Source organism: Taudactylus pleione, unplaced genomic scaffold (genome assembly GCF_031769625.1).
Source record: "Taudactylus pleione unplaced genomic scaffold, aTauple2 ptg000191l, whole genome shotgun sequence".
In the NCBI taxonomy this organism is placed as follows: Eukaryota; Metazoa; Chordata; class Amphibia; order Anura; family Myobatrachidae; genus Taudactylus; species Taudactylus pleione.
The window spans coordinates 2314483-2379602 of record NW_028284593.1 but is presented as its reverse complement, the minus strand read 5'-3'; the positions used below and the strand labels follow the sequence as shown (position 1 = coordinate 2379602).

At 45.4% G+C, this 65120-nt stretch overlaps 1 protein-coding gene across 1 annotated transcript; it reads right to left on the bottom strand.

Annotated features, from left to right (window-relative positions):
• Window positions 1-13927: 13927 nt before the first annotated feature.
• Window positions 13928-55431, bottom strand: COMT (catechol-O-methyltransferase). The gene is made up of 5 exons (XM_088476669.1): window positions 55327-55431; window positions 52831-53037; window positions 29566-29759; window positions 27934-28065; window positions 13928-14932 (listed from the first exon to the last, which is right to left on the bottom strand). Exons 2-5 carry the CDS (start codon window positions 52967-52969, stop codon window positions 14753-14755), a joined length of 645 nt encoding a protein of 214 aa, XP_088332795.1. The 5' UTR covers window positions 52970-53037; window positions 55327-55431; the 3' UTR covers window positions 13928-14752.
• Window positions 55432-65120: the final 9689 nt, after the last annotated feature.

The window sequence follows — 65120 nt, the reverse complement described above, 5'->3', positions numbered from 1 at the left end:
TCTGCTATCATTTCACTTTAAAACTGTTTTGCTATTTATGGTGCTGAAACTATGATAACATGGAATTACCTTTCAATACTAGACAATGTGCTACTTAATGAACCTTGCAGAAACCAGACATAGATCTTTTTATAATAATGTATTAACTCAATGTATTGTTGTCATTGGTATGAAATTACATATATCATATGAACTGGGAATATATGACCTTAACGTAAAATAATTGGTAAACCTAAGTCAGAGCACTAGCTGAAAGCTGAACATACTGCTGCCTACACCAGTGACCCCATCATATAGAGTTCCAACCAATGACTGCCTACACCAGAGTTACACCATCATATAGAGTGCCATCCAATGACTGCCTACACCAGAGTCACACCATCATATAGAGTGCCATCCAATGACTGCCTGCACCAGAGTCACACCATCATACAGAGTGCCATCCAATGACTGCCTACACCAGAGTCACACCATCATATAGAGTGCCATCCAATGACTGCCTACACCAGAGTTACACCATCATATAGAGTGCCATCCAATGACTGCCTACACCAGAGTTACACCATCATATAGAGTGCCACCCAATGACTGCCTGCACCAGTCACACCATCATATAGAGTGCCATCCAATGACTGCCTACACCAGAGTCACACCATCATATAGAGTGCCATCCAATGACTGCCTACACCAGAGTCACACCATCATATAGAGTGCCAGCCAATGACTGCCTGCACGTCCTTTCTGTTAGCGTTTATTGCATAGGAACAGAAGCTATGATGAGAATTGTATTACCACATTTTACTCATGTGATTATACAGATACACTCACATATGACTATGGCTTTCCTAAAGGTCTGCATAATACAGAATTTCCCTGTAATATTCTAGTGTTAGAATGACAATTCTCATATCCATTTCCATGACAGAATAGCAAACTTTTAGAAACTAAAAAAAAACACTAGTATTTACATATAAAAAACATATTTTCATATTTGTAATAATGTTGAACGCTACGGACTTCATTACTCTGACTGTGGTGTGTGTGTGACTGTGGTGTGTGTGTGTGACTGTGGTGTGTGTGTGTGTGGAGAAGGGGGAGGGGGGTCCAAACGAGGGGAAGTCACTGTAGTTGCTGTGCTTTCATTTCCTAGCTGCAGAAATACATAATTGTCAACTACAAATGATCCCTTTCAGATGACCGTTAAGTTTATCAGGGAATAGAAAACAAAACTATATTAGGGAAGTGAAAAGGAGGGGGGAGGGGGACATTTCCCATCTAGCCCCCAAAACGTAATACCAACAGCAGAAAAAGCAGTGACATGGAACAAATCGGATGCCCCTCAGCATTCACAGGACATGGGAGTGGGCAGTGTTACAGGATGTTGGGTGCATTATAAACCATGGTTGGCAGCTCTTTGTAACTTAAGCAAAATTGTTCATAATCCTAGTAATGTATTCCATCTTCTAAATCTGCCCAATTTATCAGTGACATAAGTGAGGCTGCAGGCGTCAGTGACCTGTGTGCAGTAGCTTTGCAGACATAATTACTTTATTAAGATATTTGTTGGTCCCTGGGATTGGGAAGACAGGAGGAAAAACTCTGGTGAAATGTAACGCCAATGACCGATTGGATTACACTTCGTCAATTTAGGACACACACAATGCGGATTCAAAAACTCACCCGAGGAGGATGGTGCATGGGACATATTCTAATGGGCACTAGGCCCCAGGTATATGTGGCACAGATCTGTACTGTTTATGCAAATAGAGCTTTTAGGTAAGCCTTAACGCACAGTGATCTAATATTCATATTCCAGATTTATCCCCCTCTCCCTCTTGGCCTCTGAATGGGTTTTATTCCAGCAGAGAATAAGAAATTATAGCTTTATACATGGTTGACATAAGCCTTTAGGCTGCAGAATGACATACCGTGTCTCTAGGGTAGCCCTGACCCGCTGCTGTGTATATTTACAGCAACAAAAAATGTAAAATGTGCAAGTTCTGTGGGGTAGTGTTTGCCTGCGAGGGGCAGGGGTCAGGACAGCCAGTAAGCAAAGTTAATACATAGCTCACTATAGAGAAAATCATAGCTGGCTTTTAGTGCGCAAAGACCCATTTATTGTACCGTAAAGTTGAAAGTAACCTGCAGGCTTTAAAATGATCACCTATATTTTCAATACAGACAGATTTAATGACCCAGCCTTTCCAAAACATATATACTGCTATGGACTGTAAATATATACTATTGTTGCATTAAGATTATTCATAGAATAGGTATACCGCCTTTTTTACACTGAGAAGAACAGAATACTGGACCCGATTGTGCGTCTCTACCTAACTATGGTGCTATGTACTCAGAACTAGATTTCTGAAACCATTTGCTAATCACATCCTAAGTGTTAGATGAACATGACTCACGATACAATGACCTGCATTGGGATAATGGTGTATCTTTCATTTTGTGACCTTTGTTATTCCTAGATTTCTAATTTAGGGGGAGATATATTGAATGTTGGATAGATAGAGTATATATATAATATATTGAATGTTGGATAGATAGAGTACCAACCAATTAGCGTATGACCTTTTTTCTAGCACAGCCAGTAAAATGAGTTATAAGCTGATTGGTTGGTACTTTATTTTGCTCCAAGATTTGCTATATCTCACTTTTGCCCACTTATTTCACTGTGAGGACTGTTACCCCAGCATTGTGTGATGCCACATAGGCAACGGTCAGGGGCGTACATCTATGTTTTCTTCAGCTTGTATCCAACTGTAAACAGCTGCTGTGTAGCCGATTTGACTACTTATTTGCTCCACATACACCTATAGTCCTTCAAAGTTATTTTATATATCAGACATTAACGTCATTAGTATAACCAAATATTATTAATACGTTTTCAATCTCTTATGTATTGTGTTCTGAAAAGTGAAAGCAGCACTAGAGATGGGGATTGTGAGGTTAGGACTAAGATGGTGAGGCTTCCTGACTTTCTGCATGTTTGTAGTTGTAGTAGAAACATGACTTAGTAAGGATGGTGCAGAGTTACGGAGCGTTTCTTGCAGTAATTAGTACAGAGCATACAAGTGCTGCAGATGATTCAGTGTTGTAGATATCACGTCTGCACCTGTAACGGGACGTTCTCACAAAGGGCTGGACGGAAGAGAAAATCAGCCTGTTTGGAGGAGTATCGTTTACACCTAGTATAAGACAGGTACAAGTCTACACTGATTTTGCATTTCATGTGCACAAGCAAATACATTAACTCTTCATATGGGCGAATATACACACTTTTTTTTCTGCAAACTACGCCCGCTTTACTTCCAACTCTGCATCAGGCACAGTGTGCACAGCGGTTTCCTACAATGGTCTCCATGGTGCCAAACATTACATTTCCCAGCAAGAATAAAAAAAACAAAAAACATAGTAAAATGCATTGGACAGCTTACACACAGCCATTTTGGAACCTATATTCATGAAAACAGCCTGGTAGGCCAATACAAAGTATTGACATTGCTAGATCCTGGTGATTGTATAGGCTGCCTTTGGTCAGGCTACAAAATGGCTGCCACCTCTGTGTAGGTAACCAGACATTTGAAACATGACAGATTTGCTATGTTTGAAATGAGTAATGGAAAGAAAATCTAATTTCTTACATCTGTGAAACAGAAATCTTCTTATTGGTCAACAAATGTTTTGGTTTATGCATTTCAGCCTGTCGGGTTTGTTATATTTTGTCAACAATTTGAATATCACAGTTGTCATGGGAATGACGACGTGGTCATAATGTCGACATGTAACATGTCAAAATGTTGACACTGATGAAATGGCGACATGCTAACAAAGTCGACAATCAGCGATGCAGCTGTTCAGCCAAACCCTGTGGCTAACGTAAGTTGTCGACAGTGTGAGCGTCTACATCAGGGGTGGACAATAAGTGGCCCTGTAGCTGCTTTTGAACTACAGATCCCAGCATGCCTAGCCACAGGTTTAGCATGCACTGATAGCAAAACTGTGGCAGGGCATGCTGGAATATATAGTCTCACAGCAGCTGGAGGGCCGCTTATTGCCCACCCCTGGACTGCATGCTGACCACTTCCCCAGCCTGTCAGTTCTAGTTCTGCCAAATAATGTGTTACTAATTCCCACACAGTAGAACTGTTTCAATCATTACTTTCTAAATAATGAATGGCAGTGTGGCTATAAAATAGTCGTGACATCTGCAAGTAAAATCTGACTAGAATATATAAACAGCAGGCTGTAATTCAGTGCTTGGAGAGTTACCTGAACCTTCTAAGGGGCCTACTCTATTGAATTACTATTACAAGTCAGGTACATGACTGTCAATTGTAAGGTTGTTGTTTTTTTTTTTTTTTAATAAAACACATTTGTATTTTTATCTATTGTTGGTAAATTCAGATGTTTTATACATTTTCCATTTTTATATATATTTTTTTTGTACAGGATGTTTAGCATTGTGTCATGTTAGTGTTTCTCATTAACCATGTCCCTTCAGTTTATAGAAGTGTTTCTGATCAGGAAATGAGCTGCCACTTGGTTCATGGTTCTCCCCCACTAACCCAGGCCATGTTAATCACTAGGCGGCACTGGGTCTCTTATTAAGAACTCCAATAATAGCCAGCAAGCAGCATTGTAACTAATTGTGATCAAAAAAAGGTGCTCTCATGCAGCCTTGTGGCAGCTCTGTTTGGTCACCATTCCTAGACTTTCATGCCATGGTAATTAAATGGAATAGTTGGGTGAAAGATTTCCTTGGGGGACCAGGCCTATTCATCTCAAGCTTTAAATATATATAATGGTATTCCGGTCACATAAGGCAGTGTAAAGCCTTTGCAGACAAACTGATTAGCATTCAGTTGCAATGAAATGTTGCAACAGACTGGGACTTGTTCCAATGTTAGACTTTGGCAGCTAAGGAGTATACAATGAGAGATTGTTCCCAATCACTAAAAGCAGTAACATGTTTGTAACTATCATGTGCCTTAAACTAAATTTCATGATAGATCTAAGCAAAATGAAAAGTGTGAATTAAAGTTCCCAGGCCCTTCCACTTTAAGTTCAGCTTCTATTTCTTATTACGTTAAGCCTATGGGATGTTTAATTTGTAATTAGACTGTGACATAATGATTATAAAGATTCAACTCGTTTTTAAAGTGATTATTAGTTGAAAAAAATTGAGCCCCCCCCTACCAAGTGGTATATTCAGAATTAAAGAAAGTGTTTAAATAACATTGTGTATTCTATGCTGATGTTTTACTATTCTGGATAGATTGATTGCCTGTTATGTGCCAGGTGTGAAAAGATGACAAGCTTGACCTGTTTTCAATAAACCATGCCTGGACCAAACCATGTTACCTTGTGATATCTTGATGAGCCGACCACCAGCAAGAGGCTGGGATGGTCAATCTTTCTGCATCACAATTACGACCATATTTTTATTTGCATATGTTACTACTGACTAGTGCTGAGAAATTCAGTATCTTATATCCTTTTAATAACCATTACTGCCAATTTCCAAATTTTATTTTGTTTTACGAACAGTATCATGTTTAACCAATGCGGAGCTGGATAAATTCCTGTTGGTCCTGAGTCTTTTTACTTTGTTTTCATCATTGACTAAGGGGCATATCCAATAGGGCGCGAGGTTAAAACCTCGTGCCCAATTTAGAAATACCGCGGGTATGCGCGCTTCTGATACCCGTGGTAATCAATTCCAAAAATACTGGTCTCAGGGTTTTCAGCTGTGAAAACCTTGCACCGCGTATTTAAGAAAATAAACAAAAAACACTTACATGGTCGGGGCTCTCCAGACGTTTGCCGCGGCACCCAGTGGCCTCCCCTCTCTCTTCTTACTGGAGAAGGGGCTGCTGGGAGTCCCAGGGGCTGGTGGGAGGGGCAAGGGCTGCTGGGAGATGTAGTTCTTCCAGCGCCCAATACAGGGGGCCACACTAACACTGCGGGGGCACACTGATAGAGAGACACACACCCATACACACTTACATCACACACAGATATACTCACTGCTGCTGCAGAAGAGCAGGCTCCCGACGCAGGATGAAGAAGACAGCGCAGCAGGAGGTAAGTAATTAAGGACTATTTAAGCTAATTGGATACTTCCAATTGCTTAATTATTCCTCAGGGGGGGTGCCGTGGGGGTGTCAGAGCAAGTCCCGGTGATTTCTCCTGAAATCATCGATTTTAGGAAAAATCACGTTTGCTCAGGAGGTGCGAGAATAATAACCTCCCGGCGCGTGTTTTTAAAAAAATACGCACCTAATAGCAAAAAAAACCGCACCTGTAGGGAAAACCTCGCAGGTGCAGGTTTTTTGCTATTCTCGCAGCCTATTGAATATGCCTCTTAGTGACACACACATTAAGCTGCTTTGCTGTGGTCTGTAAAGTTGGCCATGCACTGAACGATAATCGTTCCAATTCAGCCGTTTTGCGACCATATGTACATGAACAGTAATTGTCTTACGCTGGAAACTGCCATTAGTTTTTATTTTCAAACATGTCCAATCACTCAGAGCGCCAGTCTGTCGATTTTCCTCCATGATTTAAGCATTGTGCTGACCCATTGTTTAGTATATGGAGGCAATGCAACTCGCCCCGCGTACACGTTGGTCAGGACGCTTGCTACATTTTCAGTGCATGGCCAGCCTAAGTCATGTAGTTATCCTTCCTGTGCAATATGACAGATGTTCAAACCAGAGAATTGACATGAATTTTCACCTCTAGATCAAAAAATATTTCAGAGCGCTGACATAGGGTTAGGAGTTAGTAGCAGCATTTATATAGCTACAATGCTGTGCAGTCTGGACTGTGTACACCACAAATAATATAGATTGGAAAATCAAAAGATAAGAAAAAAAAAAAAAGCTTGCTTCCCATTATTTTTTTTTCACTGCTATCAGCTAAAATGTGATCTACATAAAATAATGGTATGCCCCAATAAAGCCTGCATTAGCTAAATCCTGTGAAACATGTTGAGCGTACAGTGGGCCTGATTCAGACCCGCTCACAAGCGAGTCGATGGTGGGCCTGATTCAGACCCGCTCACAAGCGAGTCGATGGTGGGGCATTGCGTACGCAAGCCCCAGAGCGAGTGAGAAATTCACTCGCTCCGTGGCTCGCTACAAATGGGGCAGCTGTTGATGTTGATCGACAGCTCGCCCCGTTTTATAGGCGGGGAGGGGGGTGGCTGGCCAAACAGGCGTTTTCAGAGGCCGTTTGTGGGCGGCCCTACTGACATCACTCGTGATGTCAGTAGTGAGCTTCCTGCTCTATTAGAGCAGGAAGCTCACTGGGGCTTGCTGGAACGAGAACCTACCGATGATCGCGACCATCACCTGGCCGCTCGCAAAAGCTGTGGGTGGTCACCCACAGCTTAGCAAGCGGCCTGGAGGCCGGCCAAAAAATAATGAAAAAAGGGCCCCCCAGATTCAGAGCGAGCGCTCACAAGGAGTGTCCGTCCCTGAATCAGGGCCAGTATGTGTAATAAGTTTTATCTCATGAGCAGGGCCCTCTTACACTTATACCATCATCTTCCCCCACTGCCCACAATGGCAGCAAACCTTTGGGTTAAACAGCCAACACAACTTCTGCGGTATTATTTTCAGCATAACAGTAACAACATTTATATAGCTTGTATCCCATGTTTTGTACTTTAAGGGGCATATTCAATTGGGAACGAGGTTTTGCGAGGAAAAAACCTTGCGCCAAATTTTGGAATACTGTGGGCATGTCTGCTCCTACTACCCACGGTATCCAGTTAAAAAAAAAGTGGTCACAGGGTTTTCAGCCCCCGCGTCACGTAAAAAAAAAAAATAATTAAAAATTGCTCTTACCTGCCCGGGGGTCTCCGCGGCTCCCGGTGGCCTCCCCTCTACTCACTGGAGATGGGGCTGCTGGGAGGCTTCAGGGGCTGGTGGGAGGGGCAAGGGCTGCTGGGAGATGCAGTTCTCCCATCGCCCATTCCGTGGGGGGGGGGGGCACACAGACACACACACACATTCATACACACTTACAGACACTCGCACACACTGACATACTCACCCTGCTGCAGAAGACAGCGCTGCGGAAGGTAAGTAATTAAGCAAATTGGAAACTTCCAATTGCTTAATTAGTCCTCAGGGGGGGTGTCGCCAGAGTCCCACTGATTTTTCCTAAAATTAACGATTATAGAAAAAATATCACACCTGCTCTGGAGGACCGAGAATTCTCCCTGGGTTCAAAATAGAAATAAAAAAACTAACCTAATTGAATTGCAAAAATCCCGCAGCTGCAGGATTTTGCTTTTTTCACCCCAATTGAATATGCCCCTAAGTCTTTTGTATTTTTTCTTAGTTTGCACTGTTTCTGCTTACATACATAAGGCACTACGAAACCATGTGGCACCATATCAATAATAAGAGTTATGGTAGACTCACCTAGATAACTCCTTTTCATTGAGGTCCACAGGGATACCATGGGGATTTTATGGTTGGAGACCAGGCACCAAACAGTTAAAGCTTCAGCTCCCAGGATGCCTTGGGTCCTCCTCCATATATACCCCACCCTAGGACTTCAGTTTAGTTAACAAACCTCAAGGCAGGAGAAAGCAGAGCAATCATACATCAGAAACACAAAAAATGAGGGAATCTGTGCCCGAAATAAAAAATTTACCCATGCAGCCAGGTGCGTCAGGGTGGGTGCCCTGTGGACCCTATGAACCTCGAAGAAAAGGAGTTATCAAGGTAAGTCTACCATAACACTTTTTCTTCAGGGTCCATAGGGATCCACGGGGATACCATAGGGATGTCCTAAAGCAGTTCCCCTAGGGTGGGGGACGAACCTAAGCAGAAACGAGAACTCATCGCCCAAAGGAAGTATCCTGAGAGGCAAAAGTATCAAAGGAATAGAACCTGAGAAAAGTGTGGACAGAAGACCACGTGGCTGCCTTGCACAATTGTTCAGCAGAGGCACCCTACAGACCAAGTAGAATGTGCTGTCACCGTGCTTGGGACAGGTAGATCAGCCTGTGTGTACACCTGAGAGATAGTCATGTGTAGCCATCTCGCCAGAGTCTGATTATTTGCTGGTCATCCCCGTTTGTGAAAACCATATAATACAAAAAGAGCATCTGATTTTCTAACAGAGTTTGTACGCTCCACATAGATACAGAGAGCACAAACTACATCCATGGAGGCTTCACCTGCAGAAAGGTCTGGAGCCTGAAAAACTGGAACAACAATTTCTTCATTCACATGAAAACAGGACACTACCTTATACCCTTGTACGAAGAACAGCTTTATCCTGGTGAAAAATCAAAAATGGGGAGCGACAAGAAAGCGCTGCCAAATCAGATCTTCCTCTGGAACTAGACTGAACGTGCAGAAACCTGCACCTTCAAAAGTAGCCAGGCGGAGACCACAGTCTAAACCCGCCTGGAGAAAAGCCAGTATCCTGGAAATCCTGAACACCTTAGGATCATACTTTCTGTGGGCACACCGCAGACTAAAAGAATGCCAGATCCTGTAATTGATGGGGGCAGAGGCTGGTTTTCGTGCCCTAAGCATTGTCTGAATTACCGAACTGGAAAATCCTTTTGCTCTTAAGATGGAAGATTCAAGAGCCAAGCCGTCAAAGCCAGACTAGGTAAGTCCGGATGCCGGCAGGGACCCTGCGCTAGCAGATCCTGCCATAGAGGAAGAGGATACGGACTGTCTATTGACAGATTCTGTATGTTGGTGAACCAATGACGTCTGGGCCAAGCCGGAGCCACCAGTATTACTGTTCCACCTTCCTGATTGAATTTCCTGAGAACTCTTGGGGGGAGGGAAATCGGAGGAAAGAGATAAGGCAGGTTGGAATCCCATCTTACTGCCAGTGTGTCCACGAAGGTTGCTGATGGGTCTCTGGATATGGAGCCGCACATGGGGACCTGGTGGTTGTGACGTGATGCCATGAGATGTATTTCTGGCAGACCCCATTTGTTTACCAGAAGTTGAAACACTCCCGGATGGAGAGACCACTCTCCGACGTGTATGTCCTGGCGACTTAGGAAGTCTGCTTCCCAACTGATTACTCCCGGTATGAATATTGCCGAGCTGGCTGGAAGATGATGTTCTGCCCAACTCAGAACCCTTGTCACCTCTTTCATGGCTGTGTAACTTTTCGCATTGTTGGACTGGATCTGAACCGGCTTGCCCTGGAGCAGATCCTGAGCCCTGATAAGTGCTTTGTATACTGCTAGCCGTTCTAGAATGTTTATTGGCAGATGACTTTCCTGATTTCTCAATCTTCCCTGAAAGGTGTGATGACCTGTCACTGCTCCCCATCCGCGAAGACTGGCATCTGCGGTGAGCAGCACCCAATTTAGAATCCAGAATGGGCGCCCTTTGTTCAGATGAACCCTTCTCAGCCACCACAGGAGGGAGTGACAAACCTCTGACAGGAGGGAGTGACAAACCTCTGGAGTAAGAAGGATCCTCTGGGACTTTATTCAATGATACTGTCCGTTCCACTTGGAGAGAATCAATCTTTGCAGAGGCCTGGTATTGGAACCGAACGTACCCCACCATGTCGAAGGTGGATACCATTGATCCCAGCACCTGCATTGCTAGCAGAATGGATACCCTTTGCTTTTGAAGCAGCTTGCGTATTCACAACGATAGGGCCACAATCTTGTCCTCTGGCAGAAACACAGTCTGTGCCTGAGAATCCAAAAGAGCTCCCAGATGTACCAACTGCTGTGTTGGAGAAAGTGATGATTTCTTCTAATTGATGATCCAGCCGTGCTTTTGTAAGCAGCCTATGGTCAGTTGAAGATGGTTTTGTAAAACCACACAAGTCCATGTCATTATCAGATGGTCGTCCAGATATGGCAGAATTCTGCCTCCCTGGCGCCTTAGAAACCCCGGGAGCCGTAGATAGGCCAAAGGGTAGAGTCTGAAATTGGTAATGTTGCTGAAGGAAAGCAACCGTAAAAACTGCTGGTGGGATGATATAATAGGAACATGCAGATATGCATCCTGAATGTCAAGGGAAACCATGTAATCCCCCGGCTCCATTTCCAAAATAATTGATCGGAGAGTTTCCATACGAAACTTGGGTACATGGATAAACCTGTTGAGGGTCTTTTGATTTAGTATAGGGCGATAAACCCCATTCGGTTTCTGAACCATGAATAGATTGGAATAATAACCCCTTCCCTGTTGCATACAGGAACCAAGACTATTACCCCTGCCTGCAGCAGAGAGTGAATGGCTTCCTGAAAGGCCAAGGCCTTGACTGCATCAGATGAGGGATCTGTGCTAAAAAAAAATTCTGGGGAGGATGCCTCCTGAAAGTGAGGGCATACCCCTGAGACCACTTATCGGACTCAGGCATCTGTTTGATGCCAACAATCCACAAACTGAAGAAGTCGGCCTCCCACCGTGGGATCCCCCAGAAGGAGGCCCGCCCCATCAGGCAGAGGGTTTGTTATCCGGTTTAGAAGCTGGACGTTTAGCCGGCCCAGACATCTTAGTTTGTCGCCTTGATATTTTGCAAAAACTAGATGCCTTAGATGAAGGCTGTTTCCTTGCTCATCCCTGAGAACCGAAGGACCGAAAAGAAACCTGTCCAGACTTTATAGTTGCTGTAGATAGAAGACCTGCTGACTTTGAAGCCGCCAGAGTAGCTATGTAATCCAACTCTGCTCCAAAAAGTACTTTTCCATAGAAAGGTAAAACCTCCAGGGCCCTCTCTGATCATGTATCAGCTTTCTAGGATGTTAACCAAATGGCCCCGAGTGCCACTATTGAAGCTGCTGGTGCTTTCCAGCATCTACAGCAGCTTCTGCCAGATAGGGAGCCGCTTCCCGTATACTGTATGAGAGAGATACATTATCTGTTCTCTGGTAGCATTTGGTAAAGAATTTTCCAATGCTTCCATCCATTCTTCAACCGCTTTTGCTACTCAGGCTGCAGTCATAACTGGACGAGTAAAAGCTCCAGATGATGAAAAAAAATAATTTTAAGACACACCTCAATCTTTTTATCCATCGAATCCTTCAGGGAAGATGCCGACGGAAGAGGCAATGAAGCATTTCTGATTAAGTGCATTACATGAGCATCCACAGTAGGAGGTACCTCCCGCTTAGTACATACAGAAGCCAGGAAAGGAGACAACGATGTTATTCTCTTATTCACATAAAAACGTTTGTCAGGGTAACCCCATGCCTCACCCATAAGCTCAGTAAGCTGTTCAGATTCAGGGAACTCCGTTTTGACCACCTTCTGGTGGTGTTTAAACACTGGAGCCTTACAATAAGCTGGTTCATCATCCTGAATGTCTAGGATTGATTTAACCACCTTCACCAAAAAAGGAACATCCACTATGGATGGATGGTCCTCCTCCCCCGAGCTAGACCCTAGAGAGGAACCTTGCACATCATCTGAATCCTCTGATGATGCGTCTGAATCCATATGTTGAGCAGACTGATAAAAAGTTATTAAGGCGCCTAAGCGCAAGTTAGCTATCGGTGTGCTATCAACATTAGATGGTGCCATACTCTGACTAGAATGGCCATCAACATCCTTCCAGGAAAAATGCATAGGAGGTGCAAACAGCATGCTGTGGACAACCCATCCAAGGAGACATAATGGGAGCAGCCATACGATCCACAAACTGCTTCATTACCTGGGACAAAGACGATACCCAAGAAGGCTCTTGTCCAGGAACAGGTAAACTGGACTGGTTAGGTGGCTCTTTACGACAGACAACACACAAACCTTCCTTAATGTCCTGAGGGGACAAATAAGCCGTACATAATTTACATGAAACCAGCACAGAGTGCTCCCCCTCCTGGATACATTTATCTTTTGACATGTTCAAAATAAAGGCAATAATCGCAATGTTATGTGACAGCTTTCACAAAATCTTAATGAATGTGACATACTCAGAAAAAGACCTCCACCCCAAGAGGATGGAGAGAAAACAGTGATAGTTATAATTGACAGACAGAAATAAAAGACAATGTCAATAGCACTAGCAAACACTCGCATACCATGCATATATAATCTAATTACAATGGACTCTAAATCAACTACACAGACACAAAGGAATGGTAGGATATACAGCACTATATAACTTAACCAAGGTAGAGGTATACAGGGAGACTGTCCCAAAGCCTCCTGAGACCAACAGCTACAGGGCGCACTGAGCATGGACCGAATATATGAGCGTCTCATATACACGTGGAGGATAGGCGGAGCAACCCAGACTGCGAAACACTTCGTAGGGACTGGGTCGGGGGAGTGCTTACCTACCCTAAGCTGCGTTACCAAGCCGGGTATGCTGGCCTCGTGGTGGCAGAAGTGTCCGCTGTCGATCCCCGGCGTCAGACGATAAGGTCCCGGTGGTGTAGAGAGAACACTGACAATCCCGGGCCCTGACAGCTGCGGCTTCTGGTGCATCTCTGACACCAGAAGCAAGGACTCCCGCGTGCAATTCCCGTAAGTGAGGAATCTCCTTACCTGACATCTCCGTACATCTGGTTGCAGTCCAGGCCGCAGCATTGTGGCTAGCAAGCTTAGCCACGACCTGCTGAAATCACCAGCCCAGTTACTAGTGTCGCGGCCCGGCGGAGGTAGATGGAGTTTAGTACTGCCAACCCAAAAACCAAAAATAAAACAAAAGCTTAGGACTGCCAGAGCAGTCCCGTTACAATGGTGTGTCTTGATCCTGCCGCACCAAACGAACAACTGAAGTCCTATGGCAAGGGGCGGGGTATATATGGAGGAGGACCCAAGGCATCCCAGGAGCTGAAGCTTTAACTGTTTGGTGCCTGGTCTCAAACCATAATATCCCCATGGTATCCCTGTGGATCCCTATAGACCATGAAGAAGAAAAAGTACAATAATAATAGTAGCAAATGTCCAAATAGGGGCAATAAATCTAGGTTTTGATTTATTGGAGAGCAACCTAGTACAACAAGCAACACTTAGATTTTGCTGGCCTTCATTAGCGCAGGCTAAACAGATGGATCTCACGTAAGTAAACTACCCACATTGTAACCAAGCTATATAATAATCCCGCAGGATTGTCCTATTTGTAGTCTGCAAAACTGACCAGATATTCTCATCTTTCACTGAATCACATTCATTTATTTACAAGAACAAAAATGTTATTGTGCTCCTATAGGCCTTAAGATTTCACAATCAGGAACTTCAATTGAATGGTTTTTAAAGATTAAGGGGTCTATGTACTATGCCTTGGAGAGAGCTAAAGTGGATGAAGATAAAGTACCAACCAGTTAGCACCTAACTGTCATTTTTCAAACCCAGCCTGTAAAGTCACAGTTATGAGCTGATTGGTTGGTACTTTATTTCAGTCCACTTTATCTGTCTCCAATAATTAGTACATAGACCTTAAGATGCAGCATGTCATTTACAACAATGTCAATGAAATTCTAGATGTATACAAGCTGTAAATAAGACTCGACAGTGGCAGCAAATGATTATTTATACTATAAGTATTTAGTCCAGTGCAGTTTGATAACTGCTGTAGGATGCCTTGTTTTAATTTCATAAAATGCAGATATGGTGTCGTGCTTTTGGTACATTTGTATAGATCACACTGTAAAACCTTCATGTAGCGATTGTAACTGCCAGTTCTAGCAGCTAAATGGCTGTAAATATTCTGTTTTTACTACGCTGCATTTCTTGTATTTAGCTGACCCTTTTCTCACTAGGAGTTATTCACAACTCTATCCTTTGAACACTGCCTTCTCCAATGCATCTGCCTTATCTGTATACTCAACATGAGATGGGAAGTTGGTGCAGTCATAATGACCACTGTTCCGAACATATTCGAGGAAGTCTGGAGCTCCCGGATACACAACGTTGTCTGCTAATAACACGGATCCCTTCTTGAGTAAACCACATTCCTGGACAGAAGAAATAAGAAGCCACAATTAAATACCATTAGCGTATTGAATCACTACTTTATATGCTGGTAAACTCTATTACAATTATTAAACTATAATACTTGCATTTATCAATCTCACGTTAAGGAGTCCATTTAATTAGCAGCAAGGCAGATCGGCCCGTGTGTAAGTCCGAGCATATGTTGTACTTTAGCCTTGAGCTCGCAGATTTTTGTTTGGCAATTTTTGTACGCAGCCCTGGGATGTGCAAATTCAGGGCAAGTTGATGTGTCGGTGTTGGCGTTTCCATGCCATTAGCTCACAGGTAATTGAATTGACCCATAAGTGTTTCATTATATTTCACACATAATAATCTGTACTTTCTAACGTTAGTTAAAGAAAAAAATGCCATGCCATAAATTGGACAGTTATATAAATGAATATAGAATTAAAGTCGATTGTACCTGCGCACTAAGTAAGATGGTTACAGATGTTATCAGCGAGCTGCTGTATAAGATAGCTGACTACACTGCACAACAATGAAAATGTTTCCGATGTGAAAATAGTTACTTCTAATTGATTTCAGCATGCAAACAATAAATATGACATTTAAAACTCTCAGTTAGCTCGGAGTTCCGAGAAATAGCCCATTTATGACGATGTAGGGGTATTCCTAGTGAAGTGGGCAGAACGGAGAGAATCTTACCAGCAATCTGCGTTCCGCTCAGAGGGGGCGGGGCCTAATGACCCAACTAAATGAATCAGTTATTTGTCCCCTCCCCTATTCAAATATATGCCATTCACAGGATTACCCACACAAGATAACTGTGGTGCACTGAGTGACAAGTATAGTGAGCGATTCTACCAAGACATTTCAGCAATGGAACAAAGATATCAGGGTAGGTGAATCACTACTGTTGGACAGTGACAAGAGATGCCCCAGAAGAGGAGTACAAGCGACAAGCAAAGAGAAAGCACCCCCATGAATAGGCCACTATATTAGATAGCACTTTCGTATGCTGTATGTTTGTTTCGTATGCTGTATGTTTTGTTTCGTATGCTGTATGTTTGTTTCGTATGCTGTATGTTTGTTTTGTATGCTGTATGTTTGTTTAGATTTGGGTTATTATTTGTGATTGATTGAATTAAAACAACTGTTATTTATATTCTATCAAGAAAATATCATATTATTTTAAAATAGCTTTTCACTATGACTATATTACTAATGTACATACAGTATAGTGCAAGTAGCGTAGCTCAAAAAATAGAGCTAGTAAAAACATTCTGAAATCATTTGTTTTTTTACCTCAAATTAGTAATGTATGACTATTTTTAGAAAGGAAACAAATTAAAAGTATTAATTTGTTGTACAGTGAGCTATCAACCATAAATTACAATAATATATATATATAAAATATACTGCGCTCAGCTACAATGACGTATGCATATAATGTAATCGCAGAAAGAGTTTTCACTAATGCACGTGATCAATAAACAATAGTCATACATGTACTAAATCAAATGAGTAAAATTAACATTATTAAGCCAATGGAAAAACACCACCTAACAACCACAAGGGTTCACCAACTAAAATGAAAAAATATCAGTCACAATAGCTTAAGTGCAGTTCAGATGGTAGATGTTAATTGTTAATATATCCTGAAGCTCTAATCGAGGATAAGTATATTGGAGCCAGTCCCAATGGACTGCAAGTAAATGCCAGTGAGTAATTGCCAAGGAGGATATGACAGTAAAAAGCTGTGGCGTATCGCTGGTCTTGTACAGTAACTAAGTGAGCGGTAATTAGAGTTGCCCAGGGCAAGGAGTACGGTAGTTATTAGTTATTTGTATTATTATAAGTGGACTCAGCGTTCTTTCTTCGGGAACACATGCTAGCGGTGCATCTGAGTTAACAGCCGTCCACCGACAATGTGCACTAGAGGGGAATGCTGCCGTCTGGCAAGGGGATGTTACGGTTAGGGCTCAAGTGAACCATTCGCCGTGCACCCCCTCCTGATAGAGACTTACCTCCCTGGACCTGTTGGTACTCCGTTCCTTCTGTGTGTGTCTCCTCTCCTGTCAGGGACTTCCGGGGTAAATCACGTGACCGCGGCTCGTCTAATGCTTCATCGAGGGAATGGAAATAGAAAGTCTTTAGAGTCTCCTGGTATGTTTAGGTACTATGTAGTGTTCCCCAACGCATTTCAGCCATTAAAGCCTTCTTCTGGGAGTCAATGTATCAATATGTGGTGCTTAACCCTAACCTCCCCCCGGGGGTGCCTAAACCTAGCCCCCTCTGACTGCTACCTAAACCTAACCCTCCCCCCTAGGGGTGCCTAGACCTAATCCCCCCCCAAAAAAACCTAACCCCGCTAGAACCCCTAATAAAAAACTCCTCCCATGGCTAATACCAAGGGCGCCCTGGACTTACCTTCATTAGGGCTGGCGTTCCGGCATCGGGATTAAGATCTGCGTCGGTATTTCGATGCCTATCTTAAATCCCTTGCCGGGATTTGCTGTCGGGATTGAGACCCATTAATTTCCTTGGGACCATTAAAAATCAATGAGGCATCACATAGGCAGTCTGTCAGGATTCAAACTCAGAGCTGCCTCTGGAGACCGCTGCTCTGCTGACTGAACTATCTGGCTGTTTGACAGCTCCCTGCCCTCACTCTGTGTTCTAGCTCAGTTTACCTGTTCTCCTTCTGGTCTAGCTCCACACGCTTGATTTCCTACTGTATATAAGCCTTGCCTGTTCCGGTCTTCCATACCAGCTAATTGTGCTCCTGTCCGTAATCTAGTAATTTGCTGCATCCTATTATCTACTATTCGTGTACCAACCTCGGATTGTCCTTGACTACACCTCTGCCTAAATCCTTTGCCTTATTTGCTTCTTTGAAAAATACACACACCAAGGTGATCCGTGCTAATAAATATCCATTGTAGAATTCATATGGCAGAAAATAGCAGAGCACACTTCTGTAAATACTATTTTATGAGAAAATAAACTCAGATAATTGTAACTATACAATTTTTATACAATGTAATAAAGCACAACAGGTGTATACAATGTAACTAATTAGAATACATTTTTAGACACAATTAGCTGGTAATGGCAATGTAGAAAATATATTTAAAAAGTTAATATCTAATCAAAACACATATTGTCCTGATAAAAGAGGACCTTTTACATATAGAGGGGTATTCAATATGGGAGCGAAAAGTCCATGCTGGACTTTTCGCTCCACATCGGAGATTTTCCTGGGATAAAGTATCGGGCGCACACCCGCTTTATCCCCGTATTCAATATGAAACCTACGAAAACGGGAAGGTGCGAAGTGGGATCTGTGTAAAAAAAATTTTTTTTCCTGGAATAAATTGTAGGGCCCCCTAAAGTTGTAAAAACATGGGGGATCACTATGGGTACCCCCGTATTAGCCTGCAAATGAAAGTCGGGGATTTAAATAGCCGCAGCAGGTGTTTTTTCACGACACTGAAGAAGTGTTGCAGAAGAGCACTTAGGGGTTTTTTTTTGTTTTTTTAAATAGTCCCATCAAATTTGGGGTACATGAAAATGGGTACTAGCATATTTTTATGTCCCTAAAGTAAGTTTTAAAAAATTCTGCAACTATGCACCTGCCCCTAATAGCCTATTCTAGAAAACACCTGCCGCATACTTGCAGAATAGCCCTGAACCTTTTTCCCTATTTTTAAACACTTTTTTCCTTTTTTTTTTTGTTTTCACCCCAATTTTTAAATTATTTTTTTTGGGGTGTCCCTATTTTTTTAAAAACTTTTTTTGACACAGTTAATTTTTATATGACATTTGCAGGGATGCAGGCTATTTTTTTTTTTAAGCCTGCACCCCTAAACCCCAATTATGCACTTTTTTCGCCACCTATTCAGTGGTGAAAAGTTATCCCCGTTTTTTTTTAAAGACTTTTCGAACCTGCGAAAAGTCTTTGAAATTGAATACGGTGTAAAACCAAAACCTCCGAAAATAGTTTTTGCTCCATATCGAATACCCCTAATAAAGTAATAGGAATCGTCTCCTTTAAAAAATGATAAGGTGGTCATTGAAATAACAGTCTTTTATCCTCCTGTAAGGTATATCTTTCTTAGCATAAATTGTCCAAACGTAGGCGCCCCCCTTAACAGTATAAACTTAATTGCCCAAGTTGTAATGATGCCCCTGTCAGGGTTCAGTATTTTGAATGATAAAAGTGGGTCCCACGTGTATAGCCCCCTACAGTGTCTTTCTGTATTTCTACCACCATATAAGAGTGGGAAATTGTGTACACTATTGCTCTATAGGGTGAATGGATTTAGGGCCTGATTCCGAGATGCACGCAATGCCGATTTTGTATGCAGATCGAGTGATTGTTAGCCATTGTGCAACGATTGTTTTGTGATTACACTTGCACAGAGGATCCATTTGTACAGTGAGAGACAGGTAGTCAGCATTTGGGGGAGGTAACCGGGGGGGCTGGAGAAGCAGAAGTGTCTGCCCATTTAAACACCGTTCCATAGCGTGCCTAAATTAGCGATCGCCTTCGCAGCATGAGAGCTCCAGTCAGACGCCGCATATGCAGCATGGCTACCAGATCTATGTGGCTGTTACTGATGTTTGCGCTGTTGTACATAGTCTGACGGATAGGAGAAGGCAGCAGTGGGCGTCCCTATGCTTGGCTGTGCTTTGGAAGGCATTAGCAGATCTGTGAGAGTATACAATTGCGATTGCATTAGTGTACATCTCTGAATCAGGCCCACAGTTTAGAGTCACTGAGAGGTAATGATTTACCTTTGATGATAATCTTTAGGTGCATAGTCCCACAAAAACTCTGGGTTTGGGCTTCGGTTAGTGGTGTATGAATACCCCACCCGCCATCAGTCCTCCGCGACAACCTTAATGAAACTCAGGTCTCAGATGCATCTGTTGTTTGAAGTTCTTAAGAGCCGATCAATAATATATTCAAAATAGTGACCAAAGCTGCCAATCCAATATGCTGAATATCCTGTGTGCCCACATCTAACGGATTTTCAGCCCCCTACTATGAGGCAATTCCTGAAGCAGTCTACTGTAGCTTTACAATTACAACTGGAGAATCGCACACCACCTTCCCCATGTTCCTTATACTTGGACATGCCTTCTCAACTGAAGGATCCTCTTCAAGTCAACATGTCCTAAGAAAAAGAAGCATTATCCAAGTTCTGCAACTCTTGCGATCTATGCCAACAAACAGGACTTTGAGCTATTGGAATGCAGGATATACAATGCGGTCCATACAGAAATTGCCTCTATCCAAACCAATGTTTCGCAATTGGGCACCAGAGTTAAGTTCCAGAATGGTATACGGGAGGCTTTGATTCGTCAGACCACTGAATTTAAAGTTCTTCACAGCAGGCTAGATGACCTGAATCATGGAGGCAGGAGGAACAACCTGAGGGTCCAGGGCATCTCGGTGGACATTCCAACTCAGGATCTTATTGACCAGAATTTTTAACGAGATCTTGGAACAGGCCCCTGGCTCAACTATAATGTTTGACAGGGCACACTGGGCACTTTGGCCTAGAGGAGCACCAACAGATAAACCCAGAGATGTAATTTGCCATTTACATTATTTCTGTCAAAAGGAATCCATGCACCAGAACTCTGTAATAGTATTGTTAATGATGGCCAGAAGATTAACATTTTCAGGACCTTTCCTGGGCCACCCTTAAAAATGTAAGAATCCTGTGACCCCTGACTGCGGACATTGGATATTAAATATAGATCGCGATTCCCTTTCAGCTTCCAAGTATTCCACAGAGGTCAGTTGCTCACCACATGAGATCCCATCGATCTCCTCTCCTTCTGTTCGGCCCTGGGCATACCACTTATCCAACTTCCTGACTGGCAGGATCCTCTTCTCTGCTCTATTCCACCTCCTTTCAACCCTGGAGTCAAGGGATGGCAGCTGGTGGACACAGAGGTTCTATACACCTATGGAACCCTTCCGGGGATCCAATTACCTGGATGACCCTTCAGCATGTTGTCTGACTGCTGACATCATTCGAGCTGCAGTGTATCCGTCACCTAAGTTCTTTTCCTATACTTCTTCAGTTTATTGGTTCCAGTGGATCCTGTAGTGCATATTCAGTACCCTTGTTTTAAATGGTTGTTTTGTTGTATTTAACTTTTTGGGCAGTTTTTCTGTTGCATCGTCCAGTGTTCTGCTTGGACTCCTTATGGTTTCCCAGGATCAGTGAGCAAATTGTATTCCTTTAACAGATATGGCTCTTTAAACATACACATTGTTTATATGTTTATTATTTTATCTACAAGAAAATATGTTACATTTGAGGGTCCTTGTAGCCATCTACTATTCTGTGATAGAATCTCACCGTTTATAAGTGCCAAACACATTTCATACTGTTTGGCACTTTAATTTACATGCTTGCATTACCCATTTCATAGTTTATATTGTTTTCTAGTTGTCGCTGTCACCAATCCCCGATGCCCCTCACACCACACATGATTTCCCTAGGATTTGGATGTGCTCCACACATCCAGATCTACAAGAGGCAGTTATTGTTTGCTCTTTCATGTGTTCATTTCCTGTATTGTATGCTTTTAATTGCTTTGTGCTGTGTCTCTCCCTCTACCAGTGTATTCCTCATCTTTTCCCCTCACTCAACTCCTCATCTGGGGTGATCTGACCATTACTATGGCAGCCGACATTAATCCGAAGACCATTAAAGTCATGTCCATAAATGTGCAAGACTTAAATATACTGGAAAATTGCTGAGGTTTCTAGTATCACCACTTGGGAAGCTCACAAGTGTGTACTTTGTGGAAAGTTGATCCAACTAGGCTCGTATCTTTAAAAGCAAAAAGTTGCATTTATAAATGCTCAAATCTATGGAACTTCCTCATAATCTCTGATGCGAAAGGCTTTTCAAAGCAATCCCTCGAAGCACATATTCACAAGGAGGGCAAGGACCCGGCTCAGTGTCCCAGCCTTAAACCTCTCTCTCTCCTTCATACATCAAGTTGTTTGCGAAAATTATTGCCATTCGGCTTCAGGTTTTGTTACCCACACCTGTTCACTCTGACCGGATGAGTTTTGTGATGGGGCGTGAGGCTTGGGAAAGTACAACCAAAGTTATTGAGCTTATGCATTTGGCTGTCTCTGACAACATCCCAATTGTGTTACTATCAACTGTTGCTGAAAAGGCCTTTAATAGAATAGATTGGATCTGATTAGATCTGATTTAATCCTGAAATTTCTGGCCTACATATAGGTCATTGTGAATATAAACTGGCATTGTTTGCTGATGAACTTCTGGCCATCCCCTGCAATCCGACTGTATCTATTCATATTTTAGATTTGAGTTCCATAGATTTGGATCACTCTCTAATTTCAAGATAAACTTTAAAAAATATGTAGCTATTAATTTAAATGCACCTTCCCAGGGGGTGGATGGTCTGAAGATTTCCGTTGCACTCTCCTGGCACCCTTCTAGCCTTAGATACATAGGTATGAGGGCTGACTGAAAAGTAATGAGACTGCCTGTTTTTCTGTCCCATAGGTAGACGTGGCAACACTATGCTGATTATTGTGAAGCTCATACATCGATGAGTCTGAACCTGCGGTTGGACTGCTGTAGTCTTCTATGTTTGGTGTTAGCAATTGGAAATCTTCGTACGTTTCATCATGGCGGATAAGGAAGACATGTCTGTGAGATTACGTCACAGATGTGTGATTGAATTCTGTGTTAAACTTCGAAAAAGCGGAAATGAAACTCATGAAATGTTACGGCAAGCATACGGTGGAGAAACAATTAGCCGTGCTGCAGTATTTTGGTAGTGGAAGCACATCATAGAGGGAAATACGCGAGTGATTGGCGAAACGCGTTCTGGGACACAATTCATCGTGGTTACAGATGTCAACATTGCCAAAGCTGCAGAGATGTTGCAAAATGACAGAAGGTTAACCTTACGCAAACTTTCGGCTTGACGTGGCATCTCATTCGAATGGGTTCAGCATATTGTGACAAAGGAACTGAAAATGCATCGCGTGTGTGCCAGGTGGGTACCCAGAAATCTCACGGAAGAGCAGATGCAACGAGTAGAATCGTACAAGGATACCAGATTTCCTGACATTGATTGTGACGTGTGACAAATCGTGGATTAGTCATTATGATCCGGAATCCAATCAGCAGTCCAGTGTATGAAAACACGCAAATTCGCCTCCGCCCAAAAAATTCTGTGTGATTCTGCTGCTCTTTGATGAGCACTATATGATCCTACAGCACTGGGTTCTCTGTGGACAGACAATTAATGGTGACTACTATGGAAACATCCTGAAAACCCATTTGCATGGAGCCATGAGGAAGAAAAGACCAAGTTTTCTGAAGAAATAATACAGTAGTTTTTGCTCCAAGACAATGCCTGACCACATGTTGCTGCTGTTGCATTGGCAGCACTGACTGAATTTAATGGGACAGCACAGGGCTGCCTGTTATCCCCTTTATTTCCCCTTGGTATAAAACCTTTGGCCTGTGCTGTCAGAGCCTCCTCATTGATATCTGGTTTTCAAATTATGGGAGGAAAAAATTGGTCTGTATGCTGATAATATGATTCGGTTTCTCATGCATATGGGGACTTCTCTACATGCTCTCCTTGAGTTGGTGGAAGGCTATGGTTTATATTCGGGTATTCATATAAACTGGGACAAGTCTGTTGTCTTTCCTCTTCTTCCTGATACTCTTGCTTATATCTTCCCCCTTAGGTGGTGTACTCAATTTAAGTACCTTGGTATACAGATTTCACACTCTGAGGCTGACTTTATATTGTTAAACCTTACTCCCCAAATTGCATATTTAAAAACTAAATCTCAAATTTGGCAAGAGTTCCCTGCCCTATTTCTCCCCTCGCTGTCAAAGTTGCCTATTATTTCTCATCCAACTATAGGCCCAATGCGGATTTTTTGGAATCATCTTTTGGGGGCGATCCTGTTTATCCTCTGTACTCTATCCCTTGATGCCACTGTTTTGCAATCCTGACTTCACCCCAGGTACTACTACCTCTACGTTCACATCATGGACACGGGCAGGGTTTTCACTTGATTGCCAACTGTTTAGCTCTTCGGGTGTGTCTGCCTTTGGTGATATTCAGTCTACATGGTGTTTGCCAGATTCTGAGGGATGGTGCGATCTTCAAATCAAACATTATCTGCAAGGCAAAGATATGCTTGGGGCATGTTCTAGACCCCCAAACACCTTTGAACCATTTTGTTTGACCCCCTCCCGGCCGACCCAATTCCTGTATGTAAGGTACAACTCTTGATCGAGGACACTTTCAAGGCACTACCTAACTTTACTGTGGACTGGGTGTGTGACCTCGGGATCCAGCTAGATTAATTTAAAGTATTATTACGATGGTGTAGGTGCCCTAGTGTTCTTGCACATATGTTTCCTGGGGTCTCTAACACCTGTTGGTTATGTACTAATGCTTTAGGTTCCCCCTTACATATCTGGTGGAACTGCCTGGCTCTCCGCCCCTTCTGGGATTTGGTACTGGAATTGACTAAGGAGATCATCCATGTTGTAGATTCCTCCTTCTGTTTCTCAAATGCCCCATTTTCTGCTATAAAAAGTAACTCCTTAAACATCTCAATAGTGCTGCTAAAGCAGTGATTTCTGTTCACTGGAGAACCACCTCCACCCATAATTAGGAAATGGTTCTGTAGACTCGATCATTATATGGACAGTAAGCCAATAAACATGAGGAATTCAGTGAAGACCGGGGCCCCTGGTTGCTGTTTAGGGAATCCAGAACTTATACAGACGTTTCCCACTAAATTTGGATTTTTGCTCCCAGACTACTTGTATTTACCCTCTCTCTTGCTGGGAGAGGGGGGTGTTAGATCCCTGCGCTGCTTTACCAGCATGTTGTAATGCTGTTCAGGTCCCTTGTCTCAGGTGAGGTCTCTTCCCACCCTTTCATCCCTCTGTTTCTTGTTATGGAAATACTGCCAAAGCCTATTGTTGCCTTTCCTTTTGCTATTAATATCTGACACATGCTTTTGTGTCAATGCTAAATGTTTTGTATATTCCATGTGCCTCTTGCAATAAAAACATATTCCACAAAAAGATGATATATATTATACTGTATATAAGAAAGATATGAGGACACTGACTGATGCTGTAGATAAGGGGGTGACTATAGGAACCACCTACAGTTACCCCTGGTTCTACCCTTAAAAACTAATGATATTGTAATGGGGATTCCCTTGGCCTTTGTAGTCTGTGCAACTGCAGTAGGTAATTGAAATCTTTGATGTCAGCAAACATGAAAAGGGATGTAAACAAATGTCCAGGGGGTTCCTTACTAGGATGTTGACAGCAATCGGATTGAAGAAATAAATCCCACTGTGACTCAAAACGCGTCACCCACTTCTTTGGGCTTATCAGCTTTGCAACATCCCTGTCAACATCTCGGGAAGGAAAGGGCAGTTCTGGAGCCCCCTGAACTTTGTTTACATCACTTTGATTTACTGCTATCTGTACAAATCCCGTTTGTATAATTTTATTCTGTTCATGCATTTATCTTGTTCTGTTAAACATACACTTTTATAAAGTGAATGTACTATTGTGGAAATTTATATATAATTTCATGAATCCCTGTGGGTTATCCATTCGTAGTTTGAGGAGAAACCAGGACAGGTGCTGCTAATGTGCTTTTCTAGCAATACCTGAGACTCTCATGTGACAGGCTCATTACCAAAAGGGGTTTAATACCGGTTTCCTTTACTAAATCAGAGTTATTTTTCACACTCTCATTGGCTAGAAATACGTGTGGCTAACACTTTGGTTTTTTATGGTTTTACACTATTGTATGTTTTTCTTCCCTTTTCATATTTGCTGATGTAAAACATTTAAATTGCCTGGTTCTACAGACTACAAAAGTGAAGGAAAGTGTATTTTTGTTCCCAAAGTATTTTTATTGTAGCATGTCCATAAGACAAACATACATCAAACAATTAGTAAATGAGGGAAAACAACATACAATTGCATAAAACAAGTACATCAGGTAAGTGTATTTTTGTAATCGTATCACCTCAGTCTTGGGCTAAGCACCAAGCTCTTTTTTAACTCACATTTCACCATTATGATATAATTTATATATTATATGTATGTGTGTTGATCAAAGTGGTTTGCTATAATGGCACTTCTTCTCCCCTCTTCCTCTGAAGCTGGTCACTTGCTCTACAGGCAGCTGCTTTACTCTCAGTGCATGTGACCAAAAGATTAAGAGACACTGCTCCCTGAGCAGGTAAAAGTTCAGGTCCAGCTCAAATCACAGGGGCACTGTAACATTTGTCCATAGTGTAGAAGAGCAGCAGGCATTTTCTTGTAGTGCACCTACCAGCAATAATCTGTGTGCTGAGTAGTGGTGGACATTTTCTTGTAGTGTAGGCCTTTTTCCTGTTAGATAAGTCACTGAATCTAATTTTATATTACATATGCAGGAAAATCTGAGCGGTCAGTTATCAAGAGGAAGAACAATGCTAATTAATGTGTAAAATCAGCTGACCCAGTTTATCAGTGGTAGCCATTTTCTTGTAGTATTTTCTGCTGGTGGAGAAATAGATTTGTAGGTATTGGGAAGTAAATAGGTATTCTGTAAAACCCTATCCTTTATATGTAGTTATATATCTTAACAATTAGGTATTTTGTTCTCTCAGTGCTTTAGTTTTTTTAGAAGATGGGTGAGAGCGCTGACATTTCACACTGAGCTTATAAGCCCTTTGAGTATGTGATTTTGTTATATAAACTAGCTCACTAGAATAACTCCAAGTCCCTGCAGCTTTAGCTATTTTATTCTTTAGTATCAATTATCAACTCCTTGGTGAACCATCAGGTTGTCATGGCAATATATTTTCTTCGTTTTTTTTTCACGGCCTTGCGCTGCTTTCATTGGGAATTGCTAATGGGAATACGAGGCCATTTCTTCTGCCTATTATTGCTTGTTTATGTTGATTTTCTGAGTATAATTTTAGAGGGACTAAGGAAAACGCCATTCATACAATCAAAGCTCAAGCATGTGGCCTATATTACTGAAATTATTGCTTGTAATACATTTCTGTTATATTAGTTTATATTGTAAGAATAAAAGGTCATCTATAAATTACAAATGTTATGGATAAAAACAAACTATTAGTTATACTGTAAATTCCTGCTGGCGAAGTGACTAATGGGTAATGCACACACAGGGCGGGGAGAGAGTGGGGGTACCTGGGATGAAGATAGGACACATGGAGATAGTGGGCAGGCAAAGAAACAGATAAGGGAAAGGAGAAGGGACACATGGAAATATAAGGTAAAGGTAGAGAAACACATGGGAGACATTACAGCATGTAACATTGAAGGGACACGAGCTATAAGGGAACAGGCGACTACACAAATGAGACCTGAAAGATATTTGGTACATGTGAGGCACTAGAAACAGGTGACGTATCACAGGAAGCATGACAGGGAGGTGGAGACACAAGGGAGAGGATATTGGACATGGGAGAGGTTGTGGACGCAGGACGGATAGTTTTGCATTATTTACATTGTAGTGTTAGTGTTACATTTATATCACACTATCAAAATCCCTCAAGCGTTTGTAGGCCTAACACCCTGGCCATTCAAATATCCGTATTTGGGCAGTCTCTGAAATCATTCCCAACACATGTTATTGAAGGTGGAGTTCTTCATTAATATTTCTGCAGATGGGTGTATTGTCTGTGGGTAAAACCTATGCCTAAAGGATTTCCTACGCACTCAGAAAATATAAGGACAGGTAGGTACTTTATAATCGGTCTCAGAATGCAGCGTGTAGGCTGGTTCATCTACATTTGTCTTGTCACTTTCCTTACATCATTCATAACATTTATACTACAGTACTCTGCAGTGAGTTAGACTGTGCTCCTGGTGTGAGAGGCAACACATACTTTATGCACAGACTAGGACCAATCAGAAACTTCACTTACCTCAAGTAACACTGTGTCAGCTGTGTATCTGTTCTTAAAATGATCAATAAATGCAAAGTCTATGTGCTGCAGCCTATGTTCAGTTTTCAGTGTGGGAATGATCTGTTCTGTGGAACCCTGTAGTATCTTCACCTGGAGAATAAGAGGACATTATTCTTCTAATGACATACAGTATGTACATTATCACTTTATGTAGTTATATACCTACATTTTACTACATAGTTCTGACTTATTTCTGTAGGTCAGCTCCTAGTAACAAAATACAGTGCTAGTAATTAATACTATAGGTATTAGAAGCAAATGAGAAGCTTTGTGGCTAGGCAGGTTTTTTTATACCAATCACTGAGTTGACTTCAAATACCATGTTCTGTATATAATAATGATGTTATTACTTATAGTACACTATGGCCTAATTATCTGAATAAGTATGTAACATAAATCACGCCCCATTCGCACAAATGCCTCTATGCCTCATCCACAACGCCAACTTTTGGAGGCAATATAATGCAGCAACTTGCAACAATAAAATATAAAAAGTCCACAACACTCTTACATAAACTACGTGTTTTTTTTTTAGGTTTTTATTGTGGATTAATAAACAGTCATAAGCAGTTTCAAGCCTGTTGACAGACAAAGGGCCTAGCAATAGTGATCACTGAATGTGCAGTGGGGAAGGCAAGTCTACGTTCAGAATCAGACAAAAGTGTAGATCGGTTGCAAACATCCCGAAAGTCACAAGTTACAGCATCTATGATTTTTACAGTAAGCTTCCCTCATCTAGCTATACATACAAGTTCAGATGTCCAATGGCAGTGGTTCTCAGACAGTCCTCAAGTTACCCTAACAGTCCAGGTTTTAGAGCTATCCATACTTGAGCACAAATTTAATTTGTACCTTAGTGAGTATGATTATATAATCTGTGCACTAGCATGGATATCTTTAAAACCTGGACTGTTAGGTTGCTTTGAGGACAGAGTTTGAGAACCAATGACCTATGGTCAGCACCTTATGCCAAGATTTGGGAGATAAAATATTATAGAAAGTAAGCCATATATTGCAGAGAAACAAGACAAAAGAAAGTCATACAAACACAATATTAGAAAACAAAAATGTCAACAGTAAAACCCAAACAGTAATGAAAAATTTAATCAGCCCACATAACACCACTGATCCATCCATGGAAGAGGCTGTGCTGTATGAGGGAATAGGAACCATAATTGAAAAGAGTCATCCAGTGAACCATTGTGGACCTCCTGCATGCACCGTAGGTGCGGCCTCCTGACTACAAGGCCACTGCCTACCGTGTATGACGTTTTGGGGGCATGACCGCATGTTACGACCTCTTTCTCATCAGCTGGGTGCTCCAAGGAAGATTTCAGGTTTGAATTTAGAATTAATAAGTGACGTAGTGTACGGGCAACTACATGGGTTTTTGTCAAAACTAGTTAATTATATGATATACCAGTCTCAGACCACAATTCTGTTCCTCCTCAACATTACAAATGGAGAAATTGTTTGTTTTTCTTTGGTGGAGGGAAAAGTATTAATCAAACAGGCTCAGTGCATTAATTTCAATGTAATGACACTTCCTCACAATAGAGAGTCTGTAAGTAAACAACATACTAAAAATACCTTATCCTGAACTCCAGCAAACTCTATCATCTCATTGGCCACAGCAGCATAAACTGGGTTCATCTCCACGGTGAGGAGATGAGCTCCAGGCTTCAGTAAGCGAGCGATCCGGACAGCAGAATATCCACAGTACGTGCCCAGCTCCAAAGCCACGGTCGGGTCAGTCTCTTTGAGCACATTATCTAGGATCAGACCTAAAATACAACTTGCACATCATTCACAGATTCATGGACATCAAACAATGTGAAATATAAGAAAATAAAGTAATTTAGATGAAATTTGTAATTTAAAAAGAAAAGTTACTGATCTACAATTAAAGAACTACAGAGTTTTTGATGGAAGTAGTTCTTAAAGTAAATATAGGTTTTTAAAAAAATGTAAATAAAAATAATATACATCCACATCTATTACCAGCACAATATAAATAGCGTTCCCGCTAGGCTGTTTTAGCGGGGCGCGGCGCGGCGCCCTGCCCTTCTTCTGGAGGGCAAAAAGCACCCTGCCCTCCAGGAGGAGGGCAAAAAGCGCCCTGCCCTCACAGCCTGCGGGAGCCATTCTCACCCGCGGGACGCAGTGTCCCGCGGGTGGAGAAACATGCGGTGACGCGGTCACCGCCGGAGAATATTCTCCCTGTTCTATTCATCTAGACATCTATTCTCCCTGTCTGCAGGGCTTGGGGGATGCCCGGCGTGTCCGTAAGTGCCGGGCACGCCCCCAAGAGTGATGAAAAGGGGACGTGTCTTATAGACACGCCCCCTTTTCCGATGACCACGCCCCCTTCTCGGTCGCGCGCACGGACATGCCCTCTCTAGCTCCGGTGCACTGCCTCCCACCGGAGCTAGAGGGAACACTATAAATAATTGTATTTTCCTGATCATTAGATTGCATACATCAATAGACAGTTTGAAAATAAATTAAATATTTAGCACCTACTATAAATATCGCCCTAATGAGAGAGAGAGGTATTATTTTATATTGTTCAATTATGTTTGGGAAATTAAGTATGATAAATGCATTAAGTATGATATCAAATGTCATTTTTTTCCAAAGGCAGACTCTTATGGAACAATCAACACAATGAGAGAAAAATAATAAATACAATGCAAGTAAAATTGTCCATTACTAAGTCTTTGTTGCAGAAAGGAGTATAATTTTAGCAAACCGTAAATATAATGTACTACGAGGAGATGTGGCCTGACGTTGAAGAACAACAGACTCATGTCTCTGTTGCGCCAAAGCTAATTTGAAATCCAAAAATAATTCAGTGTAACAAAGGTATTTGTGTGCCCGCTACCAAGAAATCCAAGAGAGGGCAGAGCAGATTTTTCGCCATTAAAGACTTGGGACCAAGCTCATATCAGAAGTCCGGTGAGGTACAAATACTTTCTTAGGGGCCTTTTCTAGGCAGCCCAGCACCTTAGTGCCCGCTCTGTGAAGCTTCACAATAAAATTGCTTACAGATTCAGTGAATACCAGGAGGCTGCATAACAACCAGAAGGGACATTGGCTGACTTCAACAGTGTGACCCTGTGTTTGTGTGAATCCTAAACCAACCCGAGTTTGAAGAGACTTTTTTTTTTTTTTATTGTAAAGCTCTAAAGGTTCATAGATACAGGGAAAAGGGAAAGGGGGAGAAAAATATATCTGCACTCTGTTGTCGATGTACTAATAAACCTCTATATAATCAATGAATCAATATTACATTTGTTCACGGGGGTGCAGCCCTAATCAACTAAGTTGAATCATATAGTAAAAAAGGGAAAAGTAGTTGTGAAGAATGGGCGCACAGAAAATTATATTTATATAATCACAAAAATAAAATATAACTTTTATTGGTTAATACCTAAAAATAGTTTAGCCCCCTTAAAGGGGAATATAAACAGTGAAATATAAGGTTAAAAAATTGATATCAACAAAACATACAACATATTAAAATGGCAGGTCCACTAACGTGTTGCTGTGTTGAGTCTATTGTTATCTCAATGATATTAATTGACTCTTCCCTTCTTAGATGCTATGATGTCTCATAAATAAACATCCTTTCATGATTATTAGGATGTCAAGTTAACAATATAATCAAGATAGTTACTTAAATAATTATATCAGGCTGGTTATTTCCCAGTCCACAATAATTCATAAATGCTAACTTTGCTATATATAGACAAGGGACACTACCAGCGCTAAGAATCATACATTCACTTAGTATATTGTTCAGTACAACAGTATCAATGATATATTCTCAAAAGGTATTAGAATGATAATAAGATAATTTGCAACATTGTAGTTTAATCAACAGGTATTGGATTTTTATTATACAATGCTTCCTGTATTTGTAATACTTAAGTATGATTTAAAAATCTGGGACATCTAATAGCTTTACCTATAATAACAGTAAGGTTAATTTTTTAATCAGTCCACATCTGATCAGATAGTAGTCATTGACACTGTATGTATCATCAATATCGATCTAATAGTATGAATTGAGTCCCGTATATTCCAAGGACTAAGTCGCTGGCATCGTGTGTGCCAATTAAATTAGCATCTGATATAGATAGGGAAATATTTATACAAACAACAAACACATATTATGGAGCTGCCAGTGACGCCTAGTGGACCTGCCATTTTAATATGTTGTATGTTTTGTTGATATCAATTTTTTAACCTTCTATTTCACTGTTTATATTCCCCTTTAAGGGGGCTAAACTATTTTTAGGTATTAACCAATAAAAGTTATATTTTATTTTTGTGATTATATAAATATAATTTTCTGTGCGCCCATTCTTCACAACTACTTTTCCCTTTTTTACTATAAAGCTCTAAAGGTACCAACGAGGAACATACTTCCAATACAGCAACTACTTCCTGACATTGTGACTCTGCGATGGCGAATACTATTACCCACAACTCATTTCAGCCTGGTACTGAAGAATATGAACTATTGCCACACCACTGGAAAAGTGCTATGAACTTGCCAACTGCTTGGCTTGCCTTAAGCTGGCCACACACAAGACCAATTTTCATCCAACCATCCAACTAGTTAATTGGTTGGAATGAAAATCTGGTAAGGAATGGGAGTAACTGATGATCAGCAATTTGCTACTAAATGCCAGAAAACAGATGAAAATGTCCTTCAGACAAGTTTGTTAAATGTTTGATCTAAACAATTTGTTCAAACAACAGTTTTTGTCCATTTTCCAGCGTTTGGGAGCAAATTGCTGATTGTCAGTTACTCCCATACCTTACCAGATTTTCATTCCAAGTAATGGCTGGTTGGATGTAAGTTGGTCTAGTGTGTGGCCAGCTTTAGGCCAGCAGATCTGGATGGCTTCCAGAAGCAGCAGAGCAAGGTGTGTCAGAATCCGCCTATCCCCAGATACAATCAATCTGAAACAGCTGTCAATGACTTATGGTTATATCACACTCAGTGTGAATAACACGATTCAGCTGCCACCATCAAGGGTTAATTAGAGGTAGCCCTTAGATTCTGCCTTGACACAATTAGTCATTTTCAAAATTATAGTGGCACACGTGTATGTAGCATTGATCTTGACACTTAAAGGCTTATAGGTTCATCAAAGAACATCCATAGGTTCATCAGAGAAAATCCACTAAAATTAAAATGTTTAATTTGAAAAAATATTTCCAAGACTTACAGTTGCAAAAATACTTTAAATAAATTAACACAGATTATAATGCAATTCAGATTTTAAAAAGTCGAGTAAAATCAGATAATTCTGATCACGCAACAAGACCTATAATTCTGTTGTGCGGGAGATCACAGGAAGTTTAGATTGGCACATCTCAGCCATACCACTTCTCCCCAGAAATGTATGCTGAGACTAGGGGGGTCTCATTTTTATGACTACACAACTACTTCATCTCCCACCTTCCTAGGTCCCTGTACACACAACTTCTGTGATGAGTCCACAGCCCCTTTGTACTTCCAAACCAGGGTCTCCCTGTCACACAGCAGGTCTCTTAATAACTTGCTTGGAGGCCAGGAGCTTTTGTCACTTTCTGGGCAGCTATGTCTCCCATCTAATAAGAACTTCAGTCTCTCAGATCTCTTAAACCCATGTGGAGTAACTGGTTATAAAGCGTGTTGAGATTTAGGTCAGTTTTGTCTTGTTTAAGACACTTCTGTTACTTGTGTGGACTAAAGCTGGGTATACACTAGGTCAAAGGGTCGTCCAAACCTATCTGACAATTGGCAAGTGCATACACACTTACCAATCGTCTGCCCGATGTGCCGTGCTTGACGTCACAACTGGGTGGGCATTTAGATTTCCCCGCCCAGTTGAGCTGTCACTTATCGGCGGGCCCCTGCAGCATGTGTACGGGCGATCGGCGGGTCGCCCATACACACCAGCAGATGACAGATATCTTTTAGATATATCGGCCATCTGCTGTGCTGCACAACTGATCCGATATGTCTGAAGGACATCGTTCACAGACATATCGGGTGTACACACCCTCTGATATACTACAGATATACATCAGCCGTTAAATGGAAGTATTATGGTATTATTAACCATAATAGTTTTGGGAGGTTAATATTCAACTACATGGCATAGCCCTGAACCTATTTCCCTATTGTTAAACAATTTTTTCCCATTGAATTTTTTTTCACTCCAATTTTTAAATTAATTTTTTAGGGTGTCCCTATTTTTTTAAAACTTTTTTTGACACAGTTCATTTTTAAATGTCATTCCCAGGGGTGCAGGCTATTTTTTTTAAGCCTGCACCCCTAAACCCCAATTCTGCACTTTTTTTCGACACCTATTCAATGGTGAAAAGTTATCCCCGTTTTTTATCAAAGACTTTTCAAAACTGCGATAAGTCTTTGAAATTGAATACGGTGTAAAAGTCAAACCTGCGATAATGACGTCAAAAGTGCGATGTTAACGCAAAAACGATGTTATCGCTCCCATATTGAATACCCGTTTTTAGAAGTGTGCCCATAGCAACCAGATTCTAGCTATTATCTTCTAGAAGGTGCTAGTTAAATGTTAAGTAGAATCTGATTGGTTGCTATGGGCAACATCACTTTTAAAACTCACTTCTAAACACTCTCACTTTAGTAAATTAACCCCTTAGCTTCTAAAATTGGGGTGAACCCCGAAATAAAAAGAGTCCAGACTACACTAATAATTGACAGTGTCTATACCATCATCCTTCACCCCATCATGCCCCTTATCCTTCATGTCTGAGTATCACAACAACATCTTGCAATGTCTTATAAGAGCAAAGAGTTCCTCACAGTGGAATCCAGCCCTGCTCTTTTAATAGAAAATAAACAACTATTTCAAATGCTTCAGAATAACCTAACTCCCTTATGCCTCCATGGACATCAAAAATGGCAATCCGGGCGTGGCTTGGCAGCCTAAGGGAGAGGATGTACGGTACCGGAGCTCCTACTTCCATAGACCTTGGTGAGGCTGTTTGCAGGTCAATCCACCCTACCTCCCGCTAGGACTCTTCCTCGACTCCGGCGACCGGAGGTTCTCTGCAGCGGTGACCGGCTGACGTCCCGCCGGTGTCTCCGCGGTGGGACCTAGTGCACCACCTGCGGCCGCAGACTCGCCTGCCGCTGCGCTTCCAGCCGTAACTGGCCCCGGGAGATGAATACCCCCGCGGTGACCCGCCCGGCCTGGGAACAGACACGCGGCTAATGCTTGTGCCTGACTGTGGGATACTGCTGGTGGGGATAGCGCCGAGCTACACACGCTGGGGGACGTCTGGCAGCTCCTGGGAGAGGCCGGCGGCCATCTTGCCTATACTGACAGCCTGTGCCCCTCAGAGTCTGCTACTCCTGCTGTTGCTCTCCTGTAGCCTCATATTGTTGGGTGAGTGACGTGGTTCTCCCTGTAACCCTTCTCTATCCTGGGAACTCTATTGCCTACCCTGGTCTAACTGACAAGACAGTCGGGACCTTGGCCAAATTATCTATTCCTCACACTTATTCACATTCTCCTAGCTGAATCCTATGGTCTAATTGTGCTCTTCCACCTCCGTCACTCCCTTTTAATGTGATATATCAAGAAGCGGCACGACTTCATTCACTTACTGCTCTATTGTATTGGGTCTGTAATCACTGCTATACCAGTTAGCTTCTTCAAACACACTTCGCCTGCTGCTATTTTCAAAGGTGGCGTAATGTCGGATACTGGAATCAAACGGCCTCATGCATCTGCTCTGACGCAGGACCCAAGTCAGTGAGTCCCACTCCACAAGACAACCTTAGTGATGATGCTCCACTTACCCTGGGCCCTATGAAGCGACTTTTGGCCTCTTTTAAAACGGACATCTCAGCAGAATTCAAACTTGCTTTACAGACCTGTCAACAATCGGTCGCTGATTTAGGCCATCGCACAGACCACCTTGAAAATAAACGTAACTATCTCCCTATAGCATTGCTCAACATGTGAAAATGTATGCTAAACTCATTGCCAATAGACTTAACCCTCTTCTTCGCTCCCTTATACATTGGGGCCGGGTAAGTTTTGTGCGGGGGAGACAATCCCCTGATGATAATACCAGGAGAGTTATAGATATTATTGATGCCTTCTACGCATCGTACGATCCTCTCTTGATTTTGACGTTGGACGCGGAGAAGGCATTTGATAGACTTCATTGGGGGTACCTTCATGATGTTCTCAGTAAATTTTGGATCAATGGGGTAGATGTATTATAGCGGCACTTAAAGTGCCGCTATAACTCTTCCCGCTTCGCCTCTTTACCGAGGCGAAGCAGGAAGCACTACCGATGAGATGTATAAACATCTCATCGGCCGGAGAGGGGGAGCGTTAACTCCCCCCTCCGGCGCTACCCGCTAGAGACCGCAGCGCATCAGCCTAGTGCTGATGCGCTGTCTCTTCCCGGCCGGCTCCACTGAGCATGCGCGGGATCTCGCAAGTATCGCGAGATCCCCGCGTGGAGCCCTGGAGCCGGTAGCTGCTGCAGCAGGTCCCTGCTGTGGGGATAGGCTAGCGCCAGGTTATCGACAGCTACAGCCGGCCGAACGGTCAGACGATCTGACCGTTCGTACATAGCCCAGGCTATCAGCGCTGCTATCTTGTAGATAGCAGCGCCGATAATGACGGGCGCATAGCGCCCCTGTCATTTACCGCCCAGACCCCCGATCATACATCGGGGAGAAGCGGTATCAGCGCACATAATGTGCGCTGATACCGCTTCTCTGCTTCGTACATCTACCCCAATGGTAGAGCATTGACCTCCATATCTGCTCTGTAGTCTAATCAATCAGCTAGAGGCTTTGTAAATGGACTCCTTTCTCCTGCATTTCAGATAACTATTGGTACTCGTCAAGGCTGCCCCTTTCCCCTCTAGTATTTGCCTTGGCGATTTAGCCTCTAGCCGATCTAGACCATCTATGCAGGATTCTGTAGTGTACTGGTTAGTCCATGAAGTCTGTCTATTTGCAGATAATGGGCTTGATGCAGCTTTGGGAATAGAGTGAGAATTAGTACTTAACTATGAACCTGAACAAACCATGTTGCAATGCAAGGGGTGGAAATACATAGATACTGCCTGCTTTTGTTAGTAGCCCAGAAATACTGCACAGCTTTATTATTACACTGCTCTTTAGATGTCAGTTTGGACACCTCCCTACCAAATCTAAATATCTCTGCACATTTTAAATCTGCCCCACCTGCATTGCAACATGGTTTCTCCAGGATGATCAGTTAAGCAAATCTCACTTTATTTCCAAAGCTGAATTTGGCCCAATGTCCTCCTATCCCTCACTGATCCTCTTTCCTCTCTGCCTCATTTACATGTAGTTTAAGAGGAGTATTCTAAGGTATCTTACTATAAATTGAATTGTTCTAAGACTGAAGCCCTTACCATCAACTTCATCCCCAGAGCTTTACATTACCTTCGAACTATGTACTCATATATATGGAGGGATAGAAGTCTTAAATATCTATAGATCCAACTTACCCCTCAAATTTCATCAATGATATCCTGTAATTACCTTCCTCTCTTGAGTAAGATCTTGCTTATGTTATCTGATTGGATGATTCAAGAGGTCTCTTAGATGGGGCGTTTAGCTGCTTTAAGAATTGTCATATTACCTAAAATACTGTATTTATTTAAAACCGTCCCCATTCTAGTCCCCAACTATTAAGTAAATAAGTTTTATACCATTTTCCTCAGATATATTTGGAGAGGCAAGAAACCTAGACTAGCCAGACGTACGATGTCCCTTTTCAAATCTGATGGTGGTCTTGCGTTTCCGGACCTACACTATAACCAACTAGCGAGCCTACTATCTTAGCTCGGAGAATGGTGGTATTAGATATGCCCAAAGCATGGGTCCTCCTAGAATGCGGGCTGATATCACCTTTTCCCTTGATCGACATTTTGTGTCTGTCGTCCACTGTCAAACCCTATCCAATTACTCATTCTATGGTGATACAGGTCATCCGTAAAGCATGGTTAGAATTTGTATCTCTTTCAGATGATGTATCCCTACCCTTAACTGAGCTTTCATTGACAGGTTTAGCCAGGGGCGGATTGGGAACTTAAAGTGGCCCTGGAAAAAATTCTGAGAGTGGCCTCATTAAAATTTAAACTGTAGGTGCCCCAACACAAACATGCTAGCAAACAGTCAACTTGACAGCCATACAAAACAGAGAGCATCTTTGTGCCTGCCTCTTGGCCCCCGACCCTCTCCCTGTACAGAGTTACACTGCCATCTCCTGAGCCTCGGCTTTTCTATTCTCAGTGCTGCTGCAGGGCATCTGGGCCCAGAGCTGATCCAAGCTACAGCCATCTCTAGCTGATGCCTGCATGCATTGTGATGTCACAATGCAGGTCACAGCCCTATATAAAGAAAGCCCAGCTACTGGCAGCCATTTTGTGGTCCTACATTGATACTCTCTGCATAATTCCTGCTTTATTTAGGCAACTTTGGATAACGACTACTGATGTGAACTTTGGATTATATCTTCCAATAAGGTCCTGAACAGCAACATCTTCAAAAAAAGAATCTGAATAACATCTTCAGGTAAGGACTTTATAATAAATTTTGGCCTGTCACCCTTACCCCTTCAGACACCTCACTCCATTTTACCTGCAGTTTTTAATTTAGAAACAGTGGATAAAGCTAATTATTAATCTGATATGACATTGCATGACTTAAGATGGATACACACTTGTCCATTCCTCAGGGGATCCAACTCCAGACCAGACTGTTGACAGAATCCTACTGGAGACCTGGATGCAGACTCAACAAGCAGTATTCTGTGTGCCTACGCACCTGTCCAATTTAAGGCAGATCTCAGACAGTAGATGCAGAGAATGGGGCCCAGGCCTCCTCTGAGTGTTGCTGTCACTGACCCAGCCATCTCTGCCTCCATCTATCCTCATTAACTGATTTTCTACTTCAGGGTCCATAGGGTATCCACAGGATACCTTGGGGTATAGGTGTGACGTCAGTCGCAGGGCACCAAAGAGTTAAGCTTTCAGCCTCCCAGGATGCACTAGGTCCCCCTCCTATACCCCGCCCCCGGGCCAAGGCACCTCAGTTTAGTTTGGTGCCCGGCCGGAGTCGGGTGCACCTGTTGGAGTGGGGGCTAGAAGAGCCCCTGAAGCTTATTCTTCATGCAGCTGTGGCTGCACATCTGGATGAACAGCATGGACAGTCAGTCCTGACGTCCATGCTGTCTTCCCTACACCCCGCCGGTACCAGAACGCCGGTACTGATCCGGGGATGCTGGTGGGCGTCTGGGGTCACAGCTAGCGGTGACCCCAGATGCTCCGGACCATGGCCGGATTCAAGGGGGACAGAGGTAAGCAGCGGGGTCCCGCGGTGGGTCCCCGCTGATCACATGGTCCTAAGTCCCCAGGCAGGGGGCTCCCTGGGGACTGGCTGCAGCGTGGAGCCAGGCGACCAACCTGCGCTTCCACTACCCCCTGGGACAGCGGACCGCAGCAGTGCGGTAGCGCTGCGGCGTCCCAGGGGTTAAATGCATGCCAGGGGAGCGCGCCTTCCCTGTCTCACAGCCGGCGCCTCCCCCGCTGCACACAGCCCTCTCTGCATGCTGCCGACTGGTCCTGTGGCAGCGCTCCTCCCCCAGGCCAGCCTCCTCTCTGCTCCTCGGCGGCCATCTTCTCCAGAACGCATGGTGAACGCTGCTGGAAGCGCTGGACGGAAGCATCGTGGTCTGGGTCCCCCCGCATACCTCTCCTCCGCTGTGGTCAGGTCTGTGTATGCAGCGCTGTGTCCTACCAGGCCCTGTGTCTGTGTAGTTGAGTGATCAGCGCTGTTAGTGCAGGAATTGTTATTTCTCTGCATTGTATGTGACTGTGCTAGCGCTGCCTGTAACTTTTCTTCTCTAAACTGTCAGCTTTATTACTGTCCCTGTTCTTCTGCTAAAGCCCTTGCGGTGCGGTGCTGCAGGGTGGTCTCTCGCCTATTTAATACTTAATTGGTGAGAGAGGTCACATACGTGGTGCCATCATGTCTGAAAGTGATTTTCCCCTCCGGCTACAGTGTACCACGTGCAAAGTACCGTTAGCGGAGGGGGAGGGTAGCGCGGAGGGCCTTTGCCAGCAGTGTTTGTCCATGGCGCGGCCTATTACGGTTACAGCACCGGTACAGGAGCCGCCCTGGGCTTGTTTCGCTCAGGCGTTAACAGCTTTAGTGGGCCAGTTAGCTCCGCAGCCCGCGTTTACTCCGAGGGGTTTGTCCCAGCAGTCTGTGGTGTCGTCACCCATGCAGGGGTTCCCACGACAATTGGTGGTACCCCACAGTCTCCCTATTTCCCCGCTCCCGGGTTCTCAGGAGCCAGCGTGGGTTAACTCCCTGACGAGTTCTGTACAGCACTTGTCGGATGTGTTGCAAGGGGAGTCTGTGATGCGGCCTCATAAAAGGCCGGTGGCGTCTCTGTCCGCTCCTTATGAGGATGACGAAGGGACGTCTGATGATGGGGAGATTCTTGATCCTTACGATCAGGAACCTCTCCATACTAAGGACGCTGATGCTAAGTCCAAAGTATATATTCCTGGACTTATTCGGGCGGTCCGCACAGCCTTGGTGATTGAGGACGAAGTTCCCCCAGCGGCTAAATCTAAGTATGCCTTTTTCAAAGATGTGAAGGGCGATGCCACAGTCTTTCCTCTTTCGGGTCAGTTGGTGGACCATTTAGAGGAGGCGTGGAAACAACCTGGCAAAAGATACCAGCCGCAGAGACGCCTGGCGGTGGCTTATCCGTTCGCGGATAATTATTTTGCTAAGTGGGAATCCCCTCCACAGGTGGATTCTCACGTGACCCGTCTTGTCCGTAGTGCCACATTGCCGATGCCATCCATGTCCTCCCTTAAGGATGCTACGGACCGCAAGGTAGAAATCTGCCTGAAGTCCGCTTATTCACTTGCAGGGGGGGCAGCACGGCCGGCTATGGCCATTTGCTGGGTTGCCAGAGCGATGGAGCGCTGGGCGGATTCATTAGAGGCTTCTTTTGAATCCGACTGTCCGGCCGAACAGGCGGAGTTGATTGGCAATCTCCGTGATTCGGCCACCTACATCAACGAGGCGGCTCTAGACATTAGTACTCTGGTGTCTAGAATTTCTTCAGCAGCGGTAGCTGCTCGTCGCACCTTGTGGCTGCGATCCTGGAAGGCGGACGCAGATTCCAAGAAAGGTCTGGAAGCGTTGCCGTTTACCGGAGAAGTTCTCTTCGGTCCGGATCTGGATAAGATTGTGGCCACGCTGGCGGCAGCCAAATCTGCTTGTCTCCCGTCGGCCGCTGCTCCTTCTGGTTCGGGACCATCGTCCTTTCGGTCATCTAGGGCCCAGGGCAGGCCCAAACCACAGTCGTTTCCTCGACAGGCTGGCCCTAAGAAATCGGTCAAGCCCCGGAAGCAGGCATGGAGTACCAGACGTCCGGCCCCCAAGCCAGATGACAAGCCTGCGGCCTGACGGTCCGGGCCTCCCTTTGGGGGATCCCAGGGTGGGAGGCCGCCTGCTACAGTTCGCCCAGTGTTGGTCGACCACTACGACAGACACTTGGGTTCTGGAGGTGGTTTCCCACGGATACGCCCTCTCCTTCCGGCACAGACCCCCGGCTCGCTTCTTCACCACGGGTCTCCCATCAGACCGGAACAAGGCTACGGAGCTGCGGAAGGTATTGCACACTATGCTCCAGGCTGGAGTTATAGTGGCGGTTCCATTCTCCCAGAGGGGCCAGGGTTTCTATTCAAATCTATTTTTGGTACAGAAACCCAATGGGTCATATCGTCCGATTCTCAACCTCAAAGCACTCAACAAGTCTTTGCGGGTCCCGAAGTTTCGGATGGAGACCCTACGGTCCATCATTCTGGCGCTGGAACCTGGGGACTACTTGGTGTCATTGGACATACAGGACGCTTACCTGCATGTCCCTATTCTTTGGCGCCATCAACAGTTCCTCAGGTTTGCAATCCGCAGCGACCACTTCCAGTTTCGGGCGTTACCTTTTGGCCTGGCAACAGCACCACGTGTTTTCACCAAGGTGATGGCGGTCATGGCGGCTTCTCTGCGGCTGCAGGGAGTCCGCATGTTGCCGTATTTGGACGACCTGTTATTGGTGGCAGGATCTCCAGAGCTCCTGTTACGCCACTTGGACCTGACCATTGCACTGCTGCAACGGCACGGCTGGCTAATCAACTGGCAGAAGTCCACTCTAATCCCGTCTCGGAGGATTCTGCATCTTGGAGCCTTATTGGACTCGGGACAGCAAAGGATCTTCGTGACGGAGGACAAGATCTCTGCTTTACAGTCAAGGGTGCGCAGTTGCCTGCACAGCCGCCGGGTGTCCTTACACTCGGCGATGAGGTTTCTGGGCTCCATGGTGTCGGTGTTCGACATGGTGGAATACGCCCAGTTTCACTCCAGACCTCTGCAGCACCTGATCCTGTCCAAGTGGAACGGGCTGACTCAGTCTTTGAAGTCCCAGACGATTGTGCTCACCCAGGAGGTTCGCCTGTCCCTTTGCGTGGTGGTTACAGACGACCCACCTCAACAAGGGACGTCCGTTCTGGGTTCCAAATTGGGTCCTGTTGACAACGGACGCCAGTCTTCGGGGCTGGGGAGCAGTTTCGGGTCCACACTTGTTCCAGGGCAGGTGGACGCCGACAGAAGCGGAGCTTCCAATAAATATCTTGGAACTCCGTGCGGTCTTCAATGCTCTCCAGCAGGCACAGCGGTTTCTCCAGGGTCGCCCGGTGCAGGTCCAGTCGGACAACGCTACCACCGTGGCCTACATAAACAGGCAAGGAGGAACTCGCAGTCGGGCGGCTCTCGTAGAGGTCTCTCGGATCCTGGTTTGGGCGGAGCGCAATCTTCCGGCCATATCAGCGGTCTTCATCCCGGGAGTGCTAAATTGGGAGGCGGACTTTCTAAGTCGCCAGGACGTTCATCCGGGGGAATGGTCCCTGCACCCGGACGTTTTTCAACTACTGGTGGACAGGTGGGGTCTTCCAGAAATCGACCTCATGGCGTCCCGGCACAACAACAAGTTGCCGGTGTACGGGTCTCGCACAAGAGACGAAGGGGCGTCTCTGGTGGATGCTCTGTCCGTCCGGTGGACGTTCTGGTTCGCATACCTGTTCCCTCCGGTCTCCCTTCTTCCACGGGTAATCCGGAAATTCAAACAGGAAGGAGGGACGCTCCTGTTGATAGCTCCCGCGTGGCCCAGACGGCACTGGTTCTCAGACCTTCAGGGTCTGTCCGTGGACATTCCTCTGCGGTTGCCGCTACGACCGGACCTTCTGTCTCAGGGTCCTTGCCTTCACCCGGACCTGACTCGGCTGTCTTTGACGGCGTGGCTGTTGAGACGGCCATGCTGAGGTCCCGGGGGTTTTCCAGCTCTGTGGTGCGTACCATGTTACGAGCTCGGAAACAGTCTTCCGCGAGGATATACCATCGCGTGTGGCATACGTTCTTCCAGTGGTGTCGACCGAGAGGTTATGCACCGCGGGAGTTTCGTCTGTCTCGGATTCTCGCCTTCCTGCAAGCGGGACTAGATCATGGGCTTCGCCTTGCTTCTTTGAAGGTACAGGTTTCGGCCCTATCTGTCTGGTTTCACCGTAGGATTGCTACAATCCCGGATGTGCGCACCTTTATGCAGGGTGTTCTCCGCATTCAGCCGCCCTTTGTTCCACCTGTGGCGCCTTGGGATTTGGCTGTGGTCCTGAGGGCTCTCCAAGGACCGCCGTTTGAACCACTGGGCTCAGTGGATCTTAAATGGCTAACAGCTAAGACTGTTTTCCTTCTGGCCATTGCTTCGGCCAGACGTGTTTCTGAGTTAGGGGCTCTTTCTTGTAGACCCCCTTTCTTGGTTTTTTATGGGAACAGGGCAGTGCTCCGCACTCGGCCCGAGTTTCTTCCCAAAGTTGTTTCCCAGTTTCATGTTAACGAGGAAATAGTTGTTCCGGCCTTTAACTCACCGGGTCTTTCCGTGGGTGAGGCCTCTTTGGATGTTGTGCGGGCCTTAAGGACTTATGTTGACCGCACTTCTTCGTTTAGGAAGTCGGACGCTTTGTTTGTCCTCTATGGCTTCCGTAAAAAGGGTTGGCCTGCTTCAAAGCAAACTTTGGCAGCCTGGATCCGTATGGCTATTTCTGAAGCTTATCTTCATGAAGGCCTACCGGTCCCTCCTTCTCTGAAGGCTCATTCCACTAGGTCTGTGGGTCCTTCGTGGGCAGCTCGACGTGGTGCCTCGGCAGTTCAGATCTGCAAGGCTGCTACGTGGTCTTCTGTCCATACCTTCGTGAGGTATTACAGGTTTGACACCTTCGCCTCTCAGGATGCTTCCTTCGGGCGGCGGATTCTCCTTTCTGCACAGGAGCGTCCCCACCCTTAAAGGATACTGCTTTGGGACATCCCCAAGGTATCCTGTGGATACCCTATGGACCCTGAAGTAGAAAATATGAGATATGGTAAGAACTTACCCTTGTTATCTCTATTTCTACGAAGTCCATAGGGTTCCACAGGACTCCCGCCCTGTCGCACCTGTGCTGCAGATGGGCTTTGCTCTGGTCACCGGTTTTCCGTCTCCCTCTGGTGAGAATGTGATTCTTGTATGTGTCCAGATCTTTGTTCTCTCTCTTCCTTCTCCTCCTCCGGCCTATGGCTTGGTAACTAACTGAGGTGCCTTGGCCCGGGGGCGGGGTATAGGAGGGGGACCTAGTGCATCCTGGGAGGCTGAAAGCTTAACTCTTTGGTGCCCTGCGACTGACGTCACACCTATACCCCAAGGTATCCTGTGGAACCCTATGGACTTCGTAGAAATAGAGATAACAAGGGTAAGTTCTTACCATATCTCATATTTTTTAGTGAATCATAGTCTTCTTATATACCATGTTATATCATAAACAATTAGGATTAAGGAGACTATATATATTAAAAAAAATATATATGTTTTCGTTTATAAAGCTTACTATATGCTAATCATCATTCATTTAATCTTGCATATCAGCTAAGTAGGCAGATACTAGATAATTTACAATCAAAATGGATAAACTGCATATAATTTGCAGGGGGGGCCGCTTTGAAAATTTTGCTATGTGGCCCCCATCCCCATGGGTCTTGTTACGTCCCTGATCCTAGTGATCATCATACAGTACAGAGAGCATCTCAGTCACCGCCACAAGTTTAGAGACAGCTTGGTTACCACGATAAAGTACAGAGATCATTCCAGGGACTGCCAGACGGTACATAGAGCATCCTAGTGACTATACAGCACAAACAGCATCCTAGTTACCACCATACAGCAAAGATTTAGTATCTCATGATCACCATACAGCACTGACAGCATCCCAGTGACTGCCATAATGTATAGACGGCATTGCTTTGAGTGTCATACAGTACATTGAGCATCAAGGCAATGCCATACAGTACATCATAATGTTAATACAGTAGCACCCCAGACTTGTAGCTTGACCACTTCTGGATGACAAGCTCATGGAACAGCACTCTGGCTATAGCCGTGTCCAACCAACTGTGTGGAGACCAGCATAGGAGATCACCATGCTTGAGTGTCTGTGCACTTGGACCCTTTTTGCCATATGTTGGACAATACAAATTACATACATCTGCCAGTGACCAATCCGCCCTGCTGTTTAGGTGCTCATAGTTATTTTAGTCTGCATCAGTATTTTAAGTAATTGTTTCCTATAGATTAGTAAAATTAGCCAGTATTTTGGTTTAAGTTCTTATATAACCTGACACTATTTAAAGTTAGTATTCTGCAGTCTAGAGACTAGAATGCCAAATTAAGTATCCGTGAGTAAGTTTAATTACAATTGTATTTTGATTGCTGGCAATCTAAATAGTGTATTTCTGTTAGTTTGATAAAGGGATCTTCATATGTGCACTGTATGTGTGGATGATTATGTAATATTTCCCTCACCCCATTTATGAGAGGAGGAGGAGGAGGAGTCAATTAAATGTTGAGGAGGGGAGGTCTGGTGGCTGGGATCCACTCTGTTAATCCCCAATACTTTCCTACTCTCCCGGGAGTGACGGGAGGCTCACAACATTTCGGGGAGCCCCACGCACCCCCGGAAGAGTATCCAGATCTCCCAAAAAAGCAGTCCCCAGGTGCATGCACACCACGGAATTCCACAGAGGCACTCATCCATCGGCTGGAAATGTTTGGTGTCCACTGCTGGCTAACACATGCCTGGTGATTAATGAGAAGATGGTCTCCAGGGGTCTGCAGGTGGGGGAGGGGAAGAGACAGATGACAGCAGCCGCCAATCCCATCATCCACAGAATACATCCACAGGCAGTGTGTGTGTGTGTGTGACCCTGGCTTTGAGACGCTGCCTGTGCTGCTCACCTCCCATCCCTACTTTCCAGCACCTGACGCCGCCAGCAGAGCGCCATGGGAGTAGTGGATCAGGAGGGGATGGGCTGGTCTGGGGGTTTTACCACATTTTCATATGTACTAAGCCCCGGCCGCCCTATAATCGGTGCGAAAAACCTGGCGTTGCCCTATAGAAGCCTATGGGCTTCTTACAGCATCCCGCACCCGACGCTTCGCCGCCGCCTCGCAGACGGCCAGCACTGGCCCCCACTCACCTTAGTCTCCTGGTCGCCGGACCGTGCTCCTCCGCCTGTTAATCTTCTTTCGGGTGCAGGGAAGAGGAGGAGGAGGAGCCTGGGAGTTCCTGCACATGTCTTCAGCAGGAAGTAGGAGGGGGTGGAATCCCACGGAGACCCCCTTACCCGGAGTTGGCTGCTTCGCAAAGGGCACCCCTTTGCGATACTATTAGCATATGCGATTAGTAAGGTTGCGGTGACTGGCGGAATGTACACAGCAACCTTAGTACATCCCGCCCTTAAAATTAACTTTGTTCTGACTTGCCCTTACTAGAATACCTCTTATCTCCGGATGATTTTACTGTTGTTATTTTATCGATATGTTAACTTTTCTCCACCATTAGTGTGGATTTGTATATACATTTATTTGTTAAATCTGGAGAATGCCAAATTTGGAGTTTGTTTTCTTCTATAATATATACAGATGATTTGACATCTTTCATGTGTATCCCCTTCCCCTTTTTTATTCTGTATCCTTTTTTTTTTTCTTATATCTTAAATAAAAATACTGAAAAAAAAAAAATAAATAAATGGGAATCAAACTTGCAACCCAAGAGCCTCGCGCCAACTTTGTGATTGTGATCTAAACAACATTCCAACAAGAAGCTTTGCGTAACATAAACTGGTTAGATGCCAAGATGGAGGAGGGCATGCAGATTAGGTTTTGTCGTTACATTTACTAAGAATATAATATGAAAAGGAGAGAGTAGACACAGGATACAGAATATTAAATAACTTACTTTGACCAGAGTTCTCTGTATTATCTCACTCTAAGGAGGTGATTAAATTCCACGCAGTGCCTCCAGAAAGGTTGACTGAAGACACATTGGGACCTTTGCTAATTGTTCCTCACACCCCATACATGTTAAATTGTTTACCATTGTAGTGTTAATGTGCTCAGCCAGACACGGTGGTGATGTCTGACAGCAAATCGCTACCTAATGCCGGGCATACACGGCCAGATAAAATGCCTATCAGACAGACAGACATTTTATCTAGGAGCCTGACACCCAAGCAGATATCACAGGCATACATAGTGAGATATTAAACACTGTATTGGCCTGGATATCTGCATTCCTCCCCTAGGGAGGAGACATTTTCCCATTCGTTCCTTGTGAAGGAACAGATCACCCCGACAATTGTAAAATGTATGCCCAGCATAAGCCTTGTATTAACCCACACAATATATTGTTTGTTTCTTGTTCTAACCTATTTAGGGTCTATAATAATAAAACCTACTTAGGCCACTAATAAAGCCGCAAACTAATAATAATAACATAAAAAATAAAATATATATATATATATATAAAATATAATCAGATAAAAGTGATAATACAAAAGGGGAAAAAAGTCAAACCAGCTGAAGCCGCTCTTGGCTCCAAGCCTATGTAACCTCTAGTGTTAAAATTATGCATTTAACATCCATCTTTAATGCATGCTAAGTGAATCTAAATAGATGTGTAAATACAAGTTGCTGTATGAAATGAGACCAGACAGAATTACGTAGGTTATGCTTGCTTGGTTAACTTGCAGAGCTGTATGGTATTTTAGATAATTTGGATTTTACTTTAGTGCATTGGTGCATGTGAATGTAATGGGAAACTTACACTGATCTCAAAGGGAGTACAGTGTAAATGCAAAGAGAAGCAGTTAATAGGCATTTAAATATGCATTTCAGGTTTTTAAAGGACAGTTCTGTAATCACAAGACAGAGACACCGGACTTCGAGCCATATTCAGTTAGAGGCGAAGTTTTCGCCTGTCCGACTGTTCGCTTCATTCGCCTGTTTCAGAGGCGTATTTATTCCGTGCTCGTCCCCGCTTTTCGCCTAATTCAATTGCAAAACAGGTGAAAACGGAAATCGGCGAATGCGGAACAGGCGAAAAGTACTGAAAGAATTGGAGAAATCAGTCTGTACACCAGAAAAAGATATATTAACATAATCAATATAGATGTGTACTAATAGCCCTAATAAGACTATTATGGGGACTTAAGTTGTGTAAATTGCTTGCTATTAGGGTCTAGGTAAAAGTGGTGAAAAATGGCATAAAGCTGTATTTTTTGGTGCAAATAAGTAGTCCTGTCAAATTTGGGGTACTTGAAAATGGGTGCTAGCATATTTTTATGTCTCTAAAGTGAAATTTTAAAAACGTGAAAAATCCACCTGCTGCATGCACCTGCAATCCCAAAAACACCTGACCCATACTTGGGGACCCCCAAGAAGTCTATATCGATACTTTTAATGTTTATCCCCCCACTTTTTCAATTTTCACCCCAAAAATGACATGTCTTTTTTGGGGTGTTCTTAGGTTGTTTGTTTTTTTGCAGATTTGTCCTTTGGGGGGCTGTCCCATGGGGTCTGAGTTGTTTCCCCACGTTTGCACCCCAAAATAAAGATTTTGCATTTCTTTTCACCAGCTATTGATTGGAGAATCATTTTTGGAGAATTGTTTCCACTTAGGCGAAATTGTCCTGGAATCGAATTTGGCGAATTTTTTTTAGACAAATTTTTTGCAAAAAAACAGGCGAATATGGCTTTTTGCCTCTAATTGAATTCCCCTCTATATGTCAACTTCCCTGTTCCAGCTGCTTACAGGTGCCTTTAGTGACTTTTAAAAGATGCATGTTCCCTTCCTCCACCTACACAGCTTCCTTACAGCTAGATCTTACAAGATGGAAAATATTACTGCTTTTATACCTAAATTCCGGGTCTGACCCGGAGGTTGGAACAGGGTTCCAAACCAGATCAGACCCAGAATTTAGCCGGCGCCGACCCAGGATATTCCTGCGTCGACGCCGTTTACACCGGAGCCAGGTCTGCAGTGATCCGGCTCTTCCAGCGTGGAAGTGGACGCTTGGAGATGCCGTTTATACTGCAGGGTCTCACTAGTCATTCCCGTGTTAAACCCTGCAAGTTACCTGGGTTGGATTGCTGGGTCACTCGATCCAGGAATCCAGCCCTGTCCCCTTTTACACTAATGCTGGGCATACACGGCCAGATAAACTGTCAGACCGACAGACATTTTATCTGGCCGGCTGCCAGCCGCAGATGCCGCCGGCATACACTGTGAGATTCTCTCACAGTGTATTCGGCAGACATCTGCTCTCCACCCCTGGGGGAGGAGACATTTCCCTGATCCTTCTGTAGGAAGGAACACAGGAAATGTCTGTCTGTCGGCCGCGCTGGGCATACACTGCCCGATGCGGCCAACAGTTTACCAGGTAAATATTGCATCGGACGGGCATGCTGGACAATCCTGCATGCCCGACCGAGCAATATTTAACCCTCGGTCCCCCGCACACACTACAAATATCGGGGCGATCCGCCGATATCAGGTGGATCGCCCCGATAATTGTAGCGTGTATGGCCAGCATAAGGAGCTACCCGGGTTAAACCTGAGAAGACACTAGGAAACCAAACCTACAAAGCAAAACAACGATTAAGATAAAAAGTTGGAGGAAGTTCACTATGGGGCATATTGAATTGGGCGTGAGGTTTAGCGAGGAAAAAACCTTGTGCCCAATTTTGGATTTCCGCAGGTATGCGCGCTCCCGATACCCACGGTATCCAATTAACAAAAAGTGGTCACCAGGTTTTCAGAGCTGATAGCCCAGCTCTGCGTACAAAAACAAAATAAATTACACTTACCTGCCTGGTGGTCTCCGTGGCTCCCGGTGGCGTCCCCTCCATCGTCTCACTGGGGAGGGGGCTGCTGGGAGCCCTGGGGGCTGCTGAGAGGCTCCAGGGGCTGCTGGATGTAGTGTTGCCAGCGCCCACACACTCACGGATGCAGAAGACAGCACTTCGGAAGGTGAGTATTACTAAATTAAGCTGATTGTAAACTTCCAATTGCTTAATTAGTCATTAGGAGGGGTGCAGCCGAGGTCCCAGAGCATTTCACAACTTTTTTTCCTAAAATTGTGGATTTTAGGAAAATTGGTCGTGCTCTGGAGGTGCGCAAAAAAAAGAACCTCCCGGCGCTCAAAATAGAAAAAATCCTGCACCTAATTGAATAGCAGAAATCCCGCACCTGCAGGAAAAACCTCGCAGGTGCGGGATTTTTGCTATTCTCACCCCCAAGTGAATATGCCCCTATTAGTAGATAATTATGGGGGGAACTAATTATGACTACTAACTAGGATAGCTCTTTCTTAATTACCTGATTGGCCAAAAAAAATGCCCATAGGTATCTGCTGTTTGGGATATTTGGGAAAGATCAATAGATCATATTTGCCAACCCTTCTTGAAGGAGGATCTGTTTTCTTTACAAGCCTCCCGCTCCCCCACAAAATGTAATAAATCTCCCGCATTCCCCACAGCCCTGTCTGAAATCTGGACTGCACATTCTCCCTCAAACTAGTTTTCAAAATTTTGCAAGTATGCAATAGATACATTGCTCATATATTTATAATTGAACATGTAACCCACACCAGATAACATGACTTCATTTTTCAGTACCCAAGTTGGCAGACATACCTAATAAGTAAGACCTATATCAGTAATCTCCTAAAGCGTTAGTTTACACTAAATACCCCTTACTCTGTGTAAATATATTCAATGTACTCCATGAAAATGTGTACACCAAAAGACAACATATGCAGTTAAAATGACTTTTATGCATGTTCTATTTATTTACTAATATATTTAAGTCACTAAGTTACTTTACAGCCTGAAGTATCCCTTGAATCTATCTGGTGTACTGTAGTACCCTTGGGGTTTGTTGGAAATGACATGTGTGCAGGTGTTAATATTGCAGAGCTATATAGGCACACACCAGCAGATGACTCAATAGTCAATACCATTCCATACAGTTTACCAACCGGTGTGTGTATTCTGCTTGTGGGCAGTGGTGCAGGATGCTGGAACAGCTATATAGCAGGTTCTCTCTAGGAGCTAAATAGGAGACTTCTGTCTCCCTCCATGTCACTCTTACACAGTACAGACAAGATGGCCCCTGCACATGCTCAGTAGTGATCATCTTGGGTTTTGGCATTAAGCCTCCCTGGAGAACGGGAAGACTGGAGTCTGCACATTGGCACACTCCTCTTCCAACAGGGTTCACATCATACATGCCTACCCACCCAGTTTTCACGAGAGGCTACCGATTTACATCACTTCTCTTGCATTTTGCCCACTTCCTACTGAAGTGGGCAGAATTGGGAGAATTTCCACAGCGATCGCGGCTCCCCATGTAGGGGATGGGGCTTAATGATGTGATTCTCCATGAATTGTGTCATTTAGCCACGCCCCATATTTAAATGTAAGCCAATCTCGGCAATTTGCCACGAAGGGGGCGGGGCTTAATGACACAAACCATCAGGCCCCGCCCCATCACAACCCACCTGCTTCTCCTCCCCAGGTTTCTCCCGGGGAGGAGAAGCAAAAGTATGGTTCACATATGACAGCTGATAATCTAGGCTCCAGAGAATTTATATTCTGTTAATATGTCAAGTATTTGCAGCTATTAAGCTCTACAAGTAATAATGTAAATAAACTAACATTACCAGATCACAAGGGTGCATAATGCCCAAGGGGGTCAATGTGCAGCCCCTCCAAGCCCCGCATCGTATCTTATGCCAGCAAGTGGGTCCCTCCTCCGCAGCACCATCCTCCCAAAGAGGTCACTGGGAATATAGCACTGCAGAGGAGGAGGAGGGACTCGCCAGCACAAGGTAAGTATATTATTATTACATTTTATTTACAAGGCACAAGTGTTCGAAAAACAAAGAAACGGATGATTGGTGTCCAGGGGCAGAAAGCCCAAGGAGGGTGTGTAGCAGGTGTGCAAGAGAAGTAGGTGAGGAGGGAGGAGGGCCCTGCTCATGCAGGTTACATTCTTAAGGGAAGCGGGAGACAAATGGAAGAAATAAGGAGTGAGCCAGTGTAAGGAGAGTTAAGAGGTAGACCACGTGGTGACATGGTCAAGTATAATATGGGTGCAGGATGTGCAGTGAAGGGCACCCCTTGACCCAGGGGCCCGTGCACCCATTATAAATATGCCTATGCCAGATCATACATGCAGTGAAGTTATATCACATGCATATTGCATACCTCCAAAAAATAAAACTGCAGATGTGCATATGATTGAATGTGTTGCCATATTAGACAAATCCCTCATACGCTATATCTTAATAGATGGGTAGCATATTACCTTTCTCATCTCCCACATTCATGGCCCATTCTTTCTGGCTGCAATATTTATCAATATGGTCCACCACGCTTTGAGGGTCTCCACGCTCTGCATTCTTCAGCACAAACTCCAAGATCCTCTGTTCTTTAGTTTGAGACATTTAAACAACAAATCTTCAGCCTAAGTCAAATGATTTAGAAGCAGATGTTCTGTACTTATCGGTGGAACCTTGAAAGAGAATGTGAGAGGAGGTGAATACCAGAAGTGAAATTAAACTTAATTTATGAGGTTATGGAGTCTAAAAATAAAGAAAACTGTTTTCTAGTGTATGTAAATGAACAGTATCCGGATGAAAGATGAACAGTTGATAGGTCGACACCATGTTGTCGAGACGACATGCAATAGGTCAACAGGGACAAAAGTTTCAAATGGTCTGTTTTTTTTTAATGTTTTTTCCATATTATTTGTGTTGGGCCATACTTGCCGACAATCAGCTCAAGCCTTCCGGGAGGGAGCGGATTGTCGGCTAATAGCGGGGGGCGGGGCCGGCCATTGGGGACGGAGCTGGCATTTTGGGTCACACTGGGGGCGGAGCCGCATGATCGCGTCATCGTGACTCCGCCCCCTCTTCACAATGCTGTGATTTTTGGCATTGTGAAGCAGGGGGTGGGGCCACGATGACTCGATTCTGCGCGAATCGCGTCACCGGGCCCCCCGCCGCGGGGATTTCTGTTTTTTTCAGAGGGGAGGTGGGGAGGATGTGAGACATCCGGGAGGCTTGCCCTCCTTTCCGGGGGGCCGGGAGCGGCACCCGAAAATCGGGAGGCTCCCGGCCAAATCGGGAGGGTAGGCAAGCCTGTGTTGGGCTTAGGCACTTGGGGAGGGTTAGGCTGCTGGTGGAGGAGCTAACTATGGTTAGGCACCATATGGAGGGTTAGGGATGAATAAAACACACACACACACATACATATATTTTTTTTTTTTTGTGTGTGACAGGGAGAGCCTGTGTTCACATGAGGTTACTGTGGAGCAACAGGATTGAGCATAAATGGAGCAATAAACAATGGTTACGAGCTCCAGTCCAGGTTTTCCTGGACTCTGTTGTAAGCCACAAGCAAAGCTAATTAGCAGCGCCTATTATCTCTCTTTCAGACTACAGTGATCCAGCCAACCATGGAAGTCCGCAGAAAGCATCTAAGGCAGAATACTCAGCATCTCGCCCATCACTGCACCAGACGTCTGACCACAAGGAAGTCTGGTAGCAGCAAGGAGGTTAGAGATAGCTGATCCTAGGCTGAACCCTGACACACTACAAGTGCTTCAGTGTGTAATTCAGCCATGTGATGTGTATTATGACACTCCGTCTTAATTATGCACGCCTCTGAAATGGCGTTAAGACGCACAGACATGCCTGCGTTCGCACCACCACCACCCTGTTTCCATCGACCAACCCCAACTGCTCATCCTGTCACTCATTCTAGCGAGGCATTTATGTACAAGGGACGATCGCTTCGCGATCGCATGGACTGGTTCACGTGCGCGCACTGCATCTTATATGCATGCGCAGATTGCAAACATCGGCAGGCTACGTGCGAACACAGCCTAGCAAACAGGTCTGAATTGGGCCATGAGTGCCACACCTTGCAGATATAGATATACCCCTGTGTTTTGGTTCTAAATAATCATTGTGTTTTCTAAATGTTTTGGTTTGGTTTTGGATTCTTTAAAAAAAAAAAAAAAAATTATAAAAACACAGCTAAAAGCATGTAACTTGATCCTGTTTTTGTTCCTATTGTATTATTTGTTTTTTTAGAACCAAGTTCCAAACTTGGTGGGAAGACCCGAATCGAGATTCTGTGCTACTCGGAACCCCAAAGTGATCTGAGCCGGGACTCAGAACCCCAAAGCTTGGGTGTGGTGTATAGATATGTCTGTAGTATATGGTAGTCACTAATGCTCGCTGTAGAATATAGCAGTCACTAGGGCAGAAGTTCCCAAACGCGGTCCTCAAGGCTCCCAACAGTTCAGGTTTTAGAGATATCCATGGTCGAGCACAGGTGACTTAATTATTACCTCAGTCAATTTGATTCAACCACCTGTGCTTAACCATGCATATCTCTAAAACCTGAACTGTTGGGGAGTTGCTCCAGGTATTTTTGCTATTCCCTTCCGGTCTATGCGGCTTTGGTTGTTCCAGATCCAGCGGCAGTGGCAGCAATACTGCAACTAGCGCCCGCCTGGAGAAAGACGGGAAGCGGCAGTGTTATTGCAATTTACACCTGCTTACAAACAAGACGCATGCCGGCTGACACGGACAGACACGCCGCAACCACGAGGCACAGGAACAGGTAATACCGACCTGCAAAACGGACACTCAAACTGGGGCAGCTAGAAAGTCGGTAAGTATGGTCCACCCCACCCATTTCTACTGTGTCACTGACCCATTACCTACAAGTGGTGTCCAGGTACACAGCAGCTGATCTGTAACATAGAAAGGACAAGAGAGAACATACTCACTGTGTGCTCTTTGGGTTGCAGAAAACAGGAAATAAGCTATGTGCATGCTTTGCCTTTAGTACTGCTCTGCCCACCACCAGGCATGACTAAGCAAATGTGGATTCTGAGCAGTGTTTCCACTGTGAAGTCTCGGACTTCCCTGCTCAGTCCTGTTTTTCCTGTTTAAAAACGCAAAATTGCATATTTTCCCCTGTCCCTTATGGTTAAAGCACTGCAATAGATGCTTTAAAAGCCTACATTAATGCCAAAGCTTACAACATGAAAGTCCCTGTATGATTTCCTTTGCTTGTGCAGTGATCACTTTGCAAAAAAAAGCTAGTGAGACTCCTGCTGTTTGCACTATTCAACTATTCCCCCCTCCCCTCTCATCTCCAGTTTCCACCCCTCCCCCATCTCCGCTCCTATGCTAAAATGTCATATAGGGCTCAATCCAATTACCCACAAATAAGCGCTTCTATATGCTGCACTTACAGTGCTGCCGGATTATCAGATTTTTGTTTACAGCCCCGCAGGGCTGCGTACAAAAATCCACAAATCTGGGGCGAGATAGGGTCATGAGTTCTGACGCCTTTGCCAGTTGTTTACACGCCGCTGCCACGGCAACTCACCCACCTTGCGTGCAGGGAGTTAATTGATTTAATGAAGTGATTTTATATACAAATACAGACTTTGGTACAGCTGACTTGTGTGTAGATGGAGTTGCAGTTGCAAATGTACAGTATGCATATTCCCCAGGAGGATAACATTGTCTTTACATAAGAATGCTGTGGCAGTAAATTGTCACTGGTCCTGATTTAGAGATGTACATATTACCGATGTTTTAGCAGTTGAGCGATTATCGGTCGTCTGCCCATGCATCAGAGTCGCACTGCACATGTGTAAAGGTACATTACTGTAGTCGCTCGCAACGACTATTATTTGCAGTGTAATTGACAGTCAGAGAGCGTTTAGGCGTGGTAACGGGGAGTGCTGGCTAAAAAAGTAGCCACGTCAGGGACTATTTTGGGGGGTGTCACATCCTGCGTCTACAGTCCCGTACACAATAAACATGGCTCCGACGTCTCAGCCTCCGCGGCAATTCTGCGTGACCATAGAATTACGCAAGACTGTTAACATAGAATTATCTGCGACTGATGATGTCTCTCTGTACGATGCTTGGATTTGCAAAGAGGCTAGTTTTGCACAGTAGCTCCATAAGGGATTACAGCTGCGGTGGCAATTACACACACTGCGTGAATACAATTATATTACGGGTTTATTATATTATCCTTTATTTATATGGAACCACATGGGTTCCTCAGCGCCTTACACAGTACATAAACAAATGAGCACACAAGAAAAACCGTTATTAACAGTATAAACAATGCAGGACAAATACATGATATTTATATATTTACAGGGGGCACGTCACCCCAGCCATTGATTACAGCTGCAGTGCAGCAGAACTGCACTTAGAGCTGAAGGAGGCTGAAACGTGGAGTCAGGACAGGGGGCGGGGCTACGCTGGACTCAGTGCCAGGCCGGTTAGGTCTAAAGTGAAGTGGTTTACAGGACCACTGACGTCACAACCATGTGATTCGCGACAACAGGGGGAGGAGCACGGTTCAGAACAGGGGGCCAAAAGTGTCCCCTCGCGGGTTTGCTTTGCTTGGCATGCTTTGGACACTGTAGTGGTCACAAGGTCTGACTTAAGAGGTCCTTTCTCCAACTTGGATCTAGCAAAAACCTTACCTGGCTATTAGCATGCGACTAGGGAGAGGAGGGGATGGAGGAGCTACTGTGCAGGCAGCGAGTGTAGTGTACCCTGTAAGGTGAGAGAGAGGGGAGAGGCACTATATTATCTGCCTGTATATGTGTGTATTTCTACTTCAGGGTCCATAGGGTATCCACAGGATACCTTGGGGTATAGGTGTGACGTCAGTCGCAGGGCACCAAAGAGTTAAGCTTTCAGCCTCCCAGGATGCACTAGGTCCCCCTCCTATACCCCGCCCCCGGGCCAAGGCACCTCAGTTTAGTTTGGTGCCCGGCCGGAGTCGGGTGCACCTGTTGGAGTGGGGGCTAGAAGAGCCCCTGAAGCTTTTTCTTCATGCAGCTGTGGCTGCACATCTGGATGAACAGCATGGACAGTCAGTCCTGACGTCCATGCTGTCTTCCCTACACCCCGCCGGTACCAGAACGCCGGTACTGATCCGGGGATGCTGGTGGGCATCTGGGGTCACAGCTAGCGGTGACCCCAGATGCTCCGGACCATGGCCGGATTCAAGGGGGACAGAGGTAAGCAGCGGGGTCCCGCGGTGGGTCCCCGCTGATCACATGGTCCTAAGTCCCCAGGCAGGGGGCTCCCTGGGGACTGGCTGCAGCGTGGAGCCAGGCGACCAACCTGCACTTCCACTACCCCCTGGGACAGCGGACCGCAGCAGAGCGGTAGCGCTGCGGCGTCCCAGGGGTTAAATGCATGCCAGGGGGAGCGCGCCTTCCCTGTCTCACAGCCGGCGCCTCCCCCGCTGCACACAGCCCTCTCTGCATGCTGCCGACTGGTCCTGTGGCAGCGCTCCTCCCCCAGGCCAGCCTCCTCTCTGCTCCTCGGCGGCCATCTTCTCCAGAACGCATGGTGAACGCTGCTGGAAGCGCTGGACGGAAGCATCGCGGTCTGGGTCCCCCCGCATACCTCTCCTCCGCTGTGGCTCAGGTCTGTGTATGCAGCGCTGTGTCCTACCAGGCCCTGTGTCTGTGTAGTTGAGTGATCAGCGCTGTTAGTGCAGGAATTGTTATTTCTCTGCATTGTATGTGACTGTGCTAGCGCTGCCTGTAACTTTTCTTCTCTAAACTGTCAGCTTTATTACTGTCCCTGTTCTTCTGCTAAAGCCCTTGCGGTGCGGTGCTGCAGGGTGGTCTCTCGCCTATTTAATACTTAATTGGTGAGAGAGGTCACATACGTGGTGCCATCATGTCTGAAAGTGATTTTCCCCTCCGGCTACAGTGTACCACATGCAAAGTACCGTTAGCGGAGGGGGAGGGTAGCGCGGAGGGCCTTTGCCGGCAGTGTTTGTCCATGGCGCGGCCTATTACGGTTACAGCACCGGTACAGGAGCCGCCCTGGGCTTGTTTCGCTCAGGCGTTAACAGCTTTAGTGGGCCAGTTAGCTCCGCAGCCCGCGTTTACTCCGATGGGTTTGTCCCAGCAGTCTGTGGTGTCGTCACCCATGCAGGGGTTCCCACGACAATTGGTGGTACCCCACAGTCTCCCTATTTCCCCGCTCCCGGGTTCTCAGGAGCCAGCGTGGGTTAACTCCCTGACGAGTTCTGTACAGCACTTGTCGGATGTGTTGCAAGGGGAGTCTGTGATGCGGCCTCATAAAAGGCCGGTGGCGTCTCTGTCCGCTCCTTATGAGGATGACGAAGGGACGTCTGATGATGGGGAGATTCTGGATCCTTACGATCAGGAACCTCTCCATACTAAGGACGCTGATGCTAAGTCCAAAGTATATATTCCTGGACTTATTCGGGCGGTCCGCACAGCCTTGGTGATTGAGGACGAAGTTCCCCCAGCGGCTAAATCTAAGTATGCCTTTTTCAAAGATGTGAAGGGCGATGCCACAGTCTTTCCTCTTTCGGGTCAGTTGGTGGACCATTTAGAGGAGGCGTGGAAACAACCTGGCAAAAGATACCAGCTGCAGAGACGCCTGGCGGTGGCTTATCCGTTCGCGGATAATTATTTTGCTAAGTGGGAATCCCCTCCACAGGTGGATTCTCACGTGACCCGTCTTGTCCGTAGTGCCACATTGCCGATGCCATCCATGTCCTCCCTTAAGGATGCTACGGACCGCAAGGTAGAAATCTGCCTGAAGTCCGCTTATTCCCTTGCAGGGGGGGCAGCACGGCCGGCTATGGCCATTTGCTGGGTTGCCAGAGCGATGGAGCGCTGGGCGGATTCATTAGAGGCTTCTTTTGAATCCGACTGTCCGGCCGAACAGGCGGAGTTGATTGGCAATCTCCGTGATTCGGCCACCTACATCAACGAGGCGGCTCTAGACATTAGTACTCTGGTGTCTAGAATTTCTTCAGCAGCGGTAGCTGCTCGTCGCACCTTGTGGCTGCGATCCTGGAAGGCGGACGCAGATTCCAAGAAAGGTCTGGAAGCGTTGCCGTTTACCGGAGAAGTTCTCTTCGGTCCGGATCTGGATAAGATTGTGGCCACGCTGGCGGCAGCCAAATCTGCTTGTCTCCCGTCGGCCGCTGCTCCTGGTTCGGGACCATCGTCCTTTTGGTCATCTAGGGCCCAGGGCAGGCCCAAACCACAGTCGTTTCCTCGACAGGCTGGCCCTAAGAAATCGGTCAAGCCCCGGAAGCAGGCATGGAGTACCAGACGTCCGGCCCCCAAGCCAGATGACAAGCCTGCGGCCTGACGGTCCGGGCCTCCCTTTGGGGGATCCCAGGGTGGGAGGCCGCCTGCTACAGTTCGCCCAGTGTTGGTCGACCACTACGACAGACACTTGGGTTCTGGAGGTGGTTTCCCACGGATACGCCCTCTCCTTCCGGCACAGACCCCCGGCTCGCTTCTTCACCACGGGTCTCCCATCAGACCGGAACAAGGCTACGGAGCTGCGGAAGGTATTGCACACTATGCTCCAGGCTGGAGTTATAGTGGCTGTTCCATTCTCCCAGAGGGGCCAGGGTTTCTATTCAAATCTATTTTTGGTACAGAAACCCAATGGGTCATATCGTTCGATTCTCAACCTCAAAGCACTCAACAAGTCTTTGCGGGTCCCGAAGTTTCGGATGGAGACCCTACGGTCCATCATTCTGGCGCTGGAACCTGGGGACTACTTGGTGTCATTGGACATACAGGACGCTTACCTGCATGTCCCTATTCTTTTGCGCCATCAACAGTTCCTCAGGTTTGCAATCCGCAGCGACCACTTCCAGTTTCGGGCGTTACCTTTTGGCCTGGCAACAGCACCACGTGTTTTCACCAAGGTGATGGCGGCCATGGCGGCTTTTCTGCGGCTGCAGGGAGTCCGCATGTTGCCGTATTTGGACGACCTGTTATTGGTGGCAGGATCTCCAGAGCTCCTGTTACGCCACTTGGACCTGACCATTGCACTGCTGCAACGGCACGGCTGGCTAATCAACTGGCAGAAGTCCACTCTAATCCCGTCTCGGAGGATTCTGCATCTTGGAGCCTTATTGGACTCGGGACAGCAAAGGATCTTCGTGACGGAGGACAAGATCTCTGCTTTACAGTCAAGGGTGCGCAGTTGCCTGCACAGCCGCCGGGTGTCCTTACACTCGGCGATGAGGTTACTGGGCTCCATGGTGTCGGTGTTCGACATGGTGGAATACGCCCAGTTTCACTCCAGACCTCTGCAGCACCTGATCCTGTCCAAGTGGAACGGGCTGCCTCAGTCTCTGAAGTCCCGGACGATTGTGTTCACCCAGGAGGTTCGCCTGTCCCTTGCGTGGTGGTTACAGACGACCCACCTCAACAAGGGACGTCCGTTCTGGGTTCCAAATTGGGTCCTGTTGACAACGGACGCCAGTCTTCGGGGCTGGGGAGCAGTTTCGGGTCCACACTTGTTCCAGGGCAGGTGGACGCCGACAGAAGCGGAGCTTCCAATAAATATCTTGGAACTCCGTGCGGTCTTCAATGCTCTCCAGCAGGCACAGCGGTTTCTCCAGGGTCGCCCGGTGCAGGTCCAGTCGGACAACGCTACCACCGTGGCCTACATAAACAGGCAAGGAGGAACTCGCAGTCGGGCGGCTCTCGTAGAGGTCTCTCGGATCCTGGTTTGGGCGGAGCGCAATCTTCCGGCCATATCAGCGGTCTTCATCCCGGGAGTGCTAAATTGGGAGGCGGACTTTCTAAGTCGCCAGGACGTTCATCCGGGGGAATGGTCCCTGCACCCGGACGTTTTTCAACTACTGGTGGACAGGTGGGGTCTTCCAGAAATCGACCTCATGGCGTCCCGGCACAACAACAAGTTGCCGGTGTACGGGTCTCGCACAAGAGACGAAGGGGCGTCTCTGGTGGATGCTCTGTCCGTCCGGTGGACGTTCCGGTTCGCATACCTGTTCCCTCCGGTCTCCCTTCTTCCACGGGTAATCCGGAAATTCAAACAGGAAGGAGGGACGCTCCTGTTGATAGCTCCCGCGTGGCCCAGACGGCACTGGTTCTCAGACCTTCAGGGTCTGTCCGTGGACAGTCCTCTGCGGTTGCCGCTACGACCGGACCTTCTGTCTCAGGGTCCTTGCCTTCACCCGGACCTGACTCGGCTGTCTTTGACGGCGTGGCTGTTGAGACGACCATGCTGAGGTCCCGGGGGTTTTCCAGCTCTGTGGTGCGTACCATGTTACGAGCTCGGAAACCGTCTTCCGCGAGGATATACCATCGCGTGTGGCATACGTTCTTCCAGTGGTGTCGACCGAGAGGTTATGCACCGCGGGAGTTTCGTCTGTCTCGGATTCTCGCCTTCCTGCAAGCGGGACTAGATCATGGGCTTCGCCTTGCTTCTTTGAAGGTACAGGTTTCGGCCCTATCTGTCTGGTTTCACCGTAGGATTGCTACAATCCCGGATGTGTGCACCTTTATGCAGGGTGTTCTCCGCATTCAGCCGCCCTTTGTTCCACCTGTGGCGCTTTGGGATTTGGCTGTGGTCCTGAGGGCTCTCCAAGGACCGCCGTTTGAACCACTGGGCTCAGTGGATCTTAAATGGCTAACAGCTAAGACTGTTTTCCTTCTGGCCATTGCTTCGGCCAGACGTGTTTCTGAGTTAGGGGCTCTTTCTTGTAGACCCCCTTTCTTGGTTTTTTATGGGAACAGGGCAGTGCTCCGCACTCGGCCCGAGTTTCTTCCCAAAGTTGTTTCCCAGTTTCATGTTAACGAGGAAATAGTTGTTCCGGCCTTTAACTCACCGGGTCTTTCCGTGGGTGAGGCCTCTTTGGATGTTGTGCGGGCCTTAAGGACTTATGTTGACCGCACTTCTTCGTTTAGGAAGTCGGACGCTTTGTTTGTCCTCTATGGCTTCCGTAAAAAGGGTTGGCCTGCTTCAAAGCAAACTTTGGCAGCCTGGATCCGTATGGCTATTTCTGAAGCTTATCTTCATGAAGGCCTACCGGTCCCTCCTTCTCTGAAGGCTCATTCCACTAGGTCTGTGGGTCCTTCGTGGGCAGCTCGACGTGGTGCCTCGGCAGTTCAGATCTGCAAGGCTGCTACGTGGTCTTCTGTCCATACCTTCGTGAGGTATTACAGGTTTGACACCTTCGCCTCTCAGGATGCTTCCTTCGGGCGGCGGATTCTCCTTTCTGCACAGGAGCGTCCCCACCCTTAAAGGATACTGCTTTGGGACATCCCCAAGGTATCCTGTGGATACCCTATGGACCCTGAAGTAGAAAATATGAGATATGGTAAGAACTTACCCTTGTTATCTCTATTTCTACGAAGTCCATAGGGTTCCACAGGACTCCCGCCCTGTCGCACCTGTGCTGCAGATGGGCTTTGCTCTGGTCACCGGTTTTCCGTCTCCCTCTGGTGAGAATGTGATTCTTGTATGTGTCCAGATCTTTGTTCTCTCTCTTCCTTCTCCTCCTCCGGCCTATGGCTTGGTAACTAACTGAGGTGCCTTGGCCCGGGGGCGGGGTATAGGAGGGGGACCTAGTGCATCCTGGGAGGCTGAAAGCTTAACTCTTTGGTGCCCTGCGACTGACGTCACACCTATACCCCAAGGTATCCTGTGGAACCCTATGGACTTCGTAGAAATAGAGATAACAAGGGTAAGTTCTTACCATATCTCATATTTTATGTGTGTTTGTGACTGTATTTATGTAAGTATGTATATAAGTGTGTGTGTGTATTTGTATATATGTGTGAATGTATACAGTATATATATTTGTATATGTGTGTGACTATGGGCAAGATGTACTAATGGCAAAAGCTCCGGAAACCTAAGGGCTTCTTGCAGCATAACTCCCCAAAAGGGATCCCTGGCTGCGAATGTGCAGTAGGACTCCTAGGTCATAAACCTCACATCACAAAAGACAGTTCTCTTATAGGTTCTCTTATTGGAATAGCTGTCCTTTGTTTAAATAATCGCAAATCTTCATGCACACGGCGTTAATAAACGCCACTGCATACAGTAAGTGTCGGTATATATTGCATACAAAATGCAATGCTTGATATATCCTGCCTTATGTATGTATACATACCCGCTCAACCACCCCAATTTTGGGGGGAAAGATTTGGGCACACTCACCTACTCTGCAAGCAATTTACACACCTCCAGTGTGATATAAAAAGGGGCCGTGATGTGTAGCCATGGCACCCGGAGCATGTGTGTGCTACAGCGCCCTCATCCCCCAAGTGTGCTAGGCAGGCGGCATTTCCAGTATGTAGGGGCAAATTAAATAGAAATAAAAACAAACAGAGGCAGAATCAAACTGGGAGAGTTTGATTCTAGATATGAGGGCTAGATGTATTCCAACTCCCTAAAGTAATTTCACCGCATCCTGCTCCCTCTTTATTATTGCCGTGGCTCCACCAATTCCTCCATTCTGTTCAGTCCCAGAGCCGGAATAAGATCCCACAGAGCCCTACGCAAAATAGTCTCAGGGCTACATATTAATGTGTATATATATATATATATAAATACTTAGTGTATACATTTCTCACACAGCTCTCCCCACTCACTCAGATCTCCCCCTTCTCACACATAACTTCTCCCCTCAAACACACAATGATCCCCTTCATTCAGACCCCGCCACAGTTCTTCCCCTCACACAGCACTCCCCCCTCACTCAGCCTCTCCTCACACACACAGTGCTCCCCCCCAGGGCCGGATTTCCCACTGGGCAACCTAGGGCCCGGCGGGATCCAAGGGGCCCGTGGACAAGCCCCTTTGGCCTATGAAATATGACTTGTCAAAATGCTCCCAGAGGAGCACAGCGCGACTACCGCGTGACCTCATACGGTCCCGCCTACTTTTCAGGGCGTCTCACTGCCTGCACTGTCACAGAGTGACTGTGCATAGCAGGGGGAAGGAGGAGGGTTACCTGATCTGCCGGCCAACTTCAGCTAGCTCCAGAGTCCGGACCACACAGTTATTCCCATCTGTACTGGCACAATATGGGCGGAGCCAATACAACAAGCTCCACCCCCAAATCGTGGCATTACGTCGCAAGGGGGCAGGGCTTAATGAAGCGTGTCTGTACTGTCTGCTGTCTGCCCCATTAGCAACCTGCACTGTTGAGTGTAAGTAATTTATGTGTACTCTTTTAGCGTGTGTTTGTATGTATTCATGTGTTAGTGTCTATGTATGTTATTGTGTATATGTGTTAGTGTGTGTATACTGTGTATATTTTAGTGTATATGTACGTGTTGTGTGTGTATGTATGTGTTAATTTGTAGATATGCTTGTGTGTGTATAGACTGTGTCAATGTGTATGTTATATATTATGTATATATGTGTTTGTGTGTGTATATAATGACGTCAGACCATCATCCGGGTGCCATTCCCATGGCAACCAAGACGCTGAAGTCCGAACGTAGTGACCGCAGTACAGAAAGGATGTATCACTGCAAAAGAAACAAACAAAATACCCAAAGAATGCAGAGTGTGGTGCTAAAAGAAAAAAAGCTAATTAAAGAATCATAAGCACAGAAAAAAGATGCACAAAAGTAAGGAGGGCATCGGAGTTGATGCTAATTTTGGAGGTGAGTGCTGATCAGTTCTGGATTAATATATATATATATATATATATATATATATACATACATACACAATTTAGAAACCCACCCTAGGA

Excerpts from the sequence above, each read along its gene's own strand:
- COMT (XM_088476669.1), bottom strand. The coding sequence starts at position 52,969 with ATGTCTCAAACTAAAGAACAGAGGATCTTGGAGTTTGTGCTGAAGAAT. Across the intron at positions 29,760-52,830 it reads GAATGTGGGAGATGAGAAAG|GTCTGATCCTAGATAATGTG; the intron begins GTAATATGCTAC and ends GTTGTATTTTAG. Across the intron at positions 14,933-27,933 it reads CTGACACAGTGTTACTTGAG|GAATGTGGTTTACTCAAGAA; the intron begins GTAAGTGAAGTT and ends TCTTCTGTCCAG.